Source organism: Epinephelus fuscoguttatus, linkage group LG24, assembly GCF_011397635.1.
Source record: "Epinephelus fuscoguttatus linkage group LG24, E.fuscoguttatus.final_Chr_v1".
In the NCBI taxonomy this organism is placed as follows: domain Eukaryota; kingdom Metazoa; phylum Chordata; class Actinopteri; order Perciformes; family Serranidae; genus Epinephelus; species Epinephelus fuscoguttatus.
In genome coordinates, this window is record NC_064775.1 from 22,132,817 (window position 1) to 22,204,905 (window position 72,089).

A 72,089-nucleotide genomic window follows, 5' to 3' on the forward strand; every position below is an offset into this window, starting at 1 on the left:
GTTCCCTGTTAAGGGCCAGCCTTCAATTTTGTAAATTTCTGGTTTATTTTGGTTTATTTCCATATATTCCCATTTATTCCCATATATTCCTGTTTATTACCCTATATTCCTGTTTATATCCATATATTCCCATTTATTCCCATATATTCCTGTTTATTACCCTATATTCCTGTTTATATCCATATATTCCCATTTATTCCCATATATTCCTGTTTACTACTATATATTCCCGTTTTTTTCCCATATATTCCAGTTTATTTCCATATATTCCCATTTATTCCCATATATTCCTGTTTATTACCCTATATTCCTGTTTATTTCCATATATTCCCATTTATTCCCATATATTCCTGTTTATTACCCTATATTCCTGTTTATTCCCATATATTCCCATATATTCGCATTTATTCCCATATATTCCTGTTTACTAGCACATATTCCTGTTTATTCCCAGAGATTCCCATTTATTCCCATATATTCCTGTTTATTACCATATATTCCTGTTTATTCCCATATATCCCCATTTATTCCCATATATTCCCATTTATTCCCATATATTCCTGTTTACTACCATATATTCCTGTTTATTCCCATAGATTCCCATTTATTCCCATATATTCCCATATATTCCTGTTTATTCCCATATATCCCCATTTATTCCCATATATTCCCATATATTCCTGTTTACTACCATATATTCCTGTTTATTACCATATATTCCTGTTTATTCCCATATATTCCCATTTATTCCCATACATTCCTGTTTACTACCATATATTCCTGTTTATTCCACTATATATTCCTGTTTATTCCTGTTAATCCCCATGGAAAGTTTCCAACTTTGAAAAATCCTGGAGTTTTGCAACCTTACACACTGCATCCACGAGTTTCTTGCATTACATTGGAAGCCATACCATGCGCCGCGATTACTTCTGCACACGTAATTGTCCTATGTGAATACAGGATGCTTTACTGTTTATACTTGTGTTCCATGTGGTCACAATGACCACATTGAACCACCTCCAGAGGTGGTTTTGCCAATCGGATCACAGTCTGTCCTCAAAGTGTCTTGGATGCATTTACACCTGTACTTTCATGTGGTAAAGCACTATCTGATTGCAATCTGATCACCCAAAACGCATGTTAATGCCAGGTGTAGATGGGGTGTAATGCCACCAGGGGTCAGTCTCTACATGGCAGTGCAGCTGAACAGACAAATATGGCATCTGAGGAGTTACAGTTACAGTACCAACTAGTAAAACACACACTATTGTCTCTGGGAGTATTTTTGATGTAGACCCAATGATAAAGGTAAACTAATAAACACTGCCACTACCGACTGGTCATAGGAGCGTATCGTAGTGAGAGCAAGAGAGGTCGAGTGGTAATTATTGTCTATGGTTGCAGATCGTGATGGTGAATGTGTTCTAAGCACAGGTAAAGTTAAGCAGTGAGGTTGTCTGTCTGGCAGTGTGTGCACACCAAAGGTGCTGTAAATCTACAATTTAGGTTTGAGTTTGTATATGTACATACATATATATATGTGTGTGTGTGTATATATATATATATATGTGTGTGTGTGTGTGTGTGTGTGTGTGTGTGTGTTTTGAGATTGACAAAGTGGATTTATTGATGTACACCTACACACCTTGTGGAAATTAAAATTTAAACTTGGTGAGAGTGGTTATTGTACCTACATTACTATGTTCCATAACAGCTTAGGTTCTTCCATAACATTAACTGACGTTAAAACTAACAGTTAACTAGCTATTTATTGATTAGCAAACCATGTTAGGCTACAGGTTACTATGGTTACTGTCATTCTGCAACAGACAAATCATTTCGTGACATTATCTTTAATGTAGTGTTACCTCTGTGTTATGTTTTTCATACTCCTCTTTTCTTTCCTTCCCTGGGCAGGCTGGCACCAGAGATTTTATCTTGTTTTGACATATTGTTGAGACAAGCTTTCTTCTTTTTTTTTCCCCGAGATGAGCTTTCTACGTCACGTCAGACCCCCCCCCCACCCCCTCCAGAGAGCAGGTAGAGACTAATCAGTCAGAGGAGGAGGGGGCGAGTTATGAAAGTAATGTATCATTATTATTATTATTACTATTTACTAGGCTTTGCTATGCAGTTAAATTAATGTGGGCTTATTTTTTCATCTTAAGAAATAGTAGTACCACATAGTTTTAGTATAAGAATAGTGAAAGTTACACTTTTTTTTCTTCCCCCATTTGTGGCGCCCTTAGCATTTGCCTATACTGCCTATGCCACGGGCCGGACCTGAGTAGACACATTTTAAATACACAGACAAAATAGGATCCACTACCGCAATATGATAAATTATAAATTGGTTTTGCAGAGAATTTGTTACTCATTTACATCCACCACACAGTGTGATTTCTGTGTGTATCCTTTAACGGATTGGTATTAAATAAAAAACAGGCGTATTTCATAACTCACTACCAACAAATATGGCTCACAATAAAAAGTGTGTTATACTATATATCAACAGCTTCATCTGAAGAAACATAAAGCAAAAATGCTGCTGATATTTTGTGGTTTGGACTCAAGAGGCTTTATATGGCATGTGGGCTTAATAATGAGGTTTATCCTAGGTCTTTTTTAGACCAGTTGTGTTCTTGGGAGCCTCCTCTACAATACTCAAATTTCAGCAAAATAACAAACCAGGATGTTAACAGTTTGTACACTTTTCTCACCTTGATCAACCTCCATTTCAGGGACACTGGTATTCTTTGGGGCGACCCTCTTCTTTTTTTTTCCCTTTATTACACGACATACCTCAAGAATAAAAATAAAACATGTTACATTACATTCTAAAGTAACGTTAACATAATTACTGCAACTAAAAAGGACAAGAAACATGTATTTTAATGTCAAAAAAAGAATATATTATTTATAGTTTTTGTCTAATTTGATACAAGTAACTACTGTCTTAACGTTATACGTCTTTTGGCGTAACGTTGCTGTAAAATAATGTGCTAACAATTTGGCTGGGTCTGGTTGCAGGCACATGTTAGTAAACACTACGATTGTTAATTTCGTGTCAGAAAAAACAAGAACAGTAACTTATCTGCTAAACACAAGTTGACATCAATTTTAGCGCTAGTCAATCCCAAAAGGTGCTTGAGCTGTAAAACTGGATTTCCTAAAATTGGCCCAACATTAAATCACTCCAAGACTGCTTCGGGCCTCCACAGCCATGGCTAGCTCGCTAACTAGCAAAATGTTAACGTTTTTTGTTGGCTACTTTAACTTTAGGGTTATCGTGGTTCATTTTAAAAGGCGTTGGCCTTGTTCCTTTACATGTGAATTAACAAGAGCGATGAATAGCTTACATAACGTTACCTTCGACAAAATGCAGGTTAAGTTGGCTACGACATGTGAGAGGCAGACAGTTCCTTCGTTCTCTATCTTTATCCGTGGCAAGGTCAAGAGTCAATTGCCATTTATGTCATCCAAACGAAGGACAGAACAATGAACGCCGGGGGTGGGGGCGGGTCTAGCGATTAGACAATCAATCAATCCGCTCCTGTCCTCACATGTGACTAACGGGCGGGACACGTGACCGTCACAGTCAGGGGCCCTACCCTTTGACTGAACTTTATTCAAAAGTTGGTCATTACAATAGTGCAAATAGGACATGAACATTTTTTTATTTATTTAAACCTTTATTTTAACTTGTTGGTCACTGAGGTTTCCCTCATTTACAGGGATGACGAGTTTACAACAGCAACAAAGCATAAATACAATTACAGTGAAAACCAGTCACAAGGCGATTTACAAAAGTCAGACACCATACATTTATAATCAGCAAGAGAGGGTATATTCTCCAGCCCCAAAGCGTGTTGGTGAATATTCCAAGAGTTTGAGGTGTCAAAAGAAAAGGCTGATTTACCAAGCTCTGAATGTACAAAAGGAACCTTAAGAAACATCAAACTACTGGATCGAGTTGAGTAAGATCCAGAGCACCATTCTAGTAGGGATGAAATGTATGGGGGATGCTTACCAGTAAGGGCCTTGAAAATAAACATATACCAGTGCTTCATGCGTCTCTCAGAAAGAGAGGACCAACCAACTTTTTTATATAGTATACAATTAAACAATTACATTAAACACACAACGATGCCAGGGGTACAGATTGTAGACAAAAGGACAAACTAATTCACACAGACATTATACAGGGTACATAGATCAGTAGTTTTGATGGCTTTTTTGTTTTTAGATCAATGGATTGTGGTAATGTATTGTTTGAATTACTTATGGTTAGAGAATTTAGATATGTGGATATGGTATTTTGCAAGTAATAGGATTAGATTGATATAATGTTGATTTGTTGTTTTAACACTATATGAAAAAAATCCAAACAATACATTTACATACAGTACAGGCCAAAAGTTTGGACACACCTTCTCATTCAATGCATTTTCTTTATTTTCATGACTATTTACATTGTAGATTCTCACTGAAGGCATCAAAACTATGAATGAACACATGTGGAGTTATGTACTTAACAAAAAAAGCTGAAATAACTGAAAACATGTTTTATATTCTAGTTTCTTCAAAATAGCCACCCTTTGCTCTGATTAGTGCTTTGCACACTCTTGGCATTCTCTTCATGAGCTTCAAGAGGTAGTCACCTGAAATGGTTTCCACTTCACAGGTGTGCCTTATCAGGGTTAATTAGTGGAATTTCTTGCTTTATCAATGGGGTTGGGACCATCAGTTGTGTTGTGCAGAAGTCAGGTTAATACACAGCCGACAGCCCTATTGGACAACTGTTAAAATTCATATTATGGCAAGAACCAATCAGCTAACTAAAGAAAAACCAGTGGCCATCATTACTTTAAGAAATGAAGGTCAGTCAGTCCGGAAAATTGCAAAAACTTTAAATGTGTCCCCAAGTGGAGTCGCAAAAACCATCAAGCGCTACAACGAAACTGGCACACATGAGGACCGACCCAGGAAAGGAAGACCAAGAGTCACCTCTGCTTCTGAGGATAAGTTCATCCGAGTCACCAGCCTCAGAAATCGCAAGTTAACAGCAGCTCAGATCAGAGACGAGATGAATGCCACACAGAGTTCTAGCAGCAGACCCATCTCTAGAACAACTGTTAAGAGGAGACTGTAATCAGGCCTTCATGGTCAAATAGCTGCTAGGAAACCACTGCTAAGGAGAGGCAACAAGCAGAAGAGATTTGTTTGGGCCAAGAAACACAAGGAATGGACATTAGACCAGCGGAAATCTGTGCTTTGGTCTGATGAGTCCAAATTTGAGATCTTTGGTTCCAACCGCCGTGTCTTTGTGAGACGCAGAAAAGGTGAACGGATGGATTCCACATGCCTGGTTCCCACTGTGAAGCATGGAGGAGGAGGTGTGATGGTGTGGGGGTGTTTTGCTGGTGACACTGTTGGGGATTTATTCAAAATTGAAGGCACACTGAACCAGCATGGCTACCACAGCATCCTGCAGCGACATGCCATCCCATCCGGTTTGCGTTTAGCTGGACGATCATTTATTTTTCAACAGGACAATGACCCCAAACACACCTCCAGGCTGTGTAAGGGCTATTTGACCAAGAAGGAGAGTGATGGAGTGCTGCGGCAGATGACCTGGCCTCCACAGTCACCGGACCTGAACCCAATGGAGATGGTTTGGGGTGAGCTGGACCGCAGAGTGAAGGCAAAGGGGCCAACAAGTGCGTAACACCTCTGGGAACTCCTTCAAGACTGTTGGAAAACCATTTCAGGTGACTACCTCTTGAAGCTCATGGAGAGAATGCCAAGAGTGTGCAAAGCAGTAATCAGAGCAAAGGGTGGCTATTTTGAAGAAACTAGAATATAAAACATGTTTTCAGTTATTTCACCTTTTTTGTTAAGTACATAACTCCACATGTGTTCATTCATAGTTTTGATGCCTTCAGTGAGAATCTACAATGTAAATAGTCATGAAAATAAAGAAAACGCATTGAATGAGAAGGTGTGTCCAAACTTTTGGCCTGTACTGTATGTAAGAGAAAAATCAGAGTCAACGTTTTGGGAAATTAATGTACAGACGTCTTGCCAGAAAACTTCAGAAAAACAGCAGGACCAGAACAAGTGATACAGATCTTCTTCGGTTTGTTGGCAGAATGAGCAGTCCACGTCAATGTCTTTTTTGTGTCTTCGTAAAAACAATTTGCAGGGGTAAAACCGATTAATCATTTTAAGAGACACTTCTTTGACCTTGTTTAAGATCAGATATTTGGATGGAAGACACCATATTTTCTTCCAGTTCAGGTCTGGAGTGAAGCTATTCCAGTAAGAGACCACATTTGGGACAGAAACCATGTCCTTTTGAAATAGGGCACATATATCACAGCTGTTGTTTTTTTTTCTTAGTGGAAAAACAGATTTGACCCACACTAGTATCAGCAGGATCTAAATTCAATAAGGTCAGTTCGGAAGCTATAGAGTTTTTAAGAAGCATTATGGCACCAGATAGGATTGCATCAAAAACCTGAGCATATTCCTTTGGTGGTATGGGAATACTGTATTTGTCTGTAAGTTCAGAGTAAAACATCAAAATACCTTTAGAATGAAAAAGCTGGTTAACCAGGTAGATTCCATGGACAAACAGTTTTCCAAAAATAAAGATTTATGTTTGTATAACATGTCTCTATTATTCCAAATGTAGTATCTGTGGGGTGAGAAACTGTGCTTGTAAATCAAGGACCAGGAAAGAAGCATTTCTTTATGGAAATTGGACAACTTTAGGGGGATTTTTTCAATATTGTAGCTGCAAATTTAAATGAATTTAAGGCCAAACAAAACACTAGGTTGTAAGCCTTCCCACACAGAACCTGTGTAAAAACCTACATTTCTTATGTTGCCTTCAATGTCATCTGTAAATTAGATTTCTCCCCAAATCAATAATCACAGAACTGAACATTAGGCTTACATATATCTATACAATAAAGCTCTGTCTAATTTGATACAAAGTACGGATTGTTACGACTTATTAGGGTAATGTTGTGTATTTTACTGTGTAATAAGAATATAATTATTTCGAGTTTTGATCTAATTAATTTGACACAAATTACAGCTTGTTGCATCCACATTTCTGTCTAATTTGATACAAAGTACAGATTGATACATGTCATTAGCATACAGACCACAACACTAATCAATTCATAATAGATTAATCGTAGAAATAAGCGAGAGGTTAATCGATGATGAAAATAATCTTCAGTTGCAGCACTATTCGTGCCACACATCCACAGAAGAAAAGACGCATAGAAAGCACAATTGAGACTCTATTAAAATGTCTCTTTTTAAAACTTTAACTAAAATATACATTTTGAAAAAAATACCTTTAACATTTAAAATCAAATTCACATTTAAAATCAAATCTTTAACATTTTACATAAACATTTAAAACATATATAAACCCCCAACAACATCAATAACTTTGTTCCCAACCAGTGTGGCTCGAGGTGGCTGGATTTGCTGACATCACCTGCATCTAGAAGTACAAGACAACAAATTTTACATGACACAAATGGCTATTTCAATCCCATACAAAATAATGTATATATTCATTGTTAAGTTAATTGTTCACAATGTGGGATCTATCACAAGTAAAGACATAGAACATCAAGGAACACTGTGGTGGTGGTGAACAATTTGCGGGTCTTCACCAGAGTTGGGTATAATGCATTAGAGTACTTTAGTTTTTGCAGTAACGAGTAACCTGTTAGTTTATGTTAGTTTGCTGTTTGAGTAATCAAATACTTAAGTACATTTTCAAACAAGACATCAGTTACTTCGTTACTTTTAGAACGCTGGTCCTTCAGCTCCGAAACAGCAACGGCGTTTGGTTCTAATAACGGAGATAACGTTAAACCTATCAGTTTGAAAGAAGCCACAGAGCTTGTGGCTCGCTACGTGGTCGGAGAAATGCTGCCGTTGTCTACAGTGGAGTCTAAATAGGTGGAGTAGGACTCACTGACAGACATATTTCAGACTCAGGACTTGTATTATGCCTGGTACACGCTACAGGCTGGTACTCACCAGTTGTCTTTCACGGCGTGTGTGATGTCATCGGGTTATTCTTGTCCTATTTTTATTACTTTTACTATTAATTCAGTCACTGTGTGTGTTCATGTGCCAGCTGACATGTTGTTGTAGTCACCTAAAAGCGTCAGCAGATGGCACAAGCTACATTTGTACCATAAGTAAACTATCAAGCTACTGTATCTTCCACAGGAAGTTCTGACAAATGTTTCAGAATAAAAGCATATTTAAAAAATGGAGGGATTCTCTCAGACAAGGTTATAAGGGGCTTTTAATTTGAAGGAAAATCAGGAAGTATTGAGTTTGAAATGTCAATAAAATAAAAAGTAAATATATAAACACACAGAGGGATTAATAAATAACGGAGCGTCTATAATGTAGTCTGTTTCAAATGAAGCTGGGAGCCTCTGCAGTTGTGGTGAGTAAAAGCCCCGCCGCTATTTGTTAATGTTATTACTTTATGTCCGGCCGTGAGGATGTACCATTGTTTGCTAGCTTGATGCTAATGACAGTAACGTTAACTCAGCGGGTTGACAAAGTGCCTCTGCTGTTTCACACCATCATTTCCCCCTTTTACTCTGTGTGGTAACATCCCCAGAGGAAATATTAAAAAGGCTGGGGTGTTGTTGTCATGCAGTTGTCTACGGCAGCAGATCGTTGTGTGTTTCTACTGGTCAAAGTGACGACTGTGATGGGAGAATTGGATCTCAGTGAAGGGCAAGTGGTCCATAACTTTAACTTTGGAGACAAAAAAATGTATTCTTAGCGCCCTGTGGTCCATTGCCCAATAGGAAATGTAGAATACTCAAAAGTACTTTAAAAGTGCTTGAGTTACTTTTCTCAGGGAGTAACGTTGGAAGTACTTTTAAACTAACTGAGTTACTTTACTCAGGGAGTAATGCAGTAAAGTAACTGGTTACTTTTTAAAAAAGTAACGCAGTAACGTACTTCGATTACTCTTAAAGTAACCCTTACCCAACACTGGTCTTCACTTAAACATTACTAGTGCTGGAAAGAAAAACATAATGAGCTATTTCTTTATTGACATACTATAAAGTGAACAATTTATATACATGACATGTTGTTTATTCATAATGGTGTGCCTTATTTTTTTCTTCTTTTTTTGGACCCTTTCTTCACCAGAACTTTCCTTGTGCCCTAGCCAGAAAAAAAAGAACACATCAGTCTGTAAACCTACAATATGTACATTATGCTGCTATGGATCTCTCACAAACAAAACAACAACAAAAGAAGTACTTTTATCATGTCATAAAAAATGTGGAATCATGTGAGATACACAATGCCGCGATCATAAACAGACTGGAATATCAAGCAACTCACGCCAGTCAAACGTAACTGAAGGCTGTGTGTATCTCTGACATGTTGACAAGGTATTCCAGCCCCTTTATGATGACTGCATCACCAATTCGACACTTGAATAACTGAGAACTCCTAGCACTTAGCCGTTTATATTTGTGTTCAGTATAGGCAATTAGAAAATGCACTGGAGACGCTGACTGTGCATTTCAAAGCAACTCGAACTCGTTATACAAGTACCCGCAGTGCTTCCCTGATTAGCAAACGTTAGCCCCACACCTCACGGGCACTTGTTGCATGTTGCTTTCACCGTCTCCAGTGCATTTTCTAATACACTGCAAATACCAGCGCTACTTGTCAACATGTTGGAGATACACACAGCCTTCAGTTACAGTGGCAGAAAGTTGAAGCTTTTTTTTTAAGATAACAGCTGAATCATTGTTTAAATCAGGTTTGTTGTATAACGTTAGTTTCAGCTAAACTCAACTTACCTCAAGTTTCGTGAGGGAGCTGGCACCAAACGGGAGCAGCCAACACCACAGGGCTAGCCAAAGTAACGTAGCTTCTTAGCCTCGTAGCTTCTTAGCCTAGCTTGTTAGCCTTAGCTAACTTAGCAGCGCCGAGCGAGGTGGGCGTGTTTAGGCAACCAGGCTTCCTTTGGCCCACCTCTTTGCCCATTTTTGATTGTCCGGGAGTTGGGCGGAGTCAGGCACTGCCAAGATGGCGACGTCCAGAGCGGAGTATTTTGAGCTTCAAATCCACTCTTCAGAAACAGATGGGTGATGTCACGGTGACTACGTCCATTATTTTATACAGTCTATGCGTACACGTCACATATTTATTTCTCACAGTTGCGCACACGTTTGGCTGGCATGCAGAAGCACCGTCTGTGTGTCGAGGGTGCGAGCCGCAGCTTCAGGTGCTCAGGTACAGAGGCTGTGTAGCCCGGTGTGTTTTTTCGCTGATTCGGTTCTGCAGGTTCTCTGTTGGTACACTGGAGACGGGGATCAAGCAGTTTGTCTCACTTGGGACAGATTGTGCTTTTTTGGTTCATAGTTTATGATTGACATGCGATTTATTCGCGTTTAGAGAGAATAAATTTCCGTTATAACGGAAACATGGGCACAGATATGTATATAAAATACATAGACTAACCTACTAACTAACTGATAGCTCCGGTAAGGGAAAGCATGAGGGAAAGCGGCTGACCGGAAGCCACTCACAAAAAAAAAAACAAAAAAAAAAACGGAAGTTGATCACTATTTACTTCCGTGTTTCAAAATAAGGTGTTGAGTTGAGCGTAGCTTGAGCATAGGTTGACCTTGCTTTGCAAAAATGTCGCTTGTGAAGACTCTATTGAGCAAAGTTAATAACGGAAGAAAAAAAAAGTATAGTGAAATGGCTTCAAAAAAAAAGAAGTTATTAGCGAGGAAGCATAAGTGTCCGTCTTGCAGGAGGAGGCTGAAACTGACTGAGACCAACGCCACCAAGCATGGATCTCGATGGTGAGTTTTTTCTATTGTTTACACCGACGGATCTGTAACGCGTCCTTAGAACTAATGATTATTTCAATAATCCGGACAATAATTACGGAGCCCCTATATAGGGAATCGTCTTGTTGTTTAAAATACTGCCAGGTAGAAAACCAGCACGTAATTTTAATGAGAATAGTGACGAACGAGAGTTTAGCTATATATATCACATATTTCACGTCACTATCACCGTTTAGACTAATGTGGTGTTTGTAAAGTCTATAAAACCATTGACTGACCAAACATTACTATTTCTGTATGAATGTTTTCGTAATTAGTCAACCGCAGTGAACTTAGTTTTAAGTTGGATATTCGACAGACATTCGCTCCGGGGGAAACTCTTCTGTACCACCCAGTGCGACTCTGAGCCAGCCACTCCAACATTTCAAGTGCACCCGTATTGCAGACTTTACAGTAAACACAAGGAGACAGAAGACGACTACAGTGTGTACCGACTTCCTGTTTTCAAAATAAAAATGTGGGCTATTTAAAGCGGAGACACTGTCTTTAAAGGCAATAAGAAGAGACGTATCAATATGTTCTAACTCTGGTTTTGATTCATTATATCACATGGCCTAATAGCTATTCAGCTAAAATGCTAACGTTTTCATATAAAAATTATGAATGATTTGAAAATGTAGGAAAACCAGGCGTATCTCATGCATTCTGTGTAGTAACATGGTCCTACACTGATTTTGAGTCAATTGATCACATTACCTGGAAGCTATTGAGCTAAAATGCTAATATTTATATATAAAAATTAATAAAAAATATTTAGAGATTTAAAATGTAAAAGCAAGAGGCGTATCTCATGCAGCCAGTGAAGCGGATGTCTTTGTTACAACATGATTGAGCTAACTGGAGTAGTTTCATGTCGTGTCTGACAACGGATGGGTTTTAACAGATGACGTCTTGATGGCAGCTTTGATGGTTAACTGTCCCTGTCAGCTGCAGCCAAGTTGATGCTTCAAATCAAATCAAATCAAATCAATCTTTATTTATATTGCACTTTTCATACATAAAAATGCAACACAAAGTGCTTCACAAGTTAGAAACCGCCCCTCCCGCACACACACACACACACACACACACACAGCAGCTTTCTAGATACCGTGATTTCCCAAAACTGAATAAATAGCACACATAGCAACACAAAACTGCTTTGCTAGCTCTTTATATATTTTATATATAGGGTATGTAGAAGAGGACACAGGAAGGCGGTCACAAGGAGCATTTGGAAAGGTTCCATTTTTAGCAGGTCGCATGTGTCACTGGGGGCTTGGCTGACCTTCATGCATAGGTTTGTATTGAAAGTACTGTCAAAATGTGTTTAATGATGGAGAAAGTGCAATGCTTCTCACAGTTCCAATATGTCTTAAAAGGGCAACAAATTATTTATGAAACGTGTTTAGGAAGAACTCCTTACTAGCACTGTTTTTGTTTGTAGCTGTTGTTTAGTCAAATTTCAAACAGTGGATTTTTCCAGTATTTCAGATTAAATGAAGAAATCATGGTGCACATTACGTATTTTGGTTTGGATTGCAAATAATATTTTATCAATCATTAATAAGACACAAAGAACATATCCTATTGACACTTTAATTTTAAATTAGAAAACTTAAGTGGTACATTAGTTACCTGAAACATTAATATATGAAGCACAAAAACTATTAAATCTTAACAGCTGTTATTGTCTACTTGTCCTTAATCAACAAATGGCTCCAGCCAGCAACACAAACTACATTCAGATGTGGTTACTGCCATTTCTAGACAAAAGAATCAAGTCAAATCAACCTGTGAGCTGTTGAATTCTTGATGGTGTTAAATTGACTATTAATCATGAACATCTGCAGTTGATTACTGCAAATTAAACAATTTTCATATGAAATTACAAAAGTTTTATTTTGAATAATGAACATTTTTATAATTACTGTAATTTTTTCAGATTTTCACAGGGATTAAGGCTGCGCCAAGTGGACCTTATCGAGGAAGGGTTATGTGGTAGCAGCGCTACCTTGACAAAAATGACGAAAGTACTGAAGAAGGTGTGCATCAAATCCATTAAGCACCAAAGACGGAGGGGGAGAATGAAAATTGGTGGATCCAGAGCCTATGTGGTTATTGATGAGAGCAAGTTTCGCCATAAGAGGAAGGTACTGCACACATTCACATTAATACTAATACAATTATTATATTAAAATTTTGCATATATGCCACTGTCCTATAGAGCTTAGATTGGGCCCAAAAATCAAGCCCGACCCGGCCCTGAGCCCATGCACGAGCCCCGACCCGACCAGGCTTGTGCCCGCGGGCGGGCAGTACAGAGTCATAATGGAGATGAAAAAATTCAGTTTATTCAATGGGTCTAAATTGGAGGGTTTTCAGAACGTTGCAGACTGGTGCAAGTCAAGTTTCCACTTGACTTGTTGCTTTTTTTTGCTTTTCTAGTTATTTTCTGCAAATGCTGTACTCCATTATTGCTATGCGCAAATATCAGGTGGGGATTACCAGCCCTCTGAGATGAAGCCAATGCGGAAGTAACTTGAAACTGCATTCTATCTAAGGGCCAAAGGGTGGTGATGGCAGTGGGTCCAAATCCAAAGAAAAAAAAATCCAATGTAGGCCTATTCATGGGGAATTCACCCTACTTCGCACTTTATTTATAACCTCAGTAAACGTTTTCAGAATGTGTTTATGGTCTCAATCGCTAGTTTAAAGCCTTCTCCAGCACAGAATGATGTTCATTTTTCACATTTTGGCCTCACTGATTTTATATTTGATGATAAATCAGGGTATGCATCTGATCCTAACGGACCAGTGAACTGTCCAGCTGGTGGTGACGTCGTTAGTTGCTCGGCAGATTTCAACATGGTGGCCGGGTCAGAAACCTCTTAACAGTAGACTAGCATGTTTCTGAAAACATTTTACATGTAAAATAGGGGGCGCAGTAACAGAATATGGTTTCATGTTTGGTCATCACTGCCTAGTTTCATAGTTTGGGTGGAGTTTTGCATGCCGGCCGTGTTGCGCATGCATCAAAAACGTCACTTTGGGTGCAAGATTTGAAAACCGGAAACAGGAAAAACGAGACCCGATTGGCTTCAAAGCGAGGCTGCGTCCGAAAGGCCAAGGAGTATGGATTGTAGTAGACCAAATTAGTATGTAGTATGTCCGAAACCATAGTAGGGAGGAGTAGTATGCTACCACCCCTACTAAACACGCCTACATTGTAGTATGATGGCATACTACAGTCAAAGAGCATGGATACCAAGAGGCGAAGCTCAATAGAACGCCCCACAGCAACAGACTCGCCCATGGTTTCGTCCTGCCGCCACCATTTTGGACTGTCAGCAGACCGCAGCAGACCCGCTTCCATACAAAAACACACTGACAAACTGAAGTATATCGCTATTAATTATGCTTACAATGCTACTCACCTCGTGATAGCTTGGTCACAGCTGCTTTTTCACATTTTTGTAAAGCAAAATATAGACTTAAAAAAACAAAACGAGGAAAAACGGCCTAGATGGCATCTCTACATATTACATCCACTTATGAGAATATTAACTTAATTACTCCTTCAAAATCACCCCATAAGCCAATCTACCAAAAATTAATATTACTAATATTACTGTAAATATTAATATTTTAACTCGAAACACATTAATGGCGACGTCACATAGTCAGAAATAAAGATTTACGTACAGTTTGTGCAGTAAGGGGACAGTAATAATAGTAATAATAATAATATATTTTAATATGATATATTTTAATGCTAAAGCAGTAATCAGTTGTGATATAAATGGTCCAAGAGACCATACATATATATATATATATATATATATATATATTGGGCAATTGGACGAATATATCGCCAATTGCCCACAATTTTTTTGGGCGATTATTGTCTTTTTATTTTGCTAAATTAATGGTCTGTCTCCACAAAATTAAACTCGGTACATAGTCCATAATAACTATGTAGAGCACAATTCAAAGTTTGTACGTATTGGAACTGGCAGCTTCACACTGATTTCCGACAAATCTTTCACAAAACACGTCAGTGATGGCGGAGCTGAAAGTTATGGCCGGGGTCCACCGGCAACGGGAGCGGTGCGACACATCTGCAGCGCGAGTCCTGTAGCAGCTCGCCCCCCTGTTAATCAATTACAGCGGCTGCACCGGCAACGGGAGCGGCGCGACAACTCTCTATTTAAGGATGCTCTTCTATTTTTACACGACCCTCCAGCAGATAAAAACTACATGAAATCAATTTTCAATTTCAATTTTATTTATAAAGCCCAATATCACAAATCACAATTTGCCTCACAGGGCTTTACAGCATACGACATCCCTCTGTCCTTATGACCCTCACAGCTGATCAGGAAAAAAACAAAAAAACCTTTTAACGGGGAAAAAACGGTAGAAACCTCAGGAAGAGCAACTGAGGAGGGATCCCTCTTCCAGGACGGACAGACGTGCAATAGATGTCGTACAGAACAGATCAACATGTGTAAATGTCCATGGCGGACATTTGAAAGCGAGTAGATGACAAACAGCACAGTAAACTTGTAGATTACTCAAATATATGTAATAACTTAGGTGGAAAATGCTTTAACTATCATGGCTCAGCAAACAGTAAACAAGACGCTTGACATGATGCTTACGTTTGCAGCCAGTGGAACCCAGCCGTAACGTGAATTCATATGCGCATATGGTTAACAATGTCACTAGCCGTGCTAAACACCCTCTCTGATGGCGTGCTTGTGGTCGGTATGCACAGATATTTCCGTGCCATGTTGGACCTGAGTGGGCTCGCAAAGCATGCTACATTTTTTTGCTGCATTCATGTGGTGTCAGGAGATCCGAGTTGCCGAGTTGTTTTTCTGACATGAGGTGGCGTTAATGTGAATTATCCCATTCTGAAAGTCATTTTTTTTTTCCAACATCACATGAATGCAACATCCCCACTCTTTTTTTTTTTTTCTCCGCCACACATACGACTGCCGAATATATCGGCAACCGCCGGTTGATGAGCTGACGGTGGCCGGTTGGAAATTTTTAATGTATCACCCAACCCTATTACATAAATATATATATATATATATATATACATATATATATGTATATACTGCAGTACTGTTTTCTCTTGCTGGTTCTTGTCATGGCATGTCATGTTGTGGAAACAAATTCCCATAACAGGACAATAAAAGCTATCTATATATCTTGTCTTTCCTCCTCCTGACTAAGCAGAAGCTGCAGCCACGGCAGCAGCAGCAGCAGCAGCAGGCCGGACCCTCACCCCCTCCTCCTCCAAGAGCTCAGAGGAGGAGGAGGAAGAGGAGCAGGAGGAAGAGGAGCAGCAGCAAGCAGGACCCTCATCGCCCTCCTCCTCCTCTGACAGCTCAGAGGAGGAGAGCTCAGAAGAGGAGCAGGAGGAAGAGGTGCAGCAGCAGCAGCAGCAGGCCTCACCCCCCTCTGCCTGCGAGGGCACTGAGGAGGAGCAGCAGCAGCAGCAGGGGGCAGCCTCACCCTCCTCCTCCTCCGAGAGTGCTGAGAAGGAGGAGGAGCAGCAGGAGGAAGAGGCCCAGCAACAGCCATCCTGGAAAGAGGAAGTCGTCTTCTTCTGTGCCTGCGTCTGCTACAGTGGAGGAGACCACCAGTCAGGTGATTTAGATGGTTTAGTTCATCAGTTCTTAGTAAGTACTGAAAACAAATGAATGACAGAAACTAAATCCAGACTGGTCTTTCCACAGCTACCCTGCTCTTCTCAGAGCATTTGGACTGGCTCCCACCACAGTAGTCTTGTATGTTGGCCAGGCCTTTTCATTTGTAGAATACATGAGGGACATCCCCCCCAAGTATTCAAGAGTATCCTCCCAGAAGTTGTCCCTCATCTTCAAGAAACTTAAAAAGATCTACAGGGACATTGGCTGGACTGTCCTTGGTCACCAATTTCTTGTAAAACAAAAAAAAAACAGCAGAGACTGGTGGCCAAGGCCGACCTGGCCAAATGTCAGGCCTTGGACAAGGCCAAGATCCCCTCACTCCTTGGTAAGTCTGTACTGCCTCTCTCTTTCTCTCTCTCTCTCTCTCTCTCTCTCTCTCTCACACACACACACACAAACACACACAAACACACACATACACACACACACTGTAGTCTTCTGATATACATCATTATTCATTATTCTCTTCTCTCTTTAACTCTCATTTCAGAGGACATCGAAAAGGCCCCACCCAAAGACCCGAAAACAAGATACAGGATTTTTGGCTACCTGGCTGCCTACCTGTGCAGCATCTATGGTCACAGGTCGGGGGTCCTTACAAGGATGAGGGTGTCAGAGGTGCAGGAGGCTGTGGGGGACCAGGAGGGTGGATACCTGATTAATGTAAATTTCAGTGTAATTTCAAACCCCTTCATAATGTGATCACTTTCAAAATCAGGTTAAATTTTGTTTTCATGGGTTAATCCAATTGACTGCTCTCTGTTTTCTGTCATCTCTGTCTGTTGCAGGTCATGGACCACAAAACTGTGAGAAAGTTTGGGACAGCGCAGATTTACCTGGAGCCGGAGGAGTATGGGTGGTTCACCCGGTGGCTCTGGCTCCGCAACCGGTCTGTGCCACTCAACAATTTTTTCTTCACCTCGCTTGGCTGGGCTGAGGCCAAAGACCTGGTGCGATATGTGCGCCAGGCCTGGACTGAGATGGGCCTCCCAGGTTCCCCCAGCCCCCTTGACCTCAGGACGGCTGTCTCAACATATGTGAGTATCACAGAGACCTGACGTTTGATTTTCACGGGGTATATTTAATCCATACTGACCCAACCATGAATTTGTCTTTTGTAGAACTTAGAAACTAATGATGAGGAAATGAGGACCAAGCTCTTCTCCTTCACGTGCCACAGTGCACAGACCCAAGAGAAGTTCTATGCACTGCACAAAACTGTAAAAAGGACAAAGCAGATGAGGGACATGTTTATATGGCTGTCATTGAGAGAGGAAAAGGCAGAACTCTCAACTGCGGCCTCCTCCTCTGCTGCAGCCTTCTCCTTCGCTGCGTCCTCCTCCTCTGCTGCGGCCTCCTCCTCCGCTGCGGCCTCCTCCTCCACTGCTGAGGGCAGAGTAAGTGAAAACCATGTAATCACTATCACGCAACAGTCCAAATTCATTGAGCTCAGTGTCAACCTGTTCTCTTTTCCCAAGGTGAAGTCGCCAAAGATGGCCAGGATTTCATCCCAGGCCTGGGCAAAAAAGGTGAAGGAGAAGGTGGGGCTCTCACCAAAGAAGCTTTCCCCAAGAAAAGCGGTTAGAGCGAGGAGGGCCCTTGTTGTACTTAAAAAGATGTAGTGTGTGTTTAGTGTGTGGTCATTGTTCTTCACAGTTTTTTCTTAATTGTATATATTTAAAGTTCTGATTTTGTATTGTTTGCTTTTATAGTTTTTTAAACTATAATTCAATGAAAGTTGAAAAACAACAACAACAACAACAACAAAGTAACCAAAAAAAAAAAAAAACCCCACAAAAAAACCCCCAAAAAACCAACAACAAAAACCTCTGCATGGGTACAAAAATAAAAATAAAAAATAAAAAAATAAAAAAACCTCCACATGGGTACTGCCGTGACGTGGCGTGGAGGCTTACTGCCTGTGAGATCTTAGAGCCTCTCAAAAATATCCAGGTAAAAATATCCGGGTAGCCCTCTCTGAGCGCCCTTCCCTTTGGGAAACTCTGCGGGCGCCACCTGGTGGAAAAGGTAGCCCATTCTGAGGTGCCCCAGAGGTTTCCCTATCTCTCCTGAGGGCGACAGGGACCTCTGAAAGGCGTGTAGAATGGTGGCTTGCCACCTGGAAGTAGTAGCCTCTAGCTGGGCCATCGCCAGGAGCGACTCAGCAACCGAGTACACCTGTGGTGCGGGGCGAAGGCTGGGCCGTCTGTTTTCGGTGGTTACAGATGTCAGCCCGTGCTTGATGTACTTAAGTGGTAGTTGTTATGCGGAGCGAAGGCTGGGCTGTCTGCCATGGCAGCTACAGATGTCGGCCCGTACGCAACATACCAGAAACAGCACTCTGCGGTCTGGGGTGACGGCTGGGCTGTCCATCTGGGTGGTTACATATGTCGGTCTGGGCACAGGGTGTTGGAAAAAGGTGTAGACGTCCGCGCGCCGGGGGCAATGCACTGATCAGCCTCTAGAAGCTCGACAGGAGGGTCGGTAGGGGTGTAGGCTCCTGATACCTACGTTTGCGGCCCGTGCCCTGTTTACGGTCTGAAACACACCCACCTCTGGCTTGGGATTGCTCCCGTTCTACGGGGACATTGCCTGTCACAGAGGCAGCCGCGCTTACCCGGTGGATCGGGACTACCAGGGACCTTCCGGGTGTGTCCACCAGAAGACCTGTCAGGAGCTGCGGGATGTAGTCGTGACGGTGACCGAGGCATCATCGTGGTCGCGGGGAGGGGCGGTGGGCCCCGGGCCTCAGTGTGTACGGGGGCATGACACCTGTTCATGCTGTCACATTCATCTTGCAAATTCCCCTGACTACATCTTGCCGTCTCGGTTGCTCGCAGTATAAGCCAGCACCCAAACTGGACCGGCCCGAGGGGCGTGCAAGGAAGGCCTTTGCCGCATATGGTTGGCCCTGGCATGGCATGTAGGATCCAGTAGGACAGGGCCACAGGAAACTGCATTGCTACTATAGACTTCACCAAACCACATGTTTCTGGCTTGGAAACTTGTTTCTGAGTGCTTCTGGTCAAAAGTAACAGCCTAAGTGACAACATGCTCTCAAAATGCTTTTCTGGGGCTGAAAACAATAAATGTGACATTATGCTGTTTTCTGACCAACTACTGATGGAAACACTCGGATTGATGGAGGCACTGTACCGCACAAGGACTCTGTGTCTTAAACATCTGGTGGAGGCAGCAGGACCAGAGCTGGTGGATGCTGAGGCTGTGGGCTCTCTCCTGGACATCCAGTCCATGAGGATGGCACGGAGGGTCCTGCCGATCTGGAGACAGAGACTCTCTGGGAGGGAGAGAAGCCTCATCATGGAGTTCAGCTGGGGAACTGCTGAACTCAATCCCAGAGACCACAGGTAAGGTAAGGGAAAGTAACTTTTTTTGTACCCGATGGTAGATTTGGTTCACAGTTTAAGTGATTTGGCTTCATCCACACAACACAGACAAACAGGTCAGACACAGTAACGTAATAACAGTAAAAAGGTAAAGTGCCATCAGTACGTCATATCAAAGTGCAGGATCAAAAAGGGCATGTAAAACCATTATAATACCCAAAATATGAATTTTAAAACAATACCAAAGAAAGAAAGAAAGAAAAACTATACTGTTGTAAGATTTAAAAGTTAAGTTAATTTATACATTTGAGTTAATTTACCAAAAATATATTTACAGTGTTTACACTGTCAATTAGTCATATATTTGTGCTTTATTATCTACATATTTACAGTTCAGATATTTACACCAGCATCTTTTGAAACAGTTAAAACAGTCTCTTGAATCTGCTTCTGTGGTTTTACCTCATTTCAGTTATATTTACCCTGGTCTAGGTCATTCCTGGCCTCTGATTGGTTGGGTTAGTCACATGGGTGTTAGAGACAAGGAAGTGTAATTGTTGTTGTGATTCTGATGCCGGGAGCCTCAGTAAAGTTCTGAACCAGCCATCCTCTGTAACTGCCTGGTATATAAGGATTCTGGGTTAAGCTGAGGTTCTCCTCTCAGCCTACTAGACCATCTGACTATTTGATTTAGGGAGTTCTTGTTTTTTAGGGAAAGGTTGCTAAACCAAGACACCAAGCAGAAGGTTAAAATAGATTCGATAAAAGCACAGTAAAAGAGGGTCACTAAAGTTCGGTCAATGTGAAAAGAAGACAGCTTTCTCAGACAATACATAGACTGGTTCCCCTTTTTATAAACAGCTTCACAGTTTGCCTCAAATGTGAGCTTATTATCAATAATTGTTCCCAGGTATTTATATTTTTCCACAGACTCTACTGTCTGACCCTTTATTACAGTGGGCTCCTGGACCTGTGGGCATTTCCTAAAGTCAATGTGCATGTCTTTAGTTTTCAAGATGTTCATCTGCAGGAATGACTTGTCACACCAGTCAGTAAAATCCTGAACAACAGGGCCATGGCTTATTTCGTCTCCTTGGAGTAGGCTTACAATAACAGAGTTGTCAGCATACTTTAAAATAAATCTGTCTGCCCAGCCGCTGCGACACATATTTGTGTACAGAATGAACAAGAGGGGGGACAGTACACACCCCTCGGGAGAGCCAGTGGAGGTGCAGGTTTGGTCAGATAGGATACCATTAACTCACACTCTTTGTGTCCTGTTAAGTAGAAAGTTAAGAATCCAGCCCACAACTTAAGCTGTCTTGCTCCACAAGCCTTTCCCTTAAAATATGGGGTTGAATTGTGTTCAAAGCCGATGAGAAATCAATGAATAAAAGCCGAACATGTGTTCCTTTACCTTCTAGATATTTAAAGATCATGTTTGTTAAAGTGACCGTGGCGTCCTCCACTCCCCTGTGTGGCCTATTAGCAAACTGCAAGGGACTTCCCTTATATTAAGCTGAGCCCCGTGTTTGGAGATGTGACTGGACCCCTCCTTACTGTGTGCAACCCTAAAAAGCTGAGCTTGCACAGAGCGGATAAAAAGACCATCTATATAAACTGTGTAAAGAGTCTGAACAGGACAGGACTGAGCAACAGAGGACTCAGTGTCTGGACAGACCAATCTAATGGGGACACTGAACTGAGGCCACAGTGGAGGGTCCTATACAAGCCTCCCATAAGAAATCAAACAGCTGACCTCCAGCGGAGGATCCTTCATGGTGCCATTGCCTCCATTGCTTTTATTTCAATCATTAACCCCACAGTGTCCAACAGATGTCTATTTTGTGATTGGCGGGAAACTGTTTTTTTATGTTTTTAGACAGTGTCACAGACTCAGGTCTTTTTATTGTTTTAACACGTGTTTTTGATCTGGTTGATGAACAGTTCTCTGTGGCCAAGTTTATTTTAGGTTCAGGCTACCAAACACTGTGTATTGTTGAAATGTTTTCAGAGGGAAAGGAGAAAGAGGTACAAGAGAAGAAAGAAGGTGGAAAGGAAGAAGCAGGAGGAGCAGAGGGAAGTCATGAGGCAGAAGAAGAAGAAAAATAAGAATAAGAAGAAAGCAAATCTCCCCTTCAGCCCTACTCTGTCCCCTATCAGGGAAGAGGATGCACCTTCGGATGATACAATCAGCCTAGGGTCAGATGCTGGGGAAGAGTGGGGGTGGGAGTGAACCAGTTGGATGGACGGAGCATTTAGATAAAAAAAAAAAAAATTGTATGATTGTTATTATGTGTCTGTGAAGTTTCTTAAAATGAGAAATGGGTCAAGGGCAGGGTTAGGGTTAGAAACTATGAACACTTTAACATTACAGGATTAAAAAAACATGAACAATTACATGGGATGCCTTCCTCTGCTAATTTAACGTATAGACAGTGGGAACAGCTGACCTTTGTTTATATAGCATTTATATTTGTCCAGCAAATAGCATAATTTAACCCTGTAAAACCCACTGTTGCAAATTTACAACATCACTGTTAACAATTCTAAAAAAAGGCCAGCAAAAGTTTTTTTTTTTCTCAAGACCACATTTACATAGTTAATGGGTCCTGTTGTTTGTCCTCACAATGCTATTGGATAGAAGAAGTGTGTATAGGTCTGGTCATCTGGCCATGAACTCACTCTACCTGCAAACTTCCCATTGAGCTCATCTCCTCTTTTTGCATGACTGGATTTGTCAGGATTAAATTAAGTAAAATTCCTTAAATATTTTGTGTGTTTATTACAATGTCTAGAACATGTACATATTTAGTTATTTTGGAAAACATTCATCAGATTTGATTTATAGCTTGTTATGTCTATGTTGTAATTTTACAACACTGGGCCAGTGTGCTAGTCAAAATAGTCTGTGCTTCCTTACACATTACATAAGGTCACTGCACTTCTCACATGGTCACAGATTGAAAAAAAAATGTAGTAGAAATTTAAAATATTAGATGATTCATTGTAACGAAGCTCTAAATGTGCTTTTCTGTTAAATTTTTACTTAGTTTAGCTTAGACCATAATTAAACACATGAATAAATTATATGGGGTATTTGAAACTCCAGCATCTATAGCACTATTTGAACCTCCCTGTATCTTTGTAGTTTTTTGTTTGTTTTTTAACTTCTAAATGATCCTGAGCTATTTTTCTCAGTGTTGCCCAAGCAGCAGTTTGTAGCATCAGGAGATAGAAAAACAGGTTCTGAATGTTCTGGATTTGTTGGGGGGGTGCCTGCTGCATTGTTCAGGGACAGGTGCGAATGGTCTTGAATGTGAACCTGTAAGTGATCTGGGGGGAAGCATGTGTTCCTTTAGTGATTCACTAACATCTAAAGAACTGCTTTGCCCATCGCTACACCAAAGTGTAATAACATCAGCTGGTTCAAACTAACTGATGAACAGAGGCTAATACAAAAGTGGTAAAGTGAGCTCAGCAGTGTGACATCATGTGGTATATAATATATATTTAAACAAGAGTTTAAACTGGAGGAGGATCTGTGGCATGAAAACAAAAAAGGCTGTTTGTAACTTTAGAGTAAATAACACCAGAAGTCCTGAAATCAGTGAAACCAGGGGATCTGTAACCTCTGTGATGATGATGACGATGATGATGATGGTGTGGGACATGAGTTTCATATTCAGTTTGAATGTCAGAATGAAGCTTAATGACTTCCAGAGAAAGGTTTTAGCCAAAGTATTATTTGAACCGTCCATCTAAAGTCATCTGTTAACTGGGTGTTTTGTCTAAAGAACGTTCTTCCTCTGTTTGAGTAACATTGGTTGTACTTTGGCCACGCCGTGTGCCATCCTTCTGTTATTGTATGGAATGTGATATGGTCTTGAAAATGAAAATAAGAAACTGAATGTACTTGCCATCATCCAAAGTTTTTTATCACCTTAACTGGGATCAGTGGACCAACAGTATCTCTTTAGCCCATGAACTTAACGATCCAGTGCCTGTTGCATTGTTCAGGGACAGGTGCGAATGGTCTTGAATGCGAACCTGTAAGTGCTCTGGGGGGAAGCATGTGTTCCTTTTGGTATGATAAGCAGAGAGCATAATAGGCCAGCCAGACAGTAGTGTTTGAATGTAGTAACCCACATTGAAAGTGACGGAGGAAAAAGTTTTGCAAATATATTTTTTTCCAATATTTTTATTTATAAATGCTTATTCATAAAGCTATGATTGTTGTGTGATTATTACTGATGATATATACTGTCATGGTGCTAAGTAAGCAATCAACCCTGCAAATGAATACTTAAATGTTCTGTATATCTGTTCAGACAAAGTGAGTACAAACACAGAAGTTCTGCTCCCAACTGTGCCCAACATTGCAAATTTACATTTCCCTAAAAACTTACTAAAATGTAAAAAATTTGAAAACTCTTTGATTTCTGCATCAGAGGCCTCTAAAACAATATCTGAGAAAAAAAATGCTCATTTTTTTCTATATCTGGGTCTTACAGGGTTAAAACCCTTTCATAGCATGCAGCAAAATTTCACAATTTTAACTTTGAAGTTGGAGACACACACACCGGACACACACACACACACACACACACACACACACACACACACACACAGATGGCCATATATACATTATAATTGCTTTATCACTGAAAAGAGGGTGAGGGTTTACCTAAAAAATAACTTGTTTTTATACAATTTTCACTTCCACAGGACTTCAATTACAGGAGTACGACAGTGAACTGGTCTTGTGTAAACTGTGTAAAGCAACAAGACACAATCCCTCCAACAGAACCACAGAGGACCCCATCAGAAACAGGGCCACGGTTACTGAGGAACTTTGAGACGATGCTTTCCAGCACTGACTACAACTTAAAAACGCTTCTTATAAGCAATTTCAGTAATATTCCAGGTGCTTTGAACAAAGGATTACAAACACATTCTGAAACACTTTTGAACTGAGAGCAATGAGATGATTCCAGTGAGCAAAGTGAAAATTTGGGGGGAAAGATCCATGAAAAAGCAAAAGAAACTAAATATTTTCTGCTTTGTATACGTGTTGTGGTGCTGTTAAATCTTTAAAATGAAATCTGTTCCATTGCTGCACCCACTTTGCTTCCGCCCATCACATGCCAGCTATGCAAATGCTAAGTGCTGTGGCACCACCACATGAGCCATTAGCCAATGGCTGTTGGTGAGCCAGTCGCAGTCATTAGCATTTGCATACCTGTATACCTGGCTCTGGGCATATGAGGTGAGCAGAAGCTGACAGTCAGTTACTTGTTTTCTTCGGAGAGAGCAGCACCTCCAGATCTTCTCCTGCTGGTAAGTTTGTATTTGCTTGTTATTTTTTAAGTTCAACTGGAGTCGTGCGGTGTATGGGGCACGGTGAACTTTTCTCCCTCTCTTGCTTTCTTGATTCACTTTCTTGCTCTAATTTATCTCTGATTTTCTGTTTTTTTTTCTCTCTGCTTCATCTTCTCATTTCTTTTGCTTTCTTCGCTCCCTTTCTTGGCTCATTCTTTCTTTAGTTCAACTGCAGTTGTGCGGTGTATGGGGAACAGGGAACTTTTCTTCCTCCTCCTTCCACTTCTCCTTTCTTTACTGTCTTTCTTTGCTCTCTTTTATTTCTGTTTTTCTCTTCTTTCTCTGCTTTATTTGGTGTGTTTTTTCTCTGCTTTGAATTCACATAAACACAACTTACACTTTCAACCACTGTCCCTGTTTAGCCTGGGCCACTACCTTTGCACCCCTTAATATCTTCTCCTGTCTACGTATCTGTTCTACAACCAGCTTTCTTTGATCTTTGAGACCTGCTTTATTCCATACCAGTTTGCCTGAGCCAAGCCCCAGACCTCCCCGGCCAAACAAACACCACAACTTCAACTTGCTATCACTTAACTTCCCTCTACGTATCGAGATGCTTCTAGACTTACTAGGCTTGATCTTCATGCTGGCCCACTTGAGGTTCTTATTTACCTTCTCTAGTAGCCTCTTTGTACATGGCATTGTTGTGTCACCAGTGTCATGTCATCCATGTAAGCCCTGACTGGTGGAAGATGCAACCCACTCTGCTGTCTCTCTCCACCTACCACCCACTTAAAAGCCCTGATGATTACTTCCATCGCCATAGTAAATGCTAATGGAGAAACTGTACACCCTGCCATGATGCCTGTTTCTAGCCTCTGCCAACCTGTTGTGAAACCTGCTGTACTTAGACACAACAAGAACAAAGGAATACAAAACACATTCTGAAACACTTTTGAACTGACAGCAATATATACAGTATACTGTATATATTTTAATATACACAGTTTTGTTACAGAAAGTTCCACATTAATAATGGCTTCGACATTTTTAATCAAATTACAGATAAATCTTGTTAGTAAAATGACAGTGAAGAAACAGCACCAACAGAACACATACGCAGTGCTCCCAGAAACAATACATCTTTTTTAAACTTTGCTGATTTGCTGCTGTCCACTACCTATACACAAGTTTTAGTCCATTGTATTTTTCACAGGTAACAAACCGGACATCAGCAGAAAACTGTCAAAAAAACAATAAGGTTAATAATGAGGTTTATTTCTGCTTTTCTCTTCTTTCTTTGCTTTTTCTAACTATGGTTGCTTTTTATTCTCAATCACAGCCAATTTCAGCCGTTGCCTTCGGTCAGAGAACAAAGTGGCCCTGCCTTCTTGTCTACTGTCTTCTAGATCACTGTTTCTTCCTGAGAGCATTGAGAAACTGAGAATGGCAACTGCAAGGTAAGAACAGCTTGTTTTTCAGACAAATTACTACTTTTTTTTCAAACTTTTACTACTGACTTTTGGATAACTCCTAACAACTGAAACTTTTTGTTGTTTGTAATTGCAGTGCTGCCCACCACCACTTCCTCCTGTGCCCAGTGTGCCACAAAACCCAGCGTGACCTTGGAGTACACCTCCGCCGTACCTGCATGAAGGTCGCGGCAAAGAAACGCAGAGATGAAGTCGTCGCACAGGCCAAGGATGATGTCCATGAGCTGCTGAGGTCTGGGCGGGTTTTCCGCTATGATGTGCTCCGTGGGATCATGGAGTCTCGCAACCCCCTCAGCAGGTATGTGGCAAAGATCTTTACCCTTTTCAGTCTTTTCCTTCTTCAGTGATTGAACACCGCTAACTGTTTCTTGTTTTCTTTATCATAGGATGATCGAGGAGTTGGAACAGCGAAAGATGTTTGTCAGCAATATCCCAGCCACACCAGCAGGAGGTGCATCCACCGATACCTGTAAGATGTAAGAACTCATTTTTTACAACAAACCACCGGTATTCAGATTTTTATTTGTGTGTGAGAATTAGCATGATTTTTGTTGTAACTGTAGTTGCTTTTTTTTTCTAATTGCAGTAATCGCAACCCAGAATGGAAGGTGAAGAAGAGGGCGCTAATGGCAGAGAAGGGGCTCTACCGGAGGCACTCCACTGACCATCCTCTGCTGAGGGACTTCGCGATCTACCTCTCAAAAGATCTCAACAATGAGAACTACAAGCAGGAGGTGAGCATTAACATCAAATATTGACTGATTACATGCCACATAGCCATGACCGCAAGGCCATTTGCTGTAAATGTATAACATTTGTGCTTTGTTTCCCCTCAGGTGGAGAATGTGGCGAGGGTTTTGTTTTACATGGACCCAGCCCAGCCCTCCCTCCAGTTTGTCCGGGACAGAGAGAAGACCAAGGAATACATCAGGCAGCTCTCTGAGGCCCAGCTCACCAAGCAGACCCAGGTGAACTACCTGAAGAGCTTGAAGAGGTTTGTAACACTTGTTTTTCTCCATGTGATAACAAATTCAAACTGTGTTAAATGTGTATGAATCCTGCTCGACTCATACTTTTGTTTTCAGTTGCTAACAAATGTCGAATAAACCTTTTGTGACTTGTTTGGACAGATTCCTCCACTACCACACGGTCAGCACCAACCTGCTCTTCAATGACCCAGACCTCCACAGCCATGCAAAACACTACATGGAGTTCATCGGTGCACTGCAGACTCAGCTGAGCAAGGGGGTCAGCAAGGAAGTTGTTGCCAAGCGGTAAGTTTTATGACAGTCACTTCATTAGAGCCCTGCGCTGGAGCCCGAGGCCCGACAGCCCGAGGGCCGGGCTTCGGGCCAATTACCACATCATTACCTCGGACATGGGCTGGGCTCTGGCTTTTTTTTAACCTGCCAATTAGAGAGGTGTGTGTTTGTGTTTGAGCAATTTAAGCAGCAACACTTGAACGCAGCAGCCACTGTGCCTCTCCCTCTCCGCTGCACGTCACTCATCATATTTTACTGATCCCATTCGCACGTCCAGTCCACAGGTCCCGCCACAAACATGGACAACATAAAGAAAAAGATTGAAGATGGTGAACTTAAGACGGTGAACAACACCAAAGGAAAAGCTTAGTTTTGGACAAAGTTTAAACTTGTTACAACCCTTCAAGATGAGCCAACCGGGTTTGTTCAGTGCAGTCACTTCAAAAAGCAAAATAATCAATTAAACAACCCCAAAAATGCTTCAAACACTTTTCTAAATAATCTTAATATGGAATGGAAACGAAATATACCCACTAATTGATTATTTTGCTTTTTGAAGTGACTGTGCGTGATGCAACTGCAACAGTGCGCAGCAACACACAGCAACAGTTGATAATTCTCATTAAATAGGAGAATACAGTCATTAAGTTAAATAAATTCATATTTAACTTTATCCTTTCAATCAAAATATGATGAATATAACTTAATACCGTGCTAGAAACCCCAATTAAACTATTTTAATGTCTGCAACATTAACAGCCTACATGTTGTTATGGGAGGTTAAAAAAAAAAGTTGGGCTTTTTTTTGGGTTCGGGCATGAGAATTCTGAAAACCTGTCGGGCCGGGCCGGGCTGGGGCCCAGATAATAGGCCCCTGCAGGGCACTACACTTCATTGCAACTGCATTGTGCAAAACCTTGAGCCATTTGAGTAATGACTGTTGTACTTTTGCAGTGAAAGAATCATCCGTGGCGACATGAAAACTACACCTCACGACTGCTGGGCAGTGCTCAGGGCGGCCAAGACAGATTTCCTGGCCGTTATGGGGAAGATCTTTGAGTCTGCCTCGACCTCCCATGTTCAGCTGGAGACTTTGGAGCGCCTCCTCGTCCTGTATTACCTGGAGGCCATCGTGGTTCTGAGGCACCTGCAGAGGCCAGGTGTGGTGGAGCACATGACTGTGAGTGTTGTACTATGATTTTCATTCATGCTTTTTTCATGTGCCAACAACACTGTCAACAATTAATGCATGTCATGTGTGTTTTACGCAGGTTGAGGAGTGGAAAAACAGGACCCAGGTGGGAGGGGGGCATGTCTCCATTGCGGTGAAAGAGCACAAGATGGCAAGGCAGCAGGTGGCCAGCTTTGTCCTGTCCCCAGAAGAGGAGACTGTACGTTGACTGAATTTATATGATTCATAATGCAATGTCAAAATGTCATGCCTGGAATCTAATCGCTGTACTCCTTTCTCCAAACAGTGGTTCATCTCATACTTTGACGTGGTGAGGGATCAGCTGAGAACGTCCAAGAGGGCCAAGTACAATGCGGCGGCAAACAAGGTGGCAGAAAACCCCCAGGACAGGTATTTCCTGTCCTCATCTGGGATGCCAGTTTACAACTGCTCCAATGACATTGCCCGCCTCCACCAGAAGTGAGTATATTATTATAATGTGATATCCTCCAGAGCTGCTGCTTAATATCTATGTTTGATGTCATTAACGTTTTACTCTTCATTTTCATTTTAGATACAAAGTCCCATTGGTGACCAGCCAGGTGGCAAGGCGGGTGTTTGAGACGGCAGCAAAGGCACTGACAGACGTGGACAAGTCCCTGGTCGCGGACTACCTGACCCACTCCACAGCCACTGCTGAGAAGCACTACAGGATGAAAAGGGGAGCCAGCCTGCTGAGGGGGTCAGAAATTATCCGCCTTCTGGGAGCTGAGTTGGGGTAAGCACATCAGCTGTTAGGAAAACATTGTGCACACACAGTGCACCCTGACTGCGTAGCAGGCTGGACAGTATTAACCTAATGCTGTTTCTCTTTTATTTAGTGGAGACTCCGGCAAGGATGCGGCCAACACATCTGAGATGGCGTCAAACCCTGTGACAGCACCTGTGACAGCAAATGTGCAGACGGACTTCCAGGCTGTCTGGGACAAGTTTGCAGAGAAGCATCCAGTCACTTTGGACGGGGTGGTTCCTTCACTGCTGGAGCGCAGGGCAGCTTCTGAGGAACACAAGCGGAAGCTCTACGAGCGCTGGCTGAAGTATCAGATGAAGCTGAGGCTGCGGCATGTCATCTGTAACTACATTCTCCTATTTAAATATAGCTCTATGACAGCATATTATATAATACTGCTGCTGACAGGATTCAGGGCTAAATACTTTTTCTAACTTTGGTTGTTTTTTATTCTCCATCACAGCCCATTTCAGGCGTCGCCTCCCCTCAGACAGCAGAGTGGCCGCCTGGATTGCCAGTCGGGGGTGGAAGAGCAACATGCCCAGAGTCGCCAGCGTCCTGGAAGGCTGGAAGCCCAGCAGCAGCCTGTAAGACATCCCTGCTTCCACAGACACCCGGCGCCTTGTCAGCAACCAGAAGTGGGGGGGACTCAAGCTGGTGGACATTGAGGGCAAGGGAAAAGGCGTCCTTGCCAGGCGACAGTTTCACGCTGTGGAGGTGGTCTGTGACTACCATGGTACCATAGTCACAGGTGCAGAGGGGGAGGCCATCCATTCCACCACCAGGAGGAGAAGGGCTACGTGTTCTTTTACCAGAACCAGGACGATCAGCAGATGTGTGTCGATGCACACGTTCCCTGCGCATGCCACCCCGACCGGCAGACATTCGGCAGGATGCTCAATCACTCCAGGAAGAATGCTAATGTCAGACCTTGCCTCTCCCCTCTCTCTGACACATTTCTGGGCCAAAACAACCACCATCTGTACATACACTGGACTGTATATATCTGCACATATTTATATTGATTGTGTGTTTATAGTGATTGCCTGTTTATGTTATATTTTTATTCTTTATCTGTTCTGCACTACATTCTCTCTGTATTGCTTGTTTGCTGCATGAATAAATGTGTGACTCATCTTATTGCTTTTCTATTCAGTTTTTCTTCTTTATGGAGACAGGTACAGTACAGGCCAAAAGTTTGGACACACCTTCTCATTCAATGCATTTTCTTTATTTTCATGACTATTTACATTGTAGATTCTCACTGAAGGCAGCAAAACTATGAATGAACACATGTGGAGTTATGTACTTAACAAAAAAAGGTGAAATAACTGAAAACATGTTTTATATTCTAGTTTCTTCAAAATAGCCACCCTTTGCTCTGATTACTGCTTTGCACACTCTTGGCATTCTCTCCATGAGCTTCAAGAGGTAGTCACCTGAAATGGTTTTCCAACAGTCTTGAAGGAGTTCCCAGAGGTGTTAAGCACTTGTTGGCCCCTTTGCCTTCACTCTGCGGTCCAGCTCACCCCAAACCATCTCCATTGGGTTCAGGTCCGGTGACTGTGGAGGCCAGGTCATCTGCCGCAGCACTCCATCACTCTCCTTCTTGGTCAAATAGCCCTTACACAGCCTGGAGGTGTGTTTGGGGTCATTGTCCTGTTGAAAAATAAATGATCGTCCAACTAAACGCAAACCGGATGGGATGGCATGTCACTGCAGGATGCTGTGGTAGCCATGCTGGTTCAGTGTGCCTTCAATTTTGAATAAATCCCCAACAGTGTCACCAGCAAAACACCCCCACACCATCACACCTCCTCCTCCATGCTTCACAGTGGGAACCAGGCATGTGGAATCCATCCGTTCACCTTTTCTGCGTCTCACAAAGACACGGCGGTTGGAACCAAAGATCTCAAATTTGGACTCATCAGACCAAAGCACAGATTTCCACTGGTCTAATGTCCATTCCTTGTGTTTCTTGGCCCAAACAAATCTCTTCTGCTTGTTGCCTCTCCTTAGCAGTGGTTTCCTAGCAGCTATTTGACCATGAAGGCCTGATTCGCGCAGTCTCCTCTTAACAGTTGTTCTAGAGATGGGTCTGCTGCTAGAACTCTGTGTGGCATTCATCTGGTCTCTGATCTGAGCTGCTGTTAACTTGCGATTTCTGAGGCTGGTGACTCGGATGAACTTATCCTCAGAAGCAGAGGTGACTCTTGGTCTTCCTTTCCTGGGTCGGTCCTCATGTGTGCCAGTTTCGTTGTAGCGCTTGATGGGTTTTGCGACTCCACTTGGGGACACATTTAAAGTTTTTGCAATTTTCGGACTGACTGACCTTCATTTCTTAAAGTAATGATGGCCACTGGTTTTTCTTTAGTTAGCTGATTGGTTCTTGCCATAATATGAATTTTAACAGTTGTCCAATAGGGCTGTCGGCTGTGTATTAACCTGACTTCTGCACAACACAACTGATGGTCCCAACCCCATTGATAAAGCAAGAAATTCCACTAATTAACCCTGATAAGGCACACCTGTGAAGTGGAAACCATTTCAGGTGACTACCTCTTGAAGCTCATGGAGAGAATGCCAAGAGTGTGCAAAGCAGTAATCAGAGCAAAGGGTGGCTATTTTGAAGAAACTAGAATATAAAACATGTTTTCAGTTATTTCACCTTTTTGTTAAGTACATAACTCCACATGTGTTCATTCATAGTTTTGATGCCTTCAGTGAGAATCTACAATGTAGCAAAGGGGGAAATTCAGCTCAAAATAGAATAAAAGCTGGGTTGTTCAGAATGCGGTGCAGCTCTTGTACATGTTCTGTATTAAAGCAAGCTCAGTAGAGCAATTAGAAAAGATTCAATGAAGTTCATATTCTTATGATCAGTAAGGTCTTCATAGGTTATATTCTGCAACAGAGAGGCTGCAACTCCACAGTGAAAATAGAATATTCTTGAATATGTTCATATTTTTGAAGGTTTAAGAGTGTGGGGTTTAGAAAATAATCAGTCTCGAGCAGCTATGACTCACCGTTGAAAATCGTCTCAGACTTGAGAATACAAGCTTATTGTTGCATAGACAAATTTATGATTTTTCAAATTACGAGCAATATGCTTCTGTGATATCTGAAGGCTTAAGGGAAAGAGGTTTTCAAAAATGTACGACAAACTTGCCCGTGGGCCCCTGAGGAGAATCCTCCCCAGCAGCATTATTGTTACAAAAGTGTGCTTTTTATGAAAAAGTTGAAAAATGCATGAAAATGCAAAGCTTAAGATGACAGAAAGTACTGATGAATATGTTTGAGTATATTACAAGGGATTTAGAGGTATTACAACAATTGTGCGGAAACCTCTGCAACCCTATTGTTGCAAATACACCCGCTGTATTGCAATTTCATCAGTAGTGTTGCTGAGTCAAGATATATTTCTCCCTCTCCCCTCTCTGGAAGCGTCCGTCCTTCAGCCGCCTCTGCCACCTTCATTAAACACTGAAAACAAAAGTAAAAGACAGACATTTTTCTATTCACTTCATTTAGCTATATTTCTCCCTCTCTCCTCTCTGGGGAGCGTCCGATCTACCACCGCCGTCTCAAACATGGAGCCCGCCAGTCCCAGGCCCCTGAAAACCCCGGTGCTCAGCAGCATTATTGTTACAAAAGTGTGCTTTTTATGAAAAAGTTGAAAAATGCATGAAAATGCAAAGCTTAAGATGACAGAAAGTACTGATGACATTTTTTTCTATTTCTCCCTCTCCCCTCTCTGGGGAGCATCTGACCTACCGCCACCGTCTCAAACACGGAGCCCGCCCCTCCTGGGCCCCGCACATACCCCCCGGTGCTCGGGTCTCCCTCTCTGCGGAGCCTGCCAGTCCCGGCCCCGCACATACCCCCAAGGCTCAGGTTTCACTCTCTCCACGGAGCTCGCTGCCCTCCACCTCTCCCACCTTCATTAAACAATGAAAACAAATATTAAAAGACAGAGATTTTTTTTTTCCCTATTCTCACTTTATTTAGCTATGTTTCTCCCTCTCCCCTCTCTGGGGAGCGTCCGATCTACCGCCGCCGTCTCAAACACGGAGCCCGCCCCTCCCAGGCCCCGCACATACCCCCCGGTGCTCGGGTCTCCCTCTCTGCGGAGCCCGCCACCCTCTGCCTCTCCCACCTTCATTCAACACTGAAAACAATATTAAAGGACAGAGAATTTTTTTTTTTTTCCCATTGGGCATACTGGCCTGGTGGGCCAATGGTAATTTTGGGCCGTGCCTTTTTTTTTTTTTTTTTTTTTTAACTATTAGTCATGTCATGATACCTATTGGTACACAAAACTGGTAGATCGGCCCATTAGTCATGACTGATTCTGGGCTGGACCAATTACAGCCGAGGGCCGATGCCCCCTCCCACTTGGGCCTCGGCTGCCAGTCAATCAATCATACAGAGAGAGAGGAGATCGACAAAATGGAGAAGAAACTCAAAGGAGGCGTGGAAAAAATAAGAGAGAAAAAGAGACAAGCCCTTTAGGAAGATGCTGCCAAATGTGTTAAAATAACACAGATGTTTGCTGCTATGGCGGAGCTTCTTCAGCGGCAGCATCAGTGACCGCACCCGCACTGGCATCCAAAGCAGCCGCAGCAGGTAATGATGGCGGAGGTGGCCGTCAGCAGGTGGATGAGACGAAGGGGAAGCAGAAGCAGAAGAGACCCGCGGCCACCTCATTATATGACGACGGCACAGGCGGTGCAATTTAAGTGATGAACTGCAGTCTACCTGGGTCAGATATGAATCAAGTTTGGTTGATAGTTTATTTTCGTTGTGCTTGCTAACACTTAAAGGGCCAGTGTGTAATATTTGGCATGGTTTATTGTCAATCTGAATCTGAATCTGAATATTCTACCCATTAATATGTTTATACAAGTGTATGATTGCTATAAAATAAAATTTGTTTGGTTTTTGTAGCCTTATAATTATGCTTTTATATAAATATATATATATATATATATATATCAAGGGCCTTGCTTTAGAGAGGTCGCCATCTTGCACCGCCATGTATGTAAGGCAGCCCGAGCGGACAATCCAGCCAGCCAGAGAACGCGTTTCGCGTGTATAAATGAACCAACGAAGACAGCGGGAGGAAGGAAGAAGGAGGAAGAAACAGCAGAGTGTTAGTAGTTCGTCGATAGAGAGCAGTGAAAAGTCTTTTTAGTTATAAAGTTTGCGAATGGACCACACTTACCACGCAACAGGAGAGAATGAACCCGAACCGTCATCTGCGAGGAAAAGAAGACGCAACTTCACTCCTTGTGATGCACTCTCTGCGGCGCTTTTCCTCCTGATGATATATCTCCCCAACGATGGTAGCACTGAATCCCATTCTGTGCATTCAGCCTCTCTTCTCGCCCGCTCAGCATCCAACACATGGAGTTCCTCATCTGTATGCTCCGGCTCAAACAGGTATGGCTCTGGGTCTGTGTCCGCTACAAGAAACTCTTCAAAATTGTGTTCAAAGTCGTCCATTGCAGCTACTATAGTCCGGAGATATTGCTAGGCTAAATAAACAGCTGAGCTCTGTTTACAGGCTACGCTGTCAGTCAGTGTGCGGGCTGGAGATTGGCGGAGCAGAGAGGGGAGGGGGTACCCGCTTGGTGTTGTAAACGAGAATGTGTGTATGAAGTGTGTGTGTTACGCTAGAAGAGTCAGAGTTTGGGATGGAGTCTTTTACCCCCTGGAGTGTTACCGGAGTTTCTGGAGTGCTCAAATAAACGGGCCTTTTTCCCGAACGCTCCTCTGGTCTCCTGCTCGTGAGGGATTCATTACAATATCGTAACATGGTTTAGATTTCTAAATAAACATTCACCTCGTCGCTAGATAGACCTACTCCTGAAAAAGTCACGCGCAAGGCTTTTTGTCCCTACGAGGCCGCCGTCATTTACCCGACGGGAGGGGTGAGCGAGTGAGCCCTGCAATCTAGAATTTGACCACTGATGTCACTGTTTTCAACCCATTTTACACACTGGCCCTTTAACACAGCATAGTTATGAGTAGGCCATTTAACAATTTATCTGGCTGTTGAGCAGCATGACGGGTTTTCTCTACTGCTGGGCTGTTTCTGTGATGTTATACTAGTGATAGTGATCTTCGTGCTTCTGTAACTTTATTTTATTCATTTAGTTAGTTAAGTATAGTCTTTATTAGTTAGGTAGTAAAATATTTCAATGTCTATCAATTGATATAAGTGCACTATGCAGTAATTCTTTACTCTGAAACAGCTAAAGCTCAACAGAACAATTTTGTTCATGTAAAACCAAATGATTAGGCTTGTATTCATCATAAACCCACTTGCAAATATAATTTAGATTGAATCAAATTAGGATTTGCCAGGAGATGTGATGCTGCTCATTAACAAAAAGTGGCTTGGAGTTAAAAGTAACTACTTAAATGTATTTGTCTTTTATACATAAATATCCTCTTTATTCTAGATATGTTGTGTTTTTATCTTATTGTTTTTTTACTGACATGTAACTACTAACTTACCTGTATTTTGTTTTTATTGCGGGCATGTTTCCATTCAATTTAAAATATCCCTTCACCTTTTAAAGGTTGCCATGTTTGAGGAAGTATTATGTGTTGCTGTGCTGTTTATTGATGTGGTGAGTACATAGTCTATGAAAATATTACTAAATCTGTCATTTATTCATTTATATATTCATCAATGATCATGTCTCACCCCTGTTCCTCACTGTCCAATTTTCAGGATCCCATCATATGTTGTTCATTGTTCAGGAGGTTCACTAGACCAAGCAGCCTTTTGGGTTCCTCTAAGTAAGTACTGTATAGAATACATGATGCAACTATGTTTCTACAATAAAAATACCGGCACTGTGATCATCTAAGTAAGTCCATCAAGTGTTATTCTTTCTCACCTTTCTCTCTGTCTCCCTTCACTTTTTAAAGGTTGCCATGTTTGAGGAAGTGTTATGTGTTGCTGTGCTGTTTATTGATGTGGTGATGTGGTGAGTAGGCCTACATAGTCTATGAAATATCACTAAATCTGTCATTTATTCCTTTTAATTAATTTAATATTTTTAACTTGGAGTTTTTGTCATCTTAGTTGAACTAATTGAAGTTAAACTCTGCTCTTTGACGATTTAGGACACCAAATCACTCAACAGGTTCATTTGTGTCCGTATTTGGTTAAAGATGGATGTTTATTAAATGTTTTTATTGTTTTCGGTCGAGTTTTGACAAAGAAAGCCGCAATAATTGGGAGCTTTAATGAGCGGCGCCAGCGTGTCTGCTCCTCACGTGCTGTCAGTGTGCCTGGAGGACAGAGCGGCAGTGCATGGGTCGAGTCAAGGTCACAGCAAAGGAGGAGGTTAACTTATTCTAGTGATGGGTAGAAAGCAAACACAAGATTAGGAGCAGACACTCATTAAAGCTCCCAATTATTGTCACCTCTCGCCTCTCTACCCTTTTCTTAATTCCCTTTTATTAAGAAAATACTGTAGCGGGGCGTCGGTGGATTAGTGGGGTCTTCTTTTTTTTTTTTCTTCTTAATTTCCTTTCCTTTTTACTTGTGCACTTGCTGAGGAATGTTCGCAGCTGACAGAGAAAGTTCCCTCATCACAGAATGACTTTTCCTTTCTTTACTTTTATAGATGACAAAAACCAAGGCCTCTGGGGAATGCCCCATTTGTGGACATGAGCTGAGAGTCCTTTCCAAGCACCTCCGGCAGAGCCACAGGCTTCTAAACCTAAAAGAAAGGAGCATCCTCAACAATCTGGCGACTGGCCGCATTACAGTTGATGCTGTTGAAGCAGCAGCAGCAGCAGGCCTTGGCCCAAATGGTGAAGGAGAAGGTCGGCTTCACCCCGCGAAAAACAGACAAGGCGAGGAGGGCCGTTGTCATGTTGGAGAAAATCTAGTTTGTGTTTAGTGTGTGTTGTGTGTTTTTGTTCTTTGTTTAATTGTTCATATTTAAAGTTCCAGATTGTTCTATAATTGTTCATATTGTTCATTGATTGTTTACATTTATGTTGTTGAAAACATAAATGTTGGAAAGTTGAAAAAACAATACAAACAAACAAAATAACAAAAAAAGCACAAAAAAAACAACAACAAAAAAAACAAAAAAACAAACAAACAAACAAGCAAAAAAAAAACCACCTCTGCATGGGTACTGCTGTGACGTGGCGTGGAGGCTTACTGCCTGTGTGGTCTTAGAGCCTCTGGATATTTTTCAGAGGCTCTAAGACCACACAGGCAAACCAAAGTGCCCCCAAACCACAACTTACCTCCTTTCCAGGTTGCCAGGGTGTTATGTGTAAGTTATTTTATTTAATGAAGTTGAACTGTATTATTATTCATTTTGGGCTTTTGGGATACCCTTCATAGTTAAAGGGTTGCCCATTCTGACATCTTCCTTTTTGGGCGACTTTTCTAATGTAGAAGGTAGCCCTTTAATCCTGAACTGACTGAAGCGGCTTTAAAACAAAAAATGCCCCAAAAAATATCTTTAACAAAAAAAAAAAAAAAAGCCCCACAAAATATCTTTAAAAACACTACAAAAGTTTCTAGAAAATGGACATTTTTGTTCACTTAAAGGGTCATGGATGTAACTTTGAAGGGTAACACAACCGGCTTAGAGAGAGAGAGGAAAGAGAGAGAGAGAGAGAGAGAGAGAGAGAGAGGTGACAGGACGCACGAGACAGAGAGAGACACACGGAGGTACACGGAGTTTACTAACTACATTTATTTTCATTTTCAGCGAGTTTTATCCAGGACTGGAGGGTGAGTAGTATTCTAATATTTTTAACTTGGCGTTTTTGTCATCTTAGTTGAACAAATTGAAGTTAAACTCTGCTTTTTGACAATTTAGGACACCAAATCACTCAACAGGTCCCTTTGTGTCCGTATTTGGTTAAAGATGGATGTTTATTAAATGTATTAAATATAATTGGGAGCTTTAATGAGCGGCGCCAGTGTGTCTGCTCCTCACGTGCTGTCAGTGTGCCTGGAGGACAGAGCGGCAGTGCATGGGTCGAGTCAAGGTTACAGTAAAGGAGGAGGTTAACTTATTCTAGTGATGGGTAGAAAGCAAACACAAGATGTAGTAACTCAAGGGAGAGCTTCTTGTTGAACACAGGGGAGTTTATTTTGTTCCAGACGAACTCGGTGTAACTCAGTCACTTCTTGCTTCATAACAACAGGCCCAGTGCTCTTACTCTTTTTATCTGAATAGATACCCCCAACAGATAACAACATATACACTTGCGCCACCTAGTGGACCGGCAGACATATATAACATACAATAAACAGGGTTACCACATCCTTCCCCCCTTAAGTGTTTTCTATACAACTCAAATGAACATTGTGACTGTTTTTTTTTTTGTTTGTTTGTTTTTTTTGTTTTTGTTTTTTTTTACAGTCTCTCTTAGTTCACTTTGAAGTCCTTGAGGTAACTAGGCAACTTAGTTTCCCTTCTTGACTGTCTCCTCACTGGAGTTGTGTTTGTTACAGTTCTTAGTTCAGTCTCTGAGCTTGCTACAGCTTCAGTAGCTGCTGGCTCCTCCAACTTGTCATCACTGAGTACCACCTCCTCAGCTTCCAGCCATGCTTCATTTCTTCCGTCAGCTTGACTTAGCTGAATAGAGACAGTCTGTGGAGGGTTGTTGCATTCTTCGGGTCTCTGATGGTGGGTGTGAATCTGATCCACATGTCTCCTCACTACTCTCCCATCACCCAGCATGACCTTGTATGACACAGGTCCTGTCACTGACTCAATAATTCCCGGGATCCACTTAGGTCCGAGACTGAAGTTCTGGGTCAGCACTGAGTCTCCTGTTTTGAACCAGCGTCCCTTTGCCTTTTTGTTGTGATCTTTTGTCTGTTGTTCTTGTTTTTTCATCACTTTCCTGCTTAGGTCTGGGTGAATTGAGTCCAGGGTGCAACGTAGCTTCCTCCCGAGAAGTAGCTCTGCAGGAGATAGACCGGTTGTTGTGTGAGGCGTTACTCTGTAGCTAAATAACACTCTGGCTACCTTAGCTGTCAGTGTGCCCTCTGGACATTTTTTCATCATTCTCTTGAAAGTTTGTACCGCCCTCTCTGCCAATCCGTTACTGGCAGCATGGTAGGGTGCAGAGGTCACATGACGGACACCATTTTTGCTCAGAAAGTCTTTGAACTCTGTGCTGGTGAAACAAGTGCCATTATCAGACACCAACAACTCAGGCAGTCCATGGTTGCTAAAGCTGGTACGCAGGCACTCAGTTGTGGTGGCTGAAGTGGCAGAGTTCACTGGATACACATCCATCCATTTTGAATGTGCATCAATGAGCACAAAAAACATTTTCTCCATAAACGGTCCAGCATAATCAACATGAATACGGCTCCAAGGCTTGTCCGGCCAATCCCACGGGTGTAATGGGGCTGGTGCAGGGATGTTGCGGTGCTCTTGACAGGTCATACAGCCCTTGACAGTATCCTCCACCTCTTTGTCCAACTTTGGCCACCATACATAACTCCTAGCCAGTGCTTTCATTCTGGACACTCCTGGGTGGCACTGATGAAGCTGTCTCATGACATTTTCTTGTCCTGGTTTTGGCACAATCACTCTCGAACCCCATAACACACACCCATTTTGGATGCTGAGTTCATATTTCCTCACCTCATAGGGGGCAAACTCCTCCCCTTTTACTTTTGATGACCAGCCATTTTGGACCATCTCCCGCACCTTCGAGAGTACTGGATCTTTGTCTGTCCATGCTTTCACTTGATCAGCTGTCACCAGCGTGATGTCAGAGCTCTCCAGCATGAGAACCTTCTCTTCACGCTTCTCCTCTGCTTCCTCTGGTAAAGGAAGGCGGCTCAGGGCATCTGCATTGCAGTGATACTTCCCTTCTTTATACACTATTGTGTATTCGTAGGCTCTCAAGGTTACCGCCCACCTCTGTATTCTGGGTGAGGCCATTTGTGGCACGCATCTCACTGAAGAGTGCCAACAAGGGCTTGTTATCTGTCACAATAGTGAATTTCCTTCCATAAATGTACTTGTGGAACCGTTTTATGCCGAACATCACTGCTAGTCCTTCCTTGTCCAGCTGTGAATAATTCTTTTCAGCCGTGTTTAAGGTTCTTGAGGTGAATCCTATGGGTCTCTCTGTTCCATCAGGCATGTGATGCGACAACACGGCACCTACTCCATAGGGTGATGCATCACATGACAGTACAATGTCCTTCTCTGGGTCATAGTGCACAAGGACCTCAGCAGACTGCATCATTTCCTTTGACTTGTCAAAAGCAGCTTGTTGTGCTTCACCCCACTGCCACTTTGTGTCTTTTTGTAGCAGTTTGTGTACTGGTGCAAGAACAGTTGAAAGATTGGGCAGGAACTTGTTGTAATAGTTTAACAGTCCCAGGTGCGCCTTCAGCTCTGTTACATTTGAAGGTGTGGGTGCCTCTTTGATTGCTTGTACCTTCTCATGTACTGGGTGCAGTCCTGTTGCATCCACTTTATGACCCAGGAACATCACTTCCTCATTCATGAATAGGCACTTGGTCCTCTTGAGTCTGAGACCGGCCTCCTGTAGCCGTTTCAGCACCGTGGCTAGAGTCTGCAGGTGCTCACGGTCGTCTTTCCCTGTGAGGAGGACGTCATCCAGGAAGATGGTCACATGAGGGATGCCCTGTAGCAGTCCCTCCATTGTCCATTGGAATATCGCTGGGCTTGATGAAACGCCAAAAGGTAGCACTCTGTATGTAAACAACCCTTTGTGAGTATTTATGGTCACATACTTCTTTGCTTCTTTGTCCAAGGGAATCTGGTGATAGGCATGACTCAGATCTAATTTTGAGAATTTCTGTCCACCTGAAAGCGTGGCAAACAGGTCCTCAATTCTGGGAATTGGGTACTGCTCCAGTTTTGAGATCTGGTTTACAGTCAGTTTGTAATCTCCACACAGTCTTGCTGTGTCATCAGGCTTCAACACAGGGACCACAGGTGCAGCCCACTCAGAATGTTTTACAGGTTCGATGATTTCCTGGGCAAGGAGTCTGTCAAGCTCAGCCTCCACTCTTCCTCTCATGGCATATGGGACAGGCCGGGCTTTAAAAAACCTGGGGGCTGCTTCCTTGTCCACATATATTTTTGCTGGGGGGCCTTGAAATCACCCAAGTTCATCTTTGAAAACCTCCCCATACTCCCCCAGTACCTGCTCCAAGGTCACTTCTGCCACATTGTGGATTTGGGTTTCTGGACTCTCCTGGACCTCCTCTGCGGTCTCTATCTGGAGGCGATGGACCTGGGGTGCTGCTCTCCACTGTAAACCTAGCCTCATAATCCAGTGCCTGCCTAATAGACTGAGGCCTGAACCTCCTACCACTACCACAGGTAAGTCTAGTGCTCGCCCTTTGTGCTGCACTTTAACCACAGCTGCTCCTAAGACTTTGACCTTATGCCCTGTGTATGTTTTGAGCCTAACCCGACATGGGCGTAGCTTTGGTGCCTCTTTTCCCCCTAGTGTTTTGAACACTGAGTGGTTCACTACTGTTACCCCACAACCTGAATCCAGCTCAAACTGTGTGTCTGTCCCATTAACTGTCAATGTCTCTACAAATGGAGCTTCTGCTGGGATGTCAAGTTCATCTATCTTGTACAGTGTGAACATGACTTCATCTGAATCTATGCCATCCTTTTCTTCCTCCCCCTGGCTGACATGATTCGCTCCCTGAGTTCTCCCCTGTTTGCCTGTCTGCACTCCACCCCCTCTGGCCTTTGAGTTATTAGCTGAGCCCTTGAACCTACACACTTTCTGAATGTGGCCAACCTTACCGCACTTGTGACAGGTTTCTTTAATAAACCTACAGTCCCCAGCCCTGTGCTGCTCACCACCACATCTGTAGCAAGCCTTACGCTGGTGCTGCTGCTTACTGGGGGTCTGCTTTGTAGACATTTTATGCACTGCCTGGGGTGCCTTCGTGTGTGGGGGTGCAAACTCCAGAGAATGTAAGTCTTTCACATCTTTGCTGGCCGTCTCAATGGCCTGGGCCAACTTCAGTGCCTTGTCGAAGGTCAAATCCGGCTCTGATAGCAGTCTGCGCTGAATGCGGTCATCTCCAATGCCACAGACCAGTCTATCACGTATCATCTCTGATAACTTGTCTCCATAGTTGCAGTCTTGTGCTAATTTCCTCAGCACGGCAACATACTCCATAACTGTTTCTCCCTGCTTTCTGTTCCTGGAGTTAAACTTGAAACGCTGCACAATCTCGCTGGGTTTAGGGTTGAAATGATCCTTTAATAACTTGACAAGTTCATCAAAGCTCTTGTCTCCCGGTTTGGTGGGGCTGACCAAGTTACGCATGAGACTGTAAGTCTGACTGCCCACTGAACTGAGCAATATAGCTTTCTGTCGACCTGCATCGTCGATCTCATTAGCTTCAAAAAAATGGTGGAGCACTTCACAATATTCCTCCCACGTCTGGGCTTGACTATCAAAAGGAGCGGTGCTTCCTACCATAGCCGCCATGCTGTCTTGCACTTGGTTACAAAGTCCGGTTTGCTATGCTAACTTAGCCACTTAGCAGCGAGTCTCTTACTCATTCATCTGCATCCATACGAGGCATCCGCTGTGACTTTATCCTCGTCACCATTTATGTAGTAACTCAAGGGAGAGCTTCTTGTTGAACACAGGGGAGTTTATTTTGTTCCAGACGAACTCGGTGTAACTCAGTCACTTCTTGCTTCATAACAACAGGCCCAGTGCTCTTACTCTTTTTATCTGAATAGATACCCCCAACAGATAACAACATATACGCTTGCGCCACCTAGTGGACCGGCAGACATATAACATACAATAAAGAGGGTTACCACACAAGATTAAAACTTTACATCTTTACATCTCTGTAACCTTGACTCGACCCATGCACTGCCGCCGCTCTCTCCTCCAGCGCACACTTAGAGCGCGTGAGGAGCAGACACGCTGGCGCCACTCATTAAAGCTCCCAGTTATTGTCCCCTCTCGCCTCTCTACTCTTTTCTTAACCCTATGGGCCCTATAGGCGTTTTGGGGGTATGTTTACTGCCTTTACTTTTAAGCTCATATCACAGTCATTATAAAGGCTACATACACATGCTATATCTTGTTTTTTTCAGGACAACCCGGGCTAACCAGATTTGCCATCATTTCATGTCCTTCTATGTGCCTGTATTTTATATTAATTTTTATATCAATGAAAAAAACAAATCTGTGTGACTAAATCCTTACATTTTTGCATGTATCTCAGCATAGCAAGTTGGAAGTGGACATATTCTGCCATATATGAAGAGGGGAGACTCTCTGGAATCTGGCAATATAAGAACCATGATGGTGGGACATTCTGTCACTTCACAGCTGTCCAAAACATGTGGTTTGTGCCAGGCGGACATGACTGATTTGATGGATTTATAGCATGATGGGATGACAGCACAATGATGTGTGTGGTATCATTGGAAAGCTCTGTGGGGCATTGTGGGGTCTTTTTTTTTTTTTTTTTCCTTAATTTCCTTTCCTTTTTACTTGTGCACTTGCTGAGGGATGTTGCAGCTGACAGAGAAAGTTCCCTCATCACATAATGATTTTTCCTTTCTTTACTTTTATAGATGACAAAAACCAAGGCATCGGGGGAATGCCCCATTTGTGGACGTGAGGTCAGGGGCCTGTTGAAGCACCTCAGACAGAGCCACGGGCTTCTGAACACTAAAGGACGGAGCATCTTGAACAACCTGGCCACTGGCCGGGTTACGGTTGAGGCTGGGCCATGCCCCTTCCCCCTCTGCTCCCCGCACATTCTCCACCTTGAAAAACACATTCGGCACCACCAGGACGTCACCAGAGGGAGGGTGGCTGAAGAGATCAAGGCCCTCAAACGGGCTTCTGCCATAAGGCAGCTGGCTGCCCTGAGGGCCTCAAATCCCACTCCACCTATGGTTAGCACATTGGACCTGCAGGAGGAGTCGGAGGAGGAAACAGAACAGCTGAGTCCTAAACTGAGGACAATTAAAACTGCCCTCAAGCCATATTTTTCAGGGAAGAGCAAGGCCTCAAATCTGAGGAACATCTGCTTCGGCACCTCAGTTGGTAAGAAATTACACATTCTATATTTGTGCAGGTGTGTGGAGTGTTTTCATGCTACATTCATCATCACATGTTTCATTGTCACAGACAAGTACATGGCATCATATGCCGATTTTGTTTCTTGCCCCGAGGGAACCAGCAAGATTAAACAAAACGCAACGTCGAAGACCACCAGGGCAAAAGTATTTCTAAAATATATGATGCTCGGGTGGTCCTCCATAAAGTATTGGACCTGGGAGTTCCTAGACAACCCTCTTCTGGTCAAGTCGTAAGTAGTGAACTTTGAAAGACGTAACCTTAGTAAGAACTGAAAACAAATGAATGACAGAGACTAAATCCAGACTGGTCTTTCCACAGCTACCCAGCTCTTCTGAGGTCATTTGGCCTGGCACCAACAACCATTATATTGTATGTGGGCCAGGCCATATCCTTCGTTGAGTATGTGCGGGACATACAACCGAAATATTTGAGGATGTCCACTCAGAAAGTAACAATGATCTTCAAGGAGCTAAAGAAGCTTTATAAAGACATGGGCCACACGGTGCTGGGCCACCAGTTTATGGTGAAACAGCAGAAGGGGCAAAGACTGGTGGCCAAAGCCGACCTGGCCAAATGCCAGGCCTTGGCCAAGGCCAAGATCCCTTCACTCCTTGGTAAGTCTGTAATGCGTCTCTCTTTCTTTCTCTCTCTCCTACACACACACACACACACACACACACACACACAGTACTTTTCTGATATACATAATTATTCATTCATTCTATTCCCCCGGCAGAGCCAAAGACCAGGTACAGGTTTTTTGGGTATATAGCTGCATATTTATGCAGCATATATGGACACAGGGCTGGGTCCTCACCCGCATGCGGGTGTCTGAGGTGAAGGAGGCTGTGGGGAACCCTGACAGTGGCTACCTCTTCAACGTAAATTTCAGTGTAATTTCAAACCCTTTCATAATGTGATCACTTTCAAAATCAGGTTAAATTTTGTTTTCATGGGTTAATCCAATTGACTGCTCTCTCTGTTTTCTGTCATCTCTGTCTGTTGCAGGTCATGGACCACAAAACTGTGAGAAAGTTTGGGACAGCGCAGATTACCTGGAGCCGGAGGAGTACGGGTGGTTCACTCGGTGGCTCCAGCTCTGCAACCGGTCTGTGCCGCTTAACAACTACTTTTTTACGTCACTTGGCAGCATGGAGGCCAAGGACTTAGTACGATATGTACGTCAGGCCTGGTCAGAGATGGGCCTCCCAGGTTCCCCCAGCCTCCTTGACCTCAGGACGGCCGTATCCACATATGTGAGTATCACAGAGACCTGACGTTTGATTTTCACGGGGTAAATTTAATCCACACTGACCCAAGCATGAATTTGTCTTTTGTAGAACTTTCAACAAAACAATGAGGAAATGCGTAAAAACCTCTCCTCCTTCATGTGTCTTGGGCTGACACCCAAGAGCGGTTTTACGCGCTCAAGAAAACTGTCGAAAGAGCCAAACAAATGAGAGACATGTTCATTTGGCTCTCAGTGAGAGAGGATGAGGCAGGTCCCTCCGCTGCTGCTGCCGCCTCCTCATCTGCGGCCTCCTCCTCTACTGCTGAGGGCAGAGTAAGTGAAAACCATGTAATCACTACCACACAACAGTCCAAATTCATTGAGCTCAGTGTCAACCTATTCTCTTTTCCCAAGGTGAAGTCGCCAAAGAAGCCCAGGGTCACAACGCAGGCCTTGGCCCAAAAGGTAAAGGAGAGGGTCGGCTTATCCCCACGCAAGTCGACCAAAGCAAGGAGGGCCCTTGTCCTGTTAAAGAAAATTTAGTTTGTGTTTAGTGTGTGTTGTGTGTTTTTGTTCTTTGTTCAATTGTTTTCACATTGAGAGTTCCAAATTGTTCATGTTATTCAAAATTGTTCTATAATTGTTCATATTGTCGATTGTTGATTGTTCATTGATTGTTTACATTTATGTTGTTGAAAACATAAATATTGAAAAGTTGAAAAACAAACAAACAAAACAACAACAAAAAAACACAAAACAAACAAACAAACAAAACAAAACAAACAAAAAAAACCCACTCCGCATGGGTACTGCCGTGACGTGGCGTGGAGGCTTACTGCCTGTGTGGTCTTAGAGCCTCTAGATATTTTTGAGAAGCTCTAAGATCACACAGGCAAACCAAAGTGCCCCCAAACCACAACTTACCTCCTTTCCAGGTTGCCAGGGAGTTACTACAGCACCCGCGTGACAGACATTAAAGGGGGCATGAGCTCCGTTTCCACCCAGCCTTTGCCAGGCTGTCCATTTCCCTCTCCCATCACCGGGGAGCGCCCGAACCGCCGCTGCCCCAGACATGGACTCTTGGGCCACGCCAAAGGGCCGACTGCCCGGTGCTGGGCCCCCAAGCGCCCCACGGAGCCCGCCTTCGCGCCACGAACCCCCGGGGCTCGGCTCTCGCTGGCCCCGATGGACCCGCCGCCCCTCTTCACCATTGACAGACATTAAAGGGGGCATGAGCTCCGATTCCGCCCAGCCTTTGCCAGGCTGTCCATTTCCCCGCCCCGAGGCCGGGGAGCGCCCGAACCACCGTCGCCCCAAACACGGACCCCGCCAAAGGGCCGACCGCCTGATGCTCGGCCCCCAGGTGCCCCATGGAGTCCCCGCTCCCGCCACGCACCCCCGGGGCTCGGCTCTCCCTGGCCCCGCCGGCCCCGCCGCCCTCCGCCTCCCCCACCTCCACCCAGCACTGGAGGCAGACATTAAAGGGGAAATTAATTCTTGTTTCCATCCTCACTTCACCCAGCTCTCTGGCTGTCTGTCTGTCTGTCTGTCTCCCTCTCCCCTCTCTGGGGGAGCCTCTGACCCACTGCCGCCCTCTCAAACTCCCGGGCCGACCCTCGCGCCCTCTGACCAGGCCCGGCCCCACCTCACCCTTCCCCTACCACCGCGGCTCCGGCCTGGGGGACCCTGCGCACTGGCTCCTGCGTACCCACACTTAAGCACCCCTCCGCGGACTAAACCCCCTTGGCCGCGCCGCCCAGCGCTTCGCGCCCCTGGTACTCCAAACCAAGCCTCGCGCCCCTGGTACTCCAGCAGAGGCTTCGCGCCCCTGGTACTCCAAACCAAGCCTCGCGCCCCTGGTACTCCAACACAGCCACATTCTCCAGCTCCACCGGGCCCACTTCTCTGGAGGCCCCAGTTTCCGAAAACCAGGTTTCTCAAATCGTGCGGAGAGTGGCTTGGAAAACCACCCCTAACCGTGTCACACGGGAAGAAGGAAGGGGGGAAGTGGCGGACCTCCCGCCGCCTCTGCCCGCGCCTTCTCCCCGTCTCAAACTTAGAGGTTGGAAATGCTGCTGAATTTTCTCTAAGTGTGAGACGGGGAGAAAGCACGAGCGGAGGCGGCGGGAGGTCCACCGCTTACCCCGGGCCCTTCTCCGGTCTGACACTTTGTTAAAAAGCTCTCCAGTCTCGCGCCCCTGGTACTCCAGCAGAGCCTCCGCGACCCTGGTACTCCTGCAGAGACTCCGCGCCCCTGATACTCCCGCAGAGCCCCCACGTCCCCGGTACTCCAGCAGAGCCCCCGCGCCCCCGGTACTCCGTCGGAGCCTCCGCGCCCCCGGTACTCCAACACCGCCCCCAGCGGAGGGCCCCGCGCCCCGGGCAGAGTCAAGCCCCGCAGGGTCTTCTTTCCCCGCTGATTCTGCCAAGCTCGTTCCCAGTGGGACAGTGGGAATCTCGTTCATCCATTCATGCGCGTCACTAATTAGATGACGAGGCATTTGGCTACCTTAAGAGATCCATAGTTACTCCGCCATCTTATCTCGTGCTTAACAAAAACTATAGTAGCTAGAACATTCATTTTTGTGTGGGTGAAAGCTAAGACTTATGTCTTTTACATTATTATGTTGCACACTTAGAGTACCAGTGATGATATTAATGATGTTGCAAGTGTCCCACTTCACCAATATATGGTGTCCCACTTTAACGATAGCGCCTGGAAATTTTGGTTGTGGGTCAGTATGTTTTTAGTGAAGGGTCATCCATCCTGTGTTTAATGTTTCTTTGTTTTTTTCTTCTACATAGTATAGTAGAGATCACAAGCTATTTAGAATGGTATGATATGATGGGCTAAGACATTTGGTTCATAACTAGAAATTATGTTGAAGGTAAATTTTCAGAAAGTGTCCCAATTTACCCATATTCACCCTACTATTTGGACTAAATACATAAAAACTACTTCAGTCATCAAGAGAACACCATAATCAATTTGTATAATAATAAAAAATTAAATTAAAAAAGTTGGTTCATTTATATATTTATGATGTATGATTCAAGAGTTATGGTTATCCCTCATTTTGACCTGTCTATCACAAATTTGGGAGTATAGCTCTCACAGTCTCCCAGACTTTATTTTTTTAGTTACAGCAACATGTAACCAATCAAATGAAAGCTTAGAGTGCTGGGCAGTTTTCTATAGCTATTAAAAAGCTGATGTTTCTCACCAAATACCGACAAATTGGGAAGATTTCCTATAGGTCATAGCTTTTTTCATATTTTTTATGCTAAATTTTGCAAAGAAAAGCCAATTACGCATAGACATACATTTTAAATAATTAAAATAACCATTTTAATTGATTTCTCATGCTTAATTTATGCAAAAAAGATGGTTTATTTGTCTCTGTACAATATATGGTTCAAAAGTTGTGGATACATTTGATTTTTAATTTTTTCCATATATTCTGATTGACGGAATTCGAAATTCTGCCGGAATTCGAGGACTACCCTTTTTCACGGTGGGAACATCAAAATTCATTATCTACAGACCTTCACGATTCCAAAAATATAGGTTTCATTTAGAAATCCACCGTGACCATGGGGACCCCCCCTTCCTACTCGACTAACAGGACTCTTTCGAGGCCCTGTAATTGGAATGAGTACACTTTAAATCCTTTAACGAGGATCAATTGGAGGGCAAGTCTGGTGCCAGCAGCCGCGGTAATTCCAGCTCCAATAGCGTATCTTAAAGTTGCTGCAGTTAAAAAGCTCGTAGTTGGATCTCGGGATCGAGCTGACGGTCCGCCGCGAGGCGAGCTACCGTCTGTCCCAGCCCCTGCCTCTCGGCGCCCCCTCGATGCTCTTAGCTGAGTGTCCCGCGGGGTCCGAAGCGTTTACTTTGAAAAAATTAGAGTGTTCAAAGCAGGCCCGGTCGCCTGAATACCGCAGCTAGGAATAATGGAATAGGACTCCGGTTAACCAGTAAATCAGACCATGCTAGCCTGAAATAACAGGTTAAATATACAGACCAGATTTGACCTCTGACCCACCGTCTGAAATCTGACTGAAATTGACCACACTAAACGATTGATTACTAGCAGCCAGTTTTAGGGTGACCATATTTTGATTTCCAAAAAAGAGGACACTCGGCCAGCCACAACATAGCCCACTTAAATGATACTCGCAGTTTACTCAAAGATGCCTTATCATTTTAATATATTTAAAATTTATATGTATGGATAGAAAATTCAGTTATATTACAAAATAATATCTCTCAAAGACAGAAATTCAGATAGGCCCCATCAGGGGACACATAGCTACACACTAGAGTGTGGCGATCCGGTTTGGTCAAAAATGTAGCTATAAATTGTATTCGGGCTCGGGTCGGATTCGGTCAGCTTTCAGTGAAAATGTAATGTAAAAATAAATAAAATCCTATTGTCTGTCCTGTTTATTGTGTGGGCACTGTTATTTACGTGACAACACCTGAACATAACACACACAGACACACTGGCTGTTTGTTTCTACCTCTCCCCTCTCTGGAAGTCTCGGACCTCCAGCCGCCCGCCTCCGCCTTGATGAAACGCTGAAAATAAAATAAAAGAGGGAGACAGGTTTTTCTTATTTTATCTTACTTTGTTTTATTCCTCCCTCTCCTCTCGCTGGAAGCGTCGGACTTCCCGCCTCCCGCTCCCGCCTCAAACATGGAGGTCTCCCTGTCCGCAGCTGAGCACGCCCGGCCTGTTAAATAGCCTGTAACCGTAACAACTGTGTGACACAAACTCAGTGCTTTGGTCATTAAATAATGTCGGACTCGGTTCAGGTTCGGACAGAAATATGCTGCCCGTGCCGCACTCTAACACACACACACAAACACACAGAAAACCGGACATTATCATCAGTTTATAAAAACCCCCCGGATGGGACGTGAACAGTGGACATGTCCGGGCAAAAGAGGACATTTGGGCAGCCTATGCTAAACAAACATTAGGTTCGTTCAAGATGAGCCAGGCCTGCGCAGATTGGATCACCGGCGATCACTACACAATGCATGCTGGTTAGTTTTGTGTCCGACTTCATCCGGACTTGTTCTGATGTATTACAAAAGTGGACGGTGATAAAACCACGAGAGCGAGGTGGCCGCAGTTTTTAGAGCCAGGCGCTGCAGTTGCTCTCCACCGACTGCACCGCCTCGCTCTCACCTGATCTAACAACTGATTGGTTTAGATGTCGACTCAACCAGATGACGCTTTAGATAAACTTTTCATTTTTGTTGAATTTTAGAGATTAAGATTGTATTTGTCTGATTTGAAGGTTTATTCTGTGAACAGAAAACATGTGTGACTGATGGTGAAGTTTGGTTGTCAGAGACTGAATACATTAATCATAAACTATACAGAATCTACTGTATATTAATATTGGACTTTTTTAGGCTAATTATTGAAGTATTTATCAACGCAGAGACTTGTGGTCAGTGGGATGTGAGGATTCTTAAAATAACGTGTACAGATGTGAAGCCCTGACTGTATCTGACTGATCTTTAATGAAAGCTGTTGTCTTGTATTTTTTTCCCTCTGAAAATATGAAGCTTATAGTCAAGCACTGTTTATTCAGCCTGTGTAGTTGAGAGGACAGGTCAAACTGATATGATGCTGATTTACAGGAGAATTCATGTCAAATAGAGGATAAAACAATAACATAAACAACAGATCACGTGTAAAGCATTTTAATAAATTAATCTATCATAATTAAAACAACTGGAGACTGAGAACAAACTGATATATGGGTCTGATCACTTTTTTAATGAATTGACATCATTCCAGACAGGATGTTAGTGTGTCTGTAACTTCCTGTACGGACTGAAGGCTGCTGGAAACTGTCGGGAAACTGTCCGACTTCACCGCGGCTTTTTGTCACCGCCCCCCACTGCGGCCGCCTGCTCTCGTCTACTTTCCAGGCGAAGCGCAGTTCATCTCCAACGAGCCTAGACAACATGGCAACACAGCCCACGGATGCTCCAGCAGCTTCGGAACACGAGAGTCAACTGTAGTGATAGGCCCCAGCCTGTAAGGTGGGAACTCATGCTGTATTGTGTTGCAGGGGAACAATTAACGGGGTTGCTCAAGTACCTGAAGCCTGCGTGGTTCATGAGTGGTTTGCGGTTATACCATTAAATAACTGAACATGGTGTCAGAAGTAAAGTCAGACGCGAGCGACAGTACTAGTGACTTAGTCTGCATATAGCGACACGCAAAAGTGTCTAGTTGTAGGTCGGGAAAGTTCGCAGTACCGGAAGACCATATATGGAGCTACCTAGCCTAGCCACAGTTAGCTAAACGAAGCGGCACCATGGCACAGTTTCAAGTCTCCCCGCCGGAAAAGTTCACCTTCAAGGCTGAAGACTGGCCTAAATGGATTAAACGCTTCGACAGATTCCGCACTGCTTCTGGATTGGAGACGCAAGCAGAAGAGAATGGCAGGATTGAGAGAGCAAAGTTTAATCAGCGGCATCAAGAAACGGGCGAGACAGCCGACAGTTAAATTACGGCGCTGCACTGCCTGCCTGGCGGAGCACTGCAGTTACGGGGCTCTACGTGATGAGATGGTGAGACTGCGGGACAAACACAACTCTGAACAGTTGCAAATTGACCCGGAATTGACGCTACAAAAGGCCGTCACCAGATTCAAACGAGGGCGCAGGTAAAAGCAGCAAGAAATGTTAAGAACATTTTTCCTTTAAAACATTGTGTCCATTAATATCACCCATGAGAAACAATTAATGAGCTATAACTCAGGCTGTTAAAAACACATATCTAAAAGAATATCGTCTAATTATCGTTATCGTCAAAATTCCCCAAAATATCGAGATATTATTTTTTGTCCATATCACACACCCCTAGTTTCACGTAGTACCAACCAGTAATACGGACAGGATGAAACAATGGCTATTTGTGCTGGACATCGACCCCAACACGCCTGTGGAAATGGTCCGGAAAATGTTTGTAAGCTCCAACCAATTTTTTACCGGAGGACTACAGTGAAAGGATGGAGCGCAGAAGCTCAGGAATGGTTCAAACGCTTTTCTTGAAAGATACTGCTATACCATCCGTCGGCATCACAAAACGAACAGACGTGGTAAGTGATCATTGTGTATTTTGCTCAGCTGTAATGTTACCTCCATGTTGAGTAACATTATCCTACAACCCAAGCATGGTAAATAAGGCTAAAATGCAAATGTTGTAGTGGTTATGTAAGGGTTAATGCCTAAAGGGGTGTCCATTATCAGGAATTAATGGACGACGCAGAGGCGTCGGACGGTTGCTTCCGCAAAGTCCATTAATTCCTGATAATGGACACCTCGAAGGGCATTAACCCGCTTACACCATGGTCACTTAACAAAGAAATGAATATTAAATCAATTATTTATGCTTTAATGTGTTTTACAGTTAAAATCATGAGTTTTTCACAAGCCACAGCTGAGCGGACTATTTAATCTCTTTAGTTCACAGGTGTTGCCATGGAAACCTGCTGTGGCCGCAGCGTAGAGGGAGCGTAGCAACTCTGATCAGTGAAGGCAATTGAGATGATGGCTAAACGTTACGTGATATTATTCAGAAGATGATTATTTCAGAAAGCAAGTGCACTTCTTACCGCTTGTGTGTTACAGACTCTGGCGGTCAGAGGATGATGTGCAAAAAAAACCTTGATATTACTTTCATGATTCATTGGCGTTCATTTATAGGCCCAAAAGAATTTGTTTCAAATAATCAACATCCAGATAGTAGGCTAGTCACAATCGCTTTTAATTGCAACAAATAATTGATAAATATATGTTAGTCCAGTCGAGATTAAATCATATAAACACATTAACAAAGACCAGAGACAACTTAATGACTGGCTGTTTCTTATTTAAAATTACATGCACAAATAATCAAACAATCAAATAATCAAAATAGTATACAGATAGTAGCCCAAATCTAATTGCAACAAATATTATCAACAATTCATTCTACAAATTTGTGCCAAAGGAAAGCAAGCAAGAAAGAGAGGAAGTAGGCCAGTCAAGAGTGAGTCAGTGTGTGCTTATAAAAGAGATAAATTAACGATGGTTTCCTATTTGAAATTAAATGCTACATTACCATTAATAGTGAAATTTGAAAGTGATATGTGTATGTCCATCATAGTGGCATTTGAAGGACGGAGATTGACAGATTGAGCACTGCTTGCTGGGACATTTGGAGACAACAAGATGTTGCTCCAGTCTCGTCTCTCCTGTGCTGATGGAGCCCAATAAGCCTGCAGACTGCTCTCACACCGATGTCCTGTGACGGTCATGATCTGACGAGTTTCCAGGCCGGCGTCACAGAGCCGACCCACAGCTGTGCTCCGGAGACTGTGATTGGTGATTACCTGAAAGGTACAATAACAAAAATAATTAGGCTTGAGGTCAGAAGAGGGGTATAGGCCTACATTATTATCAGAATGTAATGTGTTATAGCTACAGACCTCTTTGCTGATTTTTTTCAGCATGTTTCCGAGGTAGTGGACACCCATGGGCTCCCTGGAGTACCACACATCTGATGTCTCGGTGACGGCACGCTTCGGGTGGAGATAAAAAGACTTTGCATCTGGTGGACACTTGGACATGTACTTTTTAAAACTTTTGACTGGACACAGTGCATCCCCGGGCCTGGTGAACATAAAGCCTCTTAGGTTTTCTTTATGTGGCTCATTCGGATCCTGATGAGTTTTTGTGTGCAGGTTGTGCGTTAGGCTGACATATTCAACCCCATCCTCATCTCTCTGGATGCTGAATGATGTCATGGTCAGCTCACGGTTATCCTCTCTGCCACGCCGAGCCAAACACAGTTGGAGGTCAAACCAAACCTTTCTTACGAGGCCGACAGGTGTATCAGGAGACAGCGCAGGCGAACATCTAATCAGCTCATGGTCCGACTCAGGGATACGGGGATGGTAGAGGCTCGTATCTTTTCCACTTTTCCTGTAACATTTAAGTAATGCCTTAAACACTGCATTACTGGTTTTGAAGCTTGTGTCAGTTATGATGTTGACTTTACTTAAATGGCGATTAATACCGGCCCTCAGACTCCTCAAACTGGCGACAGTGTATTCTCCCCCTTCCTTGGTTGACTTCACAGCGGCATAAAACTCACGCAAGGTGTCATTCAGAGCAGTGGCAGTGTAGCTTTCAAAGTTGAGGTCCTTTTGTTTTTCTGCGAGGAAGCCTCTCAGCGTTTTAACAGCCCATTTTGTTGTCTTGTTGGTGTTGGGCTCATCCTTCTCATCTTCTAAATTATTTAATTCTTCTGGTGTCACCTCCTTGTGCCGTTTCTCCCTCTTCTTTTCATTCTCTGTCCTCTTTTCTTCTGCATCCCAGTCATTATCAAATTATCAAATTCACCAAATAAATTAAATGAAACGATAAAATTAGTCACGATGATGCCCGTTGTAATCCGTTGCCTCTGCTCTGAGTCTCTGTTGCTATGGTTACAAACTAGCAGTTGAGCCAGCGCAATAATTTAGAACCTGTCATCAGGCAATTTGACCGGAACGTCTTTTTAGCTGTCCTATAACACGTTTTAACGGACACCCTGCAGCCAGTCAGAATTGGGTATTCACCCAGACCATGGTATAAGTTATGGATAAGTGCTTGCCAAGAGCATATAGCCTAGTGAAGTGACTGGCATTACTTCTCAGTGACTGTGTTTACAAGGTCTTTAGTATCCCGGTTTTGATTGGGTTTTTTAAGTATCCCGTTTTTGTGTTTGTGCATGTAAACACCATATCCCGAATTCAGAAACCGGGTTATGCCCTTTTCCCGGTTTCAAGAAACCCGGTTTTGCCACCTGGAGTACTCCGATAGAAGCCGGGATACTGGAGCATGTATACGCCTTATCCCGGTTTCATGAATGGTTCAACTACGTCACACAGCCGGCTGAAGGATGCCCTACTCATTCTGAAGTTTTCTCTCTACTCTGAAACTGTAAACTCCATGAGAACGATCCTATCCCACCAGTCACGGCTACGTATTTTCATCCACTGTTGCCTTGTACTGCGTGGTGGCAGTGACAGCCGAATACTAGAGCTTGAGATTCTCTGCGTGCCCGGCCTAATAATGTCAAAATATTATTTACAGACTGATTTAACAGACGATCACTGCTGCCACGATCACTGGAAAGTCTGGGCGAGAGGCTTCCACAGAGGAGTGCCCAGTTTGCACCAGCTTTAAACACGTTATTTACTTCACTCAAACTGCGTGTGGCTATTAGCGCTGGTGTTAGTGAATTAGACCTTGTTTATCAGTGAGAATCATTTGCATAGAAATGTCCAATTTTTTTTTACAATATTTATTCACAGCCCTTCACCACCTGGATCCTAAAATAAACACCTGTTTTATTACATAATCATGCTTCCGTGTTGCGCCATTCATTAAGATCCTATGTTTCTGTCATTCAAATAACAAGACTTGTGGTTTAATACTCTTAATTATAACAGCCAACTTATTGAAAAATGTCGGGTTTAAATCAGGCTCGGGTCCATAATTACAGTTAATTGGACAGGCCGGGCCGGTCCCGGACATAACGTGCACAACGTGCATAACGGGCTGGATTTTTTGGGCCCGATCTAAGCTCTACCAAATACCTATCAAAGTTGGTGACGTATTCAATATTTGTTGTCGCTCTCTCCTCCCATTGCTGAAGATGAAGTGGATGAGCCATAGCTGTAATGCGACGTGAGTGTTTACTAATGCTAAGCCCGCTAGAAGCCACAGGGGTGTCATTTTTGTCTTACTTCTAAATATAATAAATATATCACATTTCCCACTCAATCTGTTGTAAACAAAAGATGTAAAAGATGTAACACACGCCTGCGCAGATAGGATGCAGTGATCAGAAAACGGGTTACTGGTATTTATCATGTATACAGGGATATGATTAACCGGGTTTCTCTGTGTTCCATGTAAACATCATATCCCGGATATGCTCAAAACCGGGATACTAAAGACCTTGTAAACACAGTCATTGTTGGGAATAAACAGACTGCTAGGGAACATTTTATGTTGTTCCCTCAGGAGTTGTGCTGATTTATGAGTGTGGAGTTAGCATGTTCTCCCCGTGTTCCGGTGATTATTTTGAGGCGTACTCTCGTCCCATCCCACCATCAACATATGTATGTAACATACAGTTACTGGCCACTTTGTTAGGTACACCTGTGTAATCTAATGCAATCCAGTAGAACGGCTATACCATGATTTTTTCCCCCCGAAGCTTATAAATTTTTGGTTATTGTTGACATTGTCTAGAAAGTGATGATTCTACTTTGTTTAGGCTATTAAGGTCATAGTGAATGGTGGTGGTGTACTGGGGCTGCCTCCTAATTTTGTCTCATTGAGGGGGACAAAATATTAGGAACACTTTTCAATATATTGCACTCCAGTACACCAACACCACCCACTACGACCTCAATAATAAAGTAGAATAATCACCTTTCTGACAAGGTCAACAAAAACTGAAAATGTAAAAGCTTTGTAAACGCAGAATGTGTGGCAGAGCTGTTGTATTGGATTGTATTAGATTGCACATGTGTACCTAATAAAGTGGCCAGTAAGCCCCACATTTACACCACCAATCCATGCCGGCTCTGGGTCTCCCCGCAGCCCCTGGTTTGCTCGGCAGCCTCAGCCTCTCTTCTTGACCTCTCTTCTTCCAAAACCTGTAACTCTTCCTCTGTATGTTCTGGCTTCTTCTCAACAGACTTGTTGTTTTGATGACGGGACTAACTGCACTAAACATACGCTGTTTGAAATCACTTCGCCCAGCAAGTACTGTATTTCTGGAATGTAGTTCCGGCTGTGCATTTGGCTTCAGAACAACTCTGTCTCGTAATATTACATTATTATTTCATAGTGTGGTGAATGTGTAAGCTACAAGTTGTCCACAAGAGCGTTTTGGAGTCATTTGATGGTGTATTATGTACCTACTCATTAGGGATGCACCGAAATGAAAATTTGTGGCTGAAGCCGAAACCGAATATTATTAAACGCTTGGCCAAATACCGAGTACCGAATACCGAGTATTGTTGTTTAGTTTTTCATTAGTTTTTGCAGATGAACCCCCTCCAGATTAGTGTTGTCACGGTACCAAAATTGGGACCCACTGTACGATACTAGTGAAAATATCATGGTTCTGAGTAGTATCACGATACCACAGCGAAAATGAGGCAGATGTGCCTGTTGTCATTTATAAAAAGATGAATCACGTTCATCACATCAAATTACTTACTGACTTATTCATACCTCAAAAACAGCATCAATCAGTGATTAACATAGGGGGGATCAAAATAAAATAAATAAATAAAATAAAAATCAACCAGCCACCCTCCTCCTCTGACAAGTAAAGAACAGTCCCTTCATAAGTAACGAACGGTCCCTAAAGTTTCTCCTCTGATACGCCACATGCCGCCATGGCTCAGCTGTTGAGGTACTTTTGGGCAGTCATGACAACAAGTTATTCACCTGGAGCCAGACTTCTTCGCCGGCAAGCCGTTATAATGCGCCGCCGTATTTGACAGGAATACGTATTCCTGTCCGTGTCTGTGACCCCCGTTCAACCCACAACCGGCGGGATTCGCTGTTACTGTTTATCGCCACACTGCTGACATTTTACTCAGTCCGTCACCGCACGCTGTTTGATTGCGTTATCAAAACAAGCCACTATTATTCGGCCTTGCTTTTCACTTATTCCACCGAATATTGAATGTGTGTTTTTTTGCAATATTCGGCCGAATATATTCGGTGCATCCCTACATAGGAGCCTTCCCCCACTCCCCACTCCCCTCACCGCTGCTCTCCTCACTATACTGGCTGCTGCGCTGTGCAAGTGCACAGATGTCTCAGAGTGGTGGTGCATTGCAAAAATGTTATGAAGGAGCAGCAGCGGCGGCGGCAATAATTTAAATGAATGTAGCGGAAACACTGATGTTATTACTATCCTAAAACATTCTCCAGGTCCTCTGAAACTCGGCAGGACTTATTTCCACCCTGCCCAGCAGCGGTACCGTGGAGAACGGTCCGTCTCCTCCACACTTTGACTTATTTCCACCCTGCCGACAGTGGGACTTATATTCACTGTGCCGACAGTGGCTTGGAAAACCGCCCATAACGCCAGGGCCTGCCCTGCCTGCGAAGCACAGCGCACCGAAATTCTCCCGCGAGCCAGAGCACTTCCGGTCATATCAGACATGCATTTCTCCACGCTGGTCGACAAGCGGTTCTGCTCCCAGCTGTTGTCTCTGTCACATTTGGGGCTGTTTTTCCATCATGGTTAACTACCCAGCTTGATACATTCGCTCGTGGCTCGTGCAGAAAATAGACCAGATGCCGAAATGATCATTGCAGGGCCGGCGGTGGAGCTGCGCAGCGCAGCCAGTGTGGATGACACAGTCGGTTAACATGGGCGCCGAAAGGAAATTGGCTTCACTTCTCGGCGCTTTGAGGCTATTCGCAGCGCTTCCGCGGGCGGTGTGGTTCTTAACCATGTCACACGGGGAAGAGGGAAGGTGGCTGGAGTTCCTCCAACGTTTGTGGTTAGATTATCATATTTTTTTATTGACAAAAACACAGGCTGCTTCGGCTGATTTTTTTATGCGCACATTTGTCCCTAAATATTTTTTACAGTTCGCACACACCTATTTTTAGTCGCAAATGCGAGTGAAACGCTCACACTGTCGAGCCCTGTTTATGCTCCCTTTACGTACGGAAATGTATACATCTGTTTCAAACGATGTTACCGTCACTGCCCACATACTTCCATGCGTCCTTTACGTTGGCATGGATGTTAACCAATATATCCACCAGGGGGCAGCCCCGAGTCAAAAGTTTATGACAACAACAAACTCAAAAACAAACATGGCGACTGTGGAGGAGATATTGATAATGTACCTCTTGCATAAAAGACAAAAACAGAGGGACCCCAGTCGGAGGGCGCGAGGGTCGGCCCTGGGAGCGGAAGGGGGAGGGAGGCCTCCGTGTTTGAGACGAGAGCGGGTGGCGGGAGGTCGGACGCTCCCAGAGAGGGGAGAGGGAGAAATATAACAAAATAAGATGAAATAGGAAAAACCTGTCTCCCTCTTTTATTTTATTTTCAGCTTTTCAGGCGAAAAACTTCCGCCATTGTTATTTTTTCTTCATGTCTCACTAGAGCTACATATTGGGTTGTGACAGCAACACTGCCCCCACGGTTTCCGGTGGTACTGCTCCGTTTGGCCCGTATCCGTAAGCTTTATGGAAACGTGCAGGCTCAGAAGGCTCTGTCCGTGTCCGTATCCGTATCCGTATTTAACGTTGAGCGTAAATGGGCCTTTAGCTGTAACATCACTGGACCTCCCCGCTCCTCACCTGTAACACCATTGGTGTCATCACTGCTAAGCTGTAACATCACTGGTCCTCATCACTCCTCACCTGTATCATCATTGGACTCACCACTGCTGACCCGTAACATCGTTGGTCCTCACCCTACAGCACTCCTGGCAAAAAGCATGCAGCATCACTGCAGTACGACTTCTTAAATGATTACTTATATATTACATATATTATTCAGTATTATTCCTTAATTAATATCAAATGCAGCAAGAGACATGTTACGTACAATTCCTATTTGAAACATACCTTGTCATGTTTTAGTTTCAACAAGGTCCACTCAGCACTGATCTGTAGCATCCTCCATCAAGGAACAGTCCTGCAGCAGTACAGCTCCTCCACCACCAACCAGCACCCAGTGCTTCTACAGTAGATTATCAGTATACACAAACAATTTATATAATTCAGTAAAAAATATGTTTTGTGTGATTGCTTACATAATTCAGTAGTAAAACACTTTTGGATTTAAGTATAATTCCCCATGCAGCCTAAAATGTTTCATTTTTCAAAATTATTCACCTTGGGTTTTTAATCTCACCCAGGTCCTCCAACTTCCCTGTCACTTAGCCACCTATGCAAAATCAGTTGGGCTGCAACATAAGATAGAAGGTGACATTATAGTCATCAGACACACAAAGCCTAAAGGCACTCACGTTTTTGTTTACATACAGTTCCATTATTGTTCGCTTTTTTGATGCCTCATATGCACTCTAAATCCCTATCAACAGCCAGGCCTGGAATTTCGTCATTTTAGGGCGAGGCCACTTGGCCTTTCGCGTTGTCAATTTTTTGAGGGCACAAAGGCCAAAAGCCAGAGTAGCAATGCCATAAAATAAAACATTGACTTGAAGTCCACGTTCACAATTAATTTAATTTAAGGACTAAGGATGTATAACTATCTGTGAAATGAATAAATAACACGAGCTCAAGTAATAATAATGAGTATAATAAGTAATAATGTGATTTATTTAATGGTATTAATGTGTTTTAAATATAGAACAACCAGGTTTATATATTTATAAGCAAGCAATCTTAAATATTAGGCCTAAATACTTTTTAAGTGTACGTGATGAACTGATTCACTGAACAAGACTGGCTTACAATTAGTTTTGATGTGCTGTTAGATAGCTAACAAACATACAAACAAACAAACAAACAAACTACAGCAGGGCTATTCAATTACTGTTTCATCTGGGCCACATTTCAAAACCAGAAAATGTCGATGGGCCACATTTTTAGCAGCGAGCAACCAATCCACTTTTTTTTTGCATACACATATATATTTATACACAGGCATGGCCCTCCTCAACATAACGCAGAAACAATAAAAAAGAGCTATCAATGCACAGAAGCATAAGTGGCATTAACAGTATCTAATAATAATATCTCTCTACCAGCATCTCCCCATCTCCTCTCGTCACACAGGCATACACCTCACCTCCTGATTCTTTCCTTATAGGTCAGTGACACAGGATATAGTTTTATACAGTCCATGGCAGCAACAGTCATGTTTACAACAACAAAGTCACTATTTAAAACCCAGTAATATCTCACTGGAATATAAATATTCCTCCTGACATCACAATATTGAGTGAAGAATGTCACGTTATCTCAGCATGAAGACAAACATCAGTATCAGTCATTCATCCTGCGCTCTGTCCCTCACTGACTGACTCACTGTCTTACCCTACATTTAGACAGCTTTCATTTTAGTTTGTCTTTAACAGTTTGCTGTTAGCACCGTGAGCGAGATGTGCTTGTGTCGACCGTGATCGCAAATCGTAGCGCTGAATGAGAGACTGCGGACAGAGCCGATTGAAATGTGGCTTTCTACATGCTAATCATGTGTATTGATAAAGTGTTGGCTTGGCTGGCAGAGGTTTTATTGCATTTACTCACAGTAACAAGCATAGTTGTCGTCAACTACATTAATCTTGGAGTTATATTCCCATCATCTGCACCGTGGCCTCTCTGCTGTTGTCTGACTTCACTCTGGTGTGTGTGTGTGTGTGTGTGTGTCCTGTCCATATCAAAATAAGCAGACACACGCAGCAACGTAAATTTTGGTACGCGTGTGTGCGCACGTGCGTTGTTATGTGCAGATTGTATTTCACGCGTAACAAGAAGATGAGTACTGTACTTACAGTGTGTGCACGTCCGTCTGTCACTGTTGGGGAAATGTTAAGTGTCCACACACACACGCGCGTCCACAGTTTTTGATAATACATAACCAGAAGTTTGTCTGCATCATGTGCACCAGTCCGCGTGCTTGAACGCTTCACGTGGTTTCCTTTTCCATTTCATTCTATTTCTGTCTTCCATTTTCATCCAGTAGATGGTGCCATCGAGCCAATAATACACTCTATATAGACATATACAATTATAGTTTTTTTTTTTTTTTTTTAAGTATTATTATTAGATGTAATTGGAAAAACACGGACACAAAGGTAGTAGCCTAGATACAGTTTTTTTTTATTATTGTGGAAGAAAGCATTTGGATGGAATATTTATTGTACCATTACCTCAGAGAGCAGAGTTAGCTCACTGGGTGGGGTGCTAGGATTACAGTCTAAACATTATGGGATTGAATCCCACCGTAACCATGTTTTATTTTTTGTGTTTGTGTATTTAAAAAAATGTATTAGATCAAACTGCAAAAGAAGAACAGAAAGTCTGAAGCCTGATTTTGTATTTTCCTCAATATCAGCCAGTTTTGGAAGAAAATATTTGAAATAAATAATGGTGAAGCTCACTAGGCAAGGCAAGCTTATTTGTATAGCACATTTCAACAACAAGGCAATTCAAAGTGCTTTACATAAAATATACAGCAAGTACAAGCAATAGGCAACATAAAAACACATTACTCACATTAATGTAATTACAGTTAAGTTAAAATTAAAACCTAGATAGGAGACAGAAATAAAACCTAAACAGAAGACAGATAAAACATAATAAAAGTTACAGTGCAGTGTGAGAAGAAGGCGGCTCAGATTTGATTTAATCAAAGGCAGCAGCAAACAGAAAAGCCTTCAGCCCTGTTTTAAAAGAACTGAGAGTTGCAGCAGACCTGCAGTTTTTAGGGAGTTTGTTCCAGATATGTGGAGCATAAAAATTAAATGCTGCTTCTCCATGTTTAGTTTTGACTCTGAGGGCAGAGAGCAGATCTGTCCCAGATGACCAAGCGGTCTGGATGGTTCATAACGTACCAGCAGATCAGAAATGTATTTTGGCCCTAAGCTGTTCAGTGCCTTATAAACCATCAACAGCACCTTAAAATCAATCCTTTGACAGACAGGAAGACAGTGCAAAGTTCTGAGGACCAGAGTGACATGATCCACCCTCCTGGTCCCAGCGAGGACTGGAGTAGCAGCGTTCTGAATCAGCTACAGCTGTCTGATGGATTTTTTAGGGAGGCATGTGAAGACACTTACAGTAGTCATGAACTTCAATCAATCAATTTTATTTATAAAGCCCAATATCACAAATCACAATTTGCCTCACAGGGCTTTACAGCATACGACATCCCTCTGTCCTTATGACCCTCGCAGCAGATCAGGAAATACTCCCCAAAAAAACCCTTTAACGGGGAAAAAGAAATGGTAGAAACCTCAGGAAGAGCAACTGAGGAGGGATCCCTCTTCCAGGACGGACAGACGTGCAATAGATGTCGTACAGAACAGATCAGCATGATAAATTTTGCCACAGAGCTTATTTTCTGACAAAATGCAATGCAAAAATCCCATTCACTTTCTCTTCCTAGAACTAGCACAATGCTAAACTTTGTTAAATAGCACTGACAGCACGCGAATGTGCTAATTGTAGACTTTATAATGTTGCACTATGTAAAACTGTGATGTTACCGATCATCATTTGGGTACAAAGTTTAGATAAATGCATGCTTACCTGATTCAGAAATGATGTGCAGTCTGATAGCTGGTCTCCCCACAATGCGATGATCCCCCTGTCAACTATAGTTTGATGATTTTTCAATCATCTCTCCCAGTCAACTATAATTCAATGACTATATAATAAAAGGAAAAAGAAAACTACGTGACGCGTTCATGCACACAGACTGGTGTGCATGATGCAGATAAACTTCTGGTGCGAACGCATGTGTGTGTGGACACTTAAAAACATTTCTCCAACGGTGACAGACGGACGAGCATGCACTGTAAGTACAGTACGCATCTTCTTGTTTTGCGCGATGTAGTTTGTGTACGTCATAGTACGCGTGCGTGTGTGACAAAACTGTTCTATTATCTTCATGTGTGCGTTTATGCATGCGTTCGCAAAAAAACGCATAAATGTTACGCGTAGTCACTCCGCGTCATGTGATTACATGGCGTGCAGCAGTCATCATGCGTACACGTGCACACGTGACCGTTATAAGTCAATGGGGAAACTACATGACCCGTCAGGTGTTGCTTTGCTGCACAGGCGTCAAAGATCGCGCATGTGACACGTTCAGTCGATAGCTGCGCACGTATAATAAAACGTATGGTATTCCATAGTGTGTGTGTGTGTGTGTGTGTGTGTGTCTGCGTGTACGTGCGCCGTGAGGAGGAGGTCAGCCCTGACATGCAGAGAGCAGAAGAGAGGCTGCAGAATGATGATACATGAAACCGAAACTTTAAAAAGTAACGCAGATAATGGCGGAGCTTACTACTATCATTACAGTCTTGATTAAATTTGCCTTGGGTTGTTTAATGCCGGGTCTCGGTACCAATCCCTGCCCAGGCATTTGATGAAGTCTCCTGGTTGGCCAGCAGGTGATAGATTGGTGTCAAACTGTCGTTATAGCCTGACCGAGCGGTTCATGCCAGGTTCAAATCAAAACCACCACTGGTGATGTACGCATCATCTCATTTGATGTTGCCCAATAAGAACCCAGAATGTCATCGCATTTTTTTCCCAAAGAGGCAGGTGTCAAAGCTGTGTCGACAGGAGAGAGGCAGAGGAGAAAACTGCAAAATCACCTGGGGCAGTGCGGGCGGGGCATCAAGGCCACTGTGGCCTTAAGGCAGATATTTTTTTCAAGGGCAATCCTGCCCGTGAAATTCCTGCCCTGTTGACAACAATATATCACAACATAGCCATCTTCTTTTCTATAGTGCAATGTAGTGTTGTCACGATACCAAAATCTTTGTTTCGGTACCGATACCAATATGAATTTCGATACTTTTCAATACTTTTCGGTACTTTTCCTAAGGAAAAGTCCTTTTGGATACAAACCTTTAGAACAATAAATAGTAGAGGTGTAACGGTACCAAAAAAATCATGGTTCGGTAAGTATCTCGATACGGACGTCACGGTTTGGTTACTCAAATGTTTCACCAAGTTTGTGTTGTCTCGTGTTGTCTCCCTTTGCGAGGCAGACTTTGTCTTGTCTTTTTTCACGTGCACCAGCTGCGAATGTTGATGCAGGTGTTGTCATACATACCACTTGCGCAATATGTGCTCCAATAGGAACAAGGAAGGCATTTGTGTGCATAAATGAATTAAATAAATTAATGAATTGAATCAATTTAAAAAGTACCGGTATTTTCCAAATGCAGTATAGTACCGTTTGGAATACTCTAGTACCGCGGTACTATTTTAGTACCCGTATACCGTGCAACACTAGTGCAATGTTAACTTTATTGCACTAGCTTAATCTTCAAAATTATATCCTCATTTCACCTCCACCACTCACCACTCTATCACATGCACCAATGTTATATATTAATTAAGTTAATATTTAACACCCACTGACCGGCAAAAACTCTCGATTAGAAGCGTTTTTTCACTAATTACCTAACGTTGGATAAAATGGTTTAAGAGAAAGGAGTGTAAAACCAATAGGCTGCGTATGGTTAACGTTATGTGTTGCTAACTTTATCCAGTATGCTAGCCTAATATGTTAGCTTATCGGTTAACGTTCCATGCATCTACTACAGGGCTTAAAGTACTCCGGCGTGGCGCACATTTCTAATATTTTTATTTTTTTGTGGCAACAACTTGGCATAAGTTCGCATTTAACGAATCATCTTCTGATTTTCAGCGAAGCACATGGGTAGTTCCACCAATAGTATAGTGTTATCAAATTCAACTCGTCAATAAGAGCTGAGTGGGGAGAGTCTAAAAACAGCACACACACACACACAGGGTTTCAACACACAATACTTCCAAGCGCATGCTATTTAGGTGTCTCAAATGAGTGTGGGTGAATGTGCAGCAGAAATGGACAATTGAACTGCGTTTGAGTGTTAGCTTGACCGCCAGCTATCGGACACTGAGAGAAAACAGCATGCCATGCAGTGATTCCCCTATATGCAACTAGCAGCGGTGCACCGCTGATGCTGTGTGACGGATGCTTGATATGATAACATAACAATATGCTATTTATCGTGTCATGTCATCGTGTCATTTCTGTCTCTACATGGTCAGGCGTTAACCGTTCTCCTCTGCTCTCTGTATCGCACACGGCGGAGTTCTACCACACACACAAGTGAGCACGCTAGAGCACGGCTCGGGCCGCATTTTCCTGGCCAAACCTGGCCAAACCAGACCCAAGCCCGGCGCAGTTTGTTACCTAGGGTTGGGTACCGAAACTCGGTACTTTTTGTACTTGGTACCGATTCACGTCGGTGCTACCGAGTACCGATTCACTTAAAATGAAACGATGCCAAATTTTGGTACCTGAGGTGGAGGCGGAGCAAGAGCGCATGACTCGCACCTCAGACTCAGCAACAATGGTGACAAAAACAATGTGCAGACAAAAGTTAATGTGCAGCACTGTTCCTAAATGTTCTCAATAAAATGTTGAAACTGAGAAGTTTAGACTATGGGAATGGCGCATAGTGCGTCCAAATTCACACCTGTTCTTCTCCGTGGATTTTCTCTGCGACCGTGCATCATAGAGAAGCCACGCATATCAGCGGAAACAGCAGAATTGTAGCTTTCCGACAAGACCAAGCATTTGTCGATAATCCAATGTTTTCACAGCGAAAAATTACAATAAAATGATGTATAGCAGAGCTTTCATACAGCTTTGCACACACATTACTGTTGAATGGATTACTCGGGAACGCAGGCTCGCACAGAAATGCCGCGCATATCACATGAAAGCGCAGGACCACACACATCATTGTGCTGTCATCCCATCACACTGTAAATACAGATCAAGTGTCTACAAAATAAAAACTTGACGAATTTCTTAAGAGTCCATTATACAGATCTTGTTGTCAGTCATTTCATATAGTGAGGAATATCGTATCTTACCACGTCTTAGGCTTGTGTGTGTTTCTCCCTGTCTATCCACGTTTGTAGTCCGGCTTTCAAGATGCAAATATCTCCATATTGAACTTTAAATATGAACAATAGAAGAACAAAAACACACAACACACACAAAACAAAAATTACATTTTTTTGTCAGCACGACAAGGGCCCTCCTCGCCTTGGCCATCTTTCGTGGGGAGAAGCTCACCTTCTCCTTCACTTTTTGGCCTGTGTGGTGAGCCTGGGCTTCTTTGGTGACACAACCTTCGGTAAAGAGAACAGGTTGACACTGAGCTCAGTGAATTTGGACTGTTGTGTGATAGTGATTACATGGTTTTCACGTACTCTGCCCTCAGCAGCGGAGGAGGAGGCGGCAGCGACGGAGGAGGCAGCGAATGAGGGGGAGGCTGCAGCGGAGGTGGAGGGGGAGGCTGCAGCGGAGGTGGAGGCGGCAGCGGAGGAGGAGGAGGCAGCTAATGAGGGACCTGCCTCTTCCTCTCTCAGTGAGAGCCACACAAACATGTCCCTCATTTGTTTCACTCTCTGAACAGTCTTGTGTAGAGCGTAAAACCTCTCCTGGGTCTCGGCACTGTGGCACATGAATTCGGAGAGGTTCTTACGCATCGTTGTTTTTTGAAAGTTCTACAAAAGACAAGGAGGCTGGGGGAACCTGGGAGGCCCATCTCCGACCAGGCCCGACGAACGTATCTCATCAAGTCCTTGGCCTCTGCGCGGCCAAGCGACATGAAAAAGTACAGACCGGTTGCGGAGCTGGAGCCACTGGGTGAACCACCTGTACTCCTCCGGCTCCAGGTATATTTGCGTGGTCCCAAATTTGGGGACGGTTTTGTGGTCCATGACCTGCAACAGACAGAGATGACAGAAGACAGAGAGAGCAGTCAATTGGATAAAGCTGTGGAAACAAAATTTAACCTGATCACACTATGAAAGGGTTTGAAATTAAACTGAAATTTACGTTTATGAGGTAGCCAGTTTCCGGGTTCCCCACAGCCTCCCTGACCTCAGACACTCTCATACGGGTGAGGACCCCGCCCTGTGTCCGTAAATACTGCAAATGTATGCAGCAAGGTACCCAAAGAAACGGTAGCGAGTCTTCGGGTCCTTTGGGCGGGTCTGTTCGATGTCATCTGAAATGAGAGTTAAAGAGAGAAGAGAATAATGAATAATTATGTATATCAGGAAAGTACAGTCTGTGTGTGTGTGTGTGTGTGTGTGTGTGTGTGTAGGAGAGAGAGATAGCGAGAAAGAGAAAGAGAGAGGCATTACAGACTTACCAAGGAGTGACAGGATTTTGGCCTTGGCCAAGGCCTGACATTTGGCCAGGTCGGCTTTGACCACCAGTCTTTGCCCCTTCTGCTGTTTCACCATAAACTGGTGGCCCAGCACCGTGCGGCCCATGTCTTTATAGAGCTTTTTTAGCTCCTTGAAGATCATTGTTACTTTCTGTGGGGACACCCTCGAATATTTCGGTTGTATGTCCCGCACATACTCGACAAACGATATGGCCTGGCCCACATACAATATAATGGTTGTTGGTGCCAGGCCAAATGATCGTAGCAGAGCAGGGTAGCTGTGGAAAGACCAGTCTGGATTTAGTCTCTGTCATTCATTTGTTTTCAGTACTGTTGTGCCGTACAAGGATTTATAACAAAGGCCTACACTTTATCCATAAACTTTTGGGCCTACATGTAACAATCAAAGCCTGAGACCACATGTTGGCGCCCAAAAGAACAAAGGAATCAGTCAACCCCCTTTCTCTGTGTGAATCAGCTGATTCAACCCCAACACAGCACCCCAGCTGACCAGCAGAGGTCCCCTGAAATACACAGCTCCCATTGGGTGAAATCTGCCACGGCCAACCCCGCACCGGTGACGTCACGCCGGGGTATATCATCACAGAGCGTACCTGAGGGAAACGCTTCTGGCTGTGATCCTCATAGCTAATAGAAGTACCCACAACTGTTCCTAAAGCTTAGCAACTCGTCCCACGTGGCGAACGCTTTAGAAAGAGTTATTACTGTGCACAGTTAGACGCGTTTTAGGCCTACGGATTTCCCTCGCTGGTCGAGCTGATCTCCTCTCCTCTCCCTCACTCTGTGCGCCGAGGAACACAGAGTAGCCCGGTACAAGACCACGGATTGACCCTCTCACCTGGATGCCCGCGGATGCGAAGTTTGGTAGATAACAAGGACTGCCTGCTTCAAGAAGGACAAGGGCCCCCTTCTTTCCCCGAGTGATTCCCCGCTACGAGCCGGAATTAACTCGCCTCGCCAGAGACTTGCCCCCTCGCCGAGGACCCGTTAGCCGCTGTGAGCCGCTAACCACTTCACCTCTGCCGTAACAAAGGACGCGCGAGGAACGACCGACACATCACTCCACCTTCTGCAACAGTAAGAGGCTTTAGCTCTGGGCAGATATTAGTCAGTGTGTGTTTTTTTAAGTTTGTAAGGGCTTGTTGATACGGACCGCCGCGTCCGATTTTGGCTGCATTGTTATTGTAAAAATATTGCCTGTGTTGCTGCTGTCTGTTATTCTCCTGCCCGTTTGTGTCTGCTTGTAATACGTAGTGATCCGACCTCGTCGGACCGCTATTGTGTCGCCCCGCACGCGGGATTGATCAGTACTTTGGCTGTGTTGGTTCAATGTCCAGATTCACACCAGCTGAGCCGAGCGCGTCTCTGCGTAACACAGACGGGTTACTGCATCTCAATACCGCCTGCGTGACCACACCTGAGTGCTTCCCTCTCTCTCTTCCTCTCTTCCACTAACCTACACTTGGAGCCGAGCAATTCGAACTTCCCTCTCTACCGGCTCCCCTCCTTTTTCTGAGTCGCGTGCTTTCTTGGCGAGCCGCCATAGCGTGATGTAGCTTGCTGCGTCACACGCCTCTCTCTCCCACACACACACACACACACACACACACACACACACACATCCTCGCTCACTCACCCACGTTCTCACACACACACACACACACACACACACCCTTCTTGATGCTTGCTGGTTGATTCAGTAATGTTTTATAGTTGATAGGGTTTATAGAGCAATGTTGATGTTGGTTGTAAATTAATGTCATCAGTGTGAATAAACCCTGTTATACTGCAAAGAGAAGTTGCTTTGGTTTTTCATTGTATACTGTGATGAAGCTGGTTGACAAAGTCAGTGCCTGAGCTCCACTCCTTCCTGTTCATCTTATAGTTGCTGATATCTCCCTAGAATTAGCTTCCTAAGTGAACACTCTTGAGACTGAATTTACGCCTGATCATTGGTCCGGTTTTCCCGGTGGTGCCCCGCTGTAAGCTAATTTGATTATTATGCTTATGTAATAATTAATTAATTATTAATTAATTAATCAAATATTTTAATAACCCATAATTAATATTAATAATTGTGAATTATTGCCAATGATCATATTTAGCTCCTCTTCTAACCAACAGTACTTACTAAGGTTACATCTTTCAAGGTTCACTACTTACGATTTGAGCAGAACAGGGTTATCTAGGAACTCCCAGGTCCAATATTGTATCGAAGACCCCCCCGAGCATCATATATTTTAGAAATACTTTTGCCCGGGGTGGTCTTAGACGTTGCGTTTTGTTTCATCTTTGTGGTTCCCTCGGGGCAAGAAACAAAATCGGCATAGGACGCCATGTACTTGTCTGTGAGAATGAAACGTGATGATGAATGTAGCATGAAAACACTTCACACACCTGCACAAATATAGAATGTGTAATTTCTCACCAATTGAGGTGCCGAAGAATATATTTCTCAGATTTGAGGCCTTGCTTTTCCCTGAAAAATATGGCTTCAGAGCAGTTTTAATTGTTCTCAGTTTACGACTCAGCCTTTCTGTTTCCTCCTAGGAAAAAAAAACAATACAAAACAAAATTAACATGACCACATGCACTCCTTGGTTCAAACCTTGGTAAAGATTTGTGAAATTATTGATGAACTAAACACTCACTT

General features: G+C 43.3%; 1 protein-coding gene and 1 pseudogene across 1 annotated transcript; one reads left to right on the plus strand and one right to left on the minus strand.

The window, feature by feature from the left end:
* Nucleotides 1–27,020: 27,020 nt before the first annotated feature.
* On the plus strand, nt 27,021–30,966 carry LOC125884641 (uncharacterized). Its single transcript, XM_049569618.1, has 11 exons — nt 27,021–27,114; nt 27,203–27,292; nt 27,403–27,550; nt 27,653–27,810; nt 27,947–28,090; nt 29,033–29,258; nt 29,350–29,469; nt 29,557–29,729; nt 29,824–30,027; nt 30,131–30,381; nt 30,503–30,966. The coding sequence occupies exons 1-11, from the start codon at nt 27,089–27,091 to the stop codon at nt 30,628–30,630; spliced, it is 1,668 nt and encodes a 555-aa protein (XP_049425575.1). The 5' UTR covers nt 27,021–27,088; the 3' UTR covers nt 30,631–30,966.
* Nucleotides 30,967–39,461: 8,495 nt separating this feature from the next.
* On the minus strand, nt 39,462–43,173 carry LOC125884642 (uncharacterized protein K02A2.6-like; annotated as a pseudogene).
* Nucleotides 43,174–72,089: the final 28,916 nt, after the last annotated feature.

What these genes read in the sequence shown, in the direction of transcription:
- LOC125884641 (XM_049569618.1), top strand. Translation starts at nt 27,089, where the DNA reads ATGGAGTCTCGCAACCCCCTCAGCAG. An exon ending in TCCACCGATACCTGTAAGAT is followed by an intron (nt 27,293 to 27,402) that starts GTAAGAACTCAT and finishes TTCTAATTGCAG; the next exon opens with TAATCGCAACCCAGAATGGA. An exon ending in TGTCCCCAGAAGAGGAGACT is followed by an intron (nt 29,470 to 29,556) that starts GTACGTTGACTG and finishes TTCTCCAAACAG; the next exon opens with TGGTTCATCTCATACTTTGA.